Raw genomic sequence first — 72089 nt, 5'->3', positions numbered from 1 at the left:
TGTACCTTCACTGTTGATTAAATGACCAAAAGTATTTAGATGGCGGAGTGACTATACGAAAAGAAAGAGGAACTAAATGGGATTATTATTCTCTCTATTTCCTAAAACTTGTCATTGCTAGGTGAAGATGCTGACACGTGGTAATTCAGACATTCAACGGTTTGAACTCAACAAAGTCAATGAGTTTGGATTGTTGGATGTCCAAGCTATCATGTGTTGGCATCTCCACCTAGCACCGCTGCATTGCCGAGTTGCCAAGCTTTAAGAAATTGGAGAGAATAATTTTCTACCTAAACGTGTCTTTAGACCAGATAATTTAGCATGTGTTTTAACATTTGACAGATCAATCGAGACCGTGGATTTGGGAAAGAATCTCTTCCCACATCATATTGGAATATATATATATTTTTTTATTTTGCCATCCAATCTTTCTTGATTAGCTATCTTTCTTTTCATACTTGCAATTTATAACTTTACAAGGAAGGCCTTTATCCTTGACGTGTAGGACACATTGGTCATTATTCATTTTTTTGCTATCTGAGCAACAGGAAAAAGAATGCTATCTGAGCAGACACAAGCCGCACGAAATGACAACCATATCCTCAAAAGTGCGGTGGTCATTCTATACGGTCCTATATCTAGCACAAGGACTGCACACCTCATACGACCAGGTAACGTTCTCTTATTCCAGTTCAACATACATACCTGTCCATCATGTCCTCATCAACTTTTTTTTTCTGGTTTTATTTTTAAAGAAGTCCAATGTCCACATCAACATTAAGCTGGATAATTGGTCAGACACCTTTATCTGCTGCTGTACTTGCAGTGCTGCTTTGTGCATCGTGCGGTGCAGCAGTGGCCATGTATGCACAATGGGACCCACTATGCACGCATGGCCTCTGCTGCGTCGCACGATGCGCATAGCAGTGCTGCAGTTACAACAGTGGATAAAAATTCCAAACACAGCTGATATTTTTTCTCTCACACACCACCAATATGGTACACGCGGCTACTGAGTTGTGGTCAGTGCAGCACAAATCCATTTTCTATGGCTTGGGTTTGCTCTAGACCCGTTCAGATTAGATATTCATAGAATTGGCCGGAACAATTAGAAGGTTAGTGTTTTTTTTTTTTTTTTTTTTGGTTTTTTGTTTTGAAGAAAAGAAAGAACCCTAATTAAACAGAAAAATAGTAACATCAGATAAAACGGTGGAAGTAAATTTGCCCTTCCAAACCTTATCTGCCCGGATATGGATTATAGAAATAACATCCCTAGACTAAGTAAGGTAAGAACTTCTCAATGGCCAATCTTGCTTTGATCCATGAGACAACCATCGGGTAAGCGGATCACAATCCATCCAAATAGTTATTGATGTCCATCCTTACTCTCAAACAATCCATGAATCTTTGATTCATATGCCGACCCTACAAAACCATTACCCATAAATAACATAATAAATTGAAATTTACACAAAAGTACTCTAGCCCAACCAGCTGATCATGTAGATGTATCACAACTGCCATTACAAATTATAAAGTGATTAATTCCTTATGCTAAATTGTGGTAATAACAAGATAGAACAAGAAGAGTTCGAGCATAATACCAAGGGGTTGAGGACCATAGAATAGCTTGATATTCTACGACCATCTACTGATTAGAGACAAGAGTCGATTAGGATCGGGTTTAACTTTTTTAAACAAAATCTCATTGTCACACCCCACTCCTGATAACCCAGGAGATGTGACTAGGATGTTTATATCATCCTGCTCAGCGTGCTAGGATCTCTGACATAGTATCTTAACATCACAATCCATACTCAAACTGTAAACAAACCAGAGAAGTGGAATATAATATATGTATAGAATCATTGTAATCCGGTCAACTAAAGTGATACTATTATTACATAACCAAGATTATTCATGTTCTTCATATCAAGAGCTAAAAACACAATAATTATATCATTTATACAATTATCCAAATATTCCAAAATAACAAAAGAGAATGAGGACATTAAGTCCACAATCACTGTCCATAGTAAGTATAGTCATTGCAGGTACAACCTAGTCCATGCTCTGTAGCATCAGGGTTCCACCAATCCATCTCGCCTTCGTCGCCACCAGATGCAACATCCATGCACGATAGTAAAACTTCACCTGCATCAACAACTAAAAAGAAACACTAACATGGTGTGAGCTTCACTAAGCTCAATGAGGGATGGGGGCATACAAGCATACACAATCAATAATGATGTGGTGCATGAATTCATATTATATCAATAATCTAACAATAAAACTAAGTCTCAGGTAATATGCTTCTGCAATACATTAGGTTGTATCCCTGGTCCCTGAATGCGACCTGGGTCCCCCAGCGATACAACACTAGTTGTGAAAGGGAGCTTGCCGGTCCTCGAATACGCCATCGGTCCCCGAACAAACCTCAATTAGACCCCGCCGGTCCCTGGAAATAATCATCGGTCACCCGATTCTGGTCACCTGACTCTGTCCGGCTTCGATAATAATCATATCGTACCGCAGAAGTGACACTTAGGAAAATCATCATCCGACATACCACAAAAGGGCATCCAACACGTAACCCCTTGTTGGCTAGGGGTTGTAGCAATCGGGACCATTCAATCTAAATGTACAATATGAGTCGCATGTATACAAGTATGTCTAAAGGCTGAGATCATGGTATGGGAATCCAAGTCTAATGCATCACAAGTTTCTATTATGACAGTTATAAATTTAAATACAATTAGTATGGTGATACGGTACCAAAATCCACCTTGGCCACACCGCACCCCATTTTTGAACCTATCTCTAATGCATATGATGCACATGATCAATTCATTAGTATGACAATCTCGGTACTGGAATCCACCTCGGCCACACCAAATCCCATGTATCACACAACTAATTTAAATGTGAAACACTCCCAAAATAACTCAACCATACCCTCTCACCTTATCAAACGATTAGATGGTTCAATCCCAAAATCAAAGCTCGAAGTATTCTCGATACGCCTAACCGTTCCTCTTGTTTTGACCTATTTAGGTGTACATTAAATTAGACTAAGCGTTAAAGCAATGCCCAAAGAATTCCCAGAAAGGCAGAGTCAAATTCAACTCTAGGAACCCACCGGTAGAAGCAGTCGGTTGATCTGTTGATCAGCTAGTAGATTATGGTATGATCATCTGGCACCTAAGTAGAAGCTTTAGATCCCAAATTTTACCAACCGACATAACCAACCGGCTGGTCTGGACTTCTGCTAGTAGTGATCTATCGGTAGCCAGTCTGAGAATGAGGTTTCCAGTTAGGCTTTATTCGACATCGCGCTAGGGCCATTTCTGTTCCATAGAGATTATAGGGTTTTGCTCCGCCTACACTTTAAGCCTAATGGGATTAGGTTTCACTAGTTGAAACTGGAGATACGACCGATTCTCCGATTCGAAACCCTAAAGTTTGGTTTGGCCATTTTTAGACAAATCTTGATGGAATTGGTTTCTGATGGGATTTTGGAGTGTGCAAGAAGATCATATGTCCTCATACAACCATACTCCAGCTGGTTTCCAAGCACAACACTAGGTTTTAGTGAAAAATCTTAAATATAGGTTTAGAACAACAAAAATGGAAAGAGAGGAGCAGGAGCAGTGTTCCTACTTGGGATAGAGCAGGGATGACAACAGGTGCGAGTCAAAACTTCCTATTCCTCATTCGTTCTTCTTCTTCTCCTTCCTTTCCTTTCTTTTTTCTTCTTTTCCTTTCTTCTCTCCCTCCCACGATTTGTATTTTAGGTGAGAAATGAATTTTTAAACTCAAGTGTCACACCCCGCTCCCTACCACTGGGCAGTGTGACTAGGATACTCCGTATCCTACACCTACACCGAGATCTACAATTGCAATACCACAAGATCATAATCAGAGTGACAGCGGAAGAACTATAATATAATCATATATCAGAGTACGAAACTAGCTAAATGGTAATATCTAGTAAGTGACATTTTATTCCAACATTGAAAGATGTTTCCAAACCATGATAAACTATAGGTACGTACAGTGTACTAAAATCCAAGGGCAAAATGATAATTAGTTATAGTCATCCATGAAAGTAAAGTTCAACATCTCAAAGGATCTCAACCCATACTAAATAGCACCATAAGCACAATCCTCGCATGTGCACTATGATCCGTGCTCCTCCTCATTGGGAGCACCCCAAGCATCTGCACCATCACCATACTGATAAACCGGGTCCGCCTCAATGGACTCAACCAATCCTGCATCTACATCTAAAAGGAGAGGACTCTCGAGGGATGAACTTCCACTAAGTGCAGTAAACAATTAGATCATGCAAGCAATCACAATATGTAAATAATGAGCAATACGTATTATGCATGAATGCAATGTTGATTTTTCACCTAGCTTCGCATCTAAGTCTAGGTCAAGTACTATTGTAATCCTAGGTAGCATCCTCGGCATCAGTGCCATAAAACAGATGACAGAATGATGATGTCAAACCTGAGCTACTATAGAAACCTGCGGTATCAGACTCCTCACTGAGATTATCCGCAAACCCTCTATACAAACGTTGTCCTGGCATTCAGTCCGAAATCACGATCGACACCTAAACCTCTCGACGGGCTACTCCAAAATATGATCGGAATTCGTAGACTTGGCCGATACCTAAACCCCTGTCAATAAGGATCGTAGTACTAAGTTCAAAGTATCCTAACTAACATACAACTACATGCATGATAATTAATTACTACCAATTTCATTGGTGCATCAAATTGTAGCCGTAGATGGTGGGCCAGCCATTGTACCTTCATTGTTGATTAAATGACCAAAGTATTTAAATGGTGGAACCACTATTGGAAAGTTCTATTCCTTTTCACAAGAAAATGAGATTCTATTTCAACCACCCAAAAATAAAAGATTCCGTTCTTTTCTGAAGATGTCTTGCGTATGAAACAAGAAGACCTTAACGTGGCTTTGGACCAGAAGATAATTTAGCATGTGTTTTAACATTTGACAGATCAATCGAGACCGTGGATTTGGGAACGAGCCTCTTCCAACATCAGATTGGAATATTCTTTTTATTTATTTTGTTAGTCTGTCTTTCCTGATTAGCTGCCTTTTCTTCGTAGTTACAAGTTATCACCATTTAAGGAAGGCCTTATCATTGACGTGTAGGACAGATTGATCATTATCCATTTTTTGTTTACGTAAACTATGTTTATCGCTTACTTAAAAAAAATTATAACAGTTCAACGCATCTGTGTACCTTTGAGGACACCGCCGTGTTTTCAAAGATGCAGTGATCATGTTGTACAACCCTATGTCTAGCACAGGAGCTGCACACCGCACGCAACCAATTAACGTTCTCTTCCCCGAATTCAACATATATAACTAACTCACTATGTCGACATCAACTTTTTAATTTTTAGGATGACGTCCAGTATCCACATCAACATCGAGCTAGGATAAATGGTCAAACACCGCAGATATGTTTTTCTCTCACACACCAATAATATGTGTTCACGCGGCTACACAGTTGTGGTCAGTGCAGCACAAATCCATTTTCTATAGGGTGGGTTTGCTCTAGACCCGGTCAAGTTAGATAATCATGGAGTCCACAAGAACTACTTGAAGGTTTTTTTTTTTTTTTGAAAAGGAAAGAACTCCGAAAATTATCTATTTCATTTCCTGCTCAGTCTAGTTCTTTGAATCCCTCTAATAGGGGGGTGGACCCTAAAAGGACAGTGTCTTTGAACAAGGTTGGGGTGATCATTCCACCCCCAATTAGAGGGACTTGGACAAATAGATCGGGCAGAGAAATAAAACAGATAATAATTCTTAAACAGAAAAATAGTCACATCAGATAAAACTGTGGGAAGAAGTTCGTCCTTCCAAACCTTATCTGCCCGGTTATGGGTTATAGATATAATCATCCCTAGAGTAAGGAAGGTAAGAATTTCTCATTGGCCAATCTTGCTTTGATACATGGGACAACCACCGGGTAAGCAGATCACAATCCATCCAAATAGTTATTGTTGTCCATCCTTACTCCCTCGTCCGCTGCAATCCTTCAAACACAATCGAATTTTTATTCTCTTCTGTTACAGCATGGTGCTGTGACGCATCATGCATCGGCTGCAGAGGTCATGTGTACTATGTGGAGCTCGATGTGTCACATAGCCTTTGTAGTGCCGCACGATGCGTTACGTCACCGTACTGTAACAAGAGAGGATAACGATTCTCAAACAATCCACGAATCTCTAATTCCTATGCCGACCCTACAAAACCATTACCCATAGATAATATAATAAATTGAGATTTAATTAAATAACAGTACCCGAGGCGAACCAGCTGATCATGTAGACTATCATAATTGTCATTACAATTTATAAGGTGATTAATTCCCCTGTGATAAATTGTGGTAATCACAACAAGACAGAACGATAGAAGACTTCGAGCACAATGCCAAGGGTTGAGGAACATAGAATATCTTGAGATTCTACGAACCAACTACTAATTAGAGACAAGAGCCGAATAGGACCGGGTTTAACTGTTTTAAACAAAACCTCATTCCCAAACATTCAAATGAAATAGGAGGTGGTAACAAAGATATACAAGGTTTGGCGCTCGAGTTGAGTCAAATTTTTGAAAAGTTGGTCGAAAGTCGTGTAAATTAGGTCAAGGTAAAAAATGACAAGAATAGATTATAAATTGTCCGAATCAAATAAGACTCGGTATTTTTTTACACGTCATGATAAACTCAGCAAGTTTAGTCAGTTTTTAAAAAACCATAAAGCCGACTCACTTAGAAATTGAGTTGAGTAAAATAGTAAATCCGTATTCTAAAACAGGAAGAAAAACTCAACTCCTCGATTCCCTTCTCTTGTTCAATGGGATAAACTCAAAATGCATTGATATGTGATTCATTGATTATTTTTTTCTGGTTTTTTCTTCTTTTTTTTTCTTTTTTTTTGTGTGTATTTTTTAATGTTTTTACTAGTTTATACATATTTATTGCATTTAAAAAATAAAAAAACCATGACTCATCTTGATTGGGTTTGACAAGGCCGAAACACCAGGTTTTTATGAAAGATGAGTCGAGTAAAAAAACCTAGTTTTCCAACTATAGTGTCCACACAATATCGCTATATATATATATATATATTATGTAAAATAATGTAGCTGAGAGATAGTATATAATATATATTATATTTTTTGGTGACAGAGATTGTGTATAATATAAATTAGATAGTTTAATATATATTTTTTTTTTATAGAAATAAATTAGATATTTTATAATATACAAATAAACATGAGAGAGAGAGAGAGAGAGAGAGAGAGAATGTTTGTGTGTCTGTGTATAATATAAATTACATAATTTAATATACAAACATAACCCATCAAAACAATGAATAGCGCAATGAATAAAACAATAAAAACCGTTTATACTATAAGCATTTATAAACGATTTTATTATGACAATTTGAAACCGTTTAATAAATGGTTTGATAGCGATTTTTATCTATTTTACTCTGCATTGAATCCAACCAGACTCTATTACCGTTTAACACCCTTAGGATCCACAAATAAAATAGTTTCTTCCATTTGAATGAGTCTGACTCAGAGATTGGGTCTTGTCACATTGGAGACCTAGGAAAGGGTTACCAGTTAAACCAGTCTACCAATGCCCAATTGGATTTCATTAAATAGCAAATATTTTCAATCAATCAAGCATGATGTTAATACGTACATTGAAATGCAAGTAAAACTGAAAGGAGAAGGGAATAGACTTATTTGAGGCCGAAGACACTACCAGAGTAAGATGAGGTTACAGAAATGTAATTTCTAAGTAAGCCTAAAGTATATCTAAAACACTGAATTTACATTATTTGCCACTCAAAATCACGTAAATACATATTATAAATTCTATAATTTTGAAAGGCTGATGTTCCCTGTGCTGCAATGCAGTCTGCGCCAAACACATGGGTCTACCATTTAGGGGGCAGGATGATCATTTTATCCACTCCCATGTGTCTGGGGGCAAGCTGCGCCTCGGCACAGAGAACATTTGACCAATTTTGAAAATTGAGAGAAATGATTGGGAAAAAAAATCTTCTTTTTTGTCTTTGATGTTAAAGAAAAAAAAGTTTGCCAAGGCTTTTAGGAGTTTTAGCTCAAGTGGGTTGCTCTGGCTTTTTCAACATTGCTCAGCTCAATTGGCACTAGAAGACACGAGACATATCAACCTCACGCTTAAATTTCCAGCCAAAATCATTTTACGGATGGCTCCATTTTTTTTCATGTAAATATATGGAATTTTTTTTTTTTTTTTAAATCTGAAAAATAAATATATATATATTTTTGTCAAAAGCAGAAATTCTTATTATATGAAATCTAGAAAGGCCTGCAAAGGTGGCCGCGGCGTTATAATGCTGGATGATTCTGGATCGTTCTTAGTAGCCCATTGCAAAGCTTCGATTGACAGTTTTGCTGCATTCCTTGAAGCTGAGGCTATCCATGATGCTGTCCTCCTCGCTAGCAGGCTCCACTTGCCTAGGTTGCTGATTCTTTTGGATTGCTTCTCGGTTGTCCTTGCTCTTCAGGGGTTGCCGTCTACTTTGGACTGGATAGTGAAGATTGTGGTTGATGATATCCTGTCACTGTGTAGTAGTTTTTCTTTTATTTCTTTCTTGCATGTTTCTCGAGACCGTGTTAGAGGAGCTCATCTTCTTGCTAAAGGAGCTTCTAGGTTTAGCTTGTCTCGGTTCTGGTGGTCCCTGTCACCCCCCATCCTTGTACAATTTTCAGCCGGCCAGAGTTCCTCTGTTGCCGATTTCTCTTAATAAAACTTTCTGTTCTTGACCAAAAATAAAATAAAATCTAGAAAGGTAATTTACAAGGATAGAACGTGGGCGAGACTATCATAACCGAGACAAAGAGAACCTAGAAGCTCCATTATCTAGAGTATGAGCTTCATTAACACTGTGACACAATCTAGAGAAACATGTGAAAATGAAATAAAGGAAAAATTATTACAAAGTAGTCAAATGTCGCCCACAATTGATCCTGAGAACCAATCCATGGGCGAACAAGAGACTTGGATTGCTAAGATAATAACTTGGCGGCAATCAGAAACCATCCTCATGGTGATTTTTTTGTTTGTTTGTTTGATTATAATGAAAAAACAAAGTTAAAAAAGAACATGGGAAAAAGAACTCTGTCCGGGAGTGTGGTTTACGCCAACAATACCATGAGTGTGGTCTACACCAGCACTCCTATGAGTGATGAGTCTATCTCTCTCCTCCTTATATGAAAAGATAGCTCTGCGGCAAGGGTGTCAAAACCTAGTCTGAACCGTTAAGATCGATCGAAAAAACCCAGATCGAACCGAATCGATCCTTATTGGATTGGTTTTGGATTGGGGTATGACGGGACCGGTTGAAAATCGGACCGCATCGGACCGATCAATAATAAACCAAAAATTGAACCAAATGAAACCGATACAAAAAAATCATTGAGTACAAGGTTATGAATAGGTAGGTGAATTGATTATCCATTGATTTCAATATTAGTGAGCAAATTTCTTATTGTAAGGGAAAATGTTACAAATCAATGAGTATGAGGTTATGAAAAAAATGAAATTGATTTGTAACCATGTTTCTTCCATTGATCTCCTTGTTCACTATACAAAATTAGTTGGTTATCAAATAAATGATTTGATAGTAAGGTTCATTTTGTGATTTCAATATTAATTATCTTCTTAGTGACTATTCATTGATTTTAATTTTAATTATCTTTTCCTTAAAATTAATGATAAATAATTATATGATTTGTAATTACAACATGAGTATATCAAATAAATTTTCTTATTTTTAATTGTATACTTGTTTTGACTTGGGAAGGTGAATTGAAGTTTTTTTACGGAATCTTTCCTCACTACAAATTATGAATTTAAGATTTTATTGTGGCCCAAACCCGCAAAACAAACCGATCTAAACCGGTATAAACCCGATATTGAAAAACCAAAATAAATCAAAACTGCACCGGACCGAAACCGACCAAAAACCGAAGTTTCTTAACAGTTTGGTTTTGGTCTCACCATTCTAAGACCAAAACCGATTCAGCCCAGACCAAAACCGAATCGAACTGACTGCTTGACACCCCCCGCCACTACCCCCTTGTTTTGAGGAGAGAGATAAACACATGGGAGTGCTGATGTAGGCCACACTCCTTGACACAAAACTGCATCCCCAAAAAAAACAAAGCAAACTTTACGTAAGAGGAAAATTTCATGTAAAATATCATGTCACAGGACGTTTTACAATATAACAAACACAAGGCAATGGAAAAATGATTACAAAATTCCAATACATATAAGCCATATTGTTCAATTAACCACGAAAATTGATACATTTTCATTACATAAGGCTCTCCTTTATGCTAGTAGTACAAATAGGGGTGTAAATGGATAATCGAAAATCCGAATCTGATCCGCATCCATATCCGTTTAGGGAATATTCGTTTAGAGATATTCGAAAAAAATCCAAATACTATGATAAAAATCCGTCCAGAAAAAAATCTGAGTATGTAATAATAAAAAATTAAGTATATAATGATTTCAAGGGTTTTTGAAGATTCAACGGATTCTAGAATATGAGGAAAAGAGAATCATGATCAAAGAGATATGGATTCAGAGTGAATTGTATCCGCTAAGTAGAGGAAGGTCCGGGTTACACAAGCCAAACATGTAAATAGATGGTAAAAAATATGAATTCGATCCGCATCCGAATCCATTTAGAGGTATCCGTATTCGCCCAAGAAAAATCTAGATCCAATCACATCCAATCGGTATCCAATCCGTTTACATTCCTCAGTACAAATGGCAACAATGCAACATCACACTCCTACGAGTGTCAACCGGTCAGTTCAGTCTGGTTTCAGTTGAACTGAATTATTTTAAAAATAAATAATAAAATAATAAATTTAAAAAAAAAAACAATTTTTTTCTAGTTTTCACTTTTTTATTGGTATCGTATCGTATCAGTATCAGTCCAGCTTTCAATCGTTGTGATAATACTCCAAACCAGAGCCGGCCCAAAACGGAATCTATTCAGTTCAATTTGATTCAGGTTTGTTCTATCACTTTGACCGGTTCCGTTTAGGGCTTGACACCCCTAATCTGCACTCTAAATGACAGCAATAAAGGGCCACCACATACCATTGGTTAGGTGGGTACTCAAATCCATCTATATAAATATGTGCACAGTATCGGATCAGGTATCGATTTCTTTTAAAACCGATACAGTATGAACACGGATCAGCTCCATCGGATAAATTTGCCCCTAATTTTCCTTTAAAAAAAATTTGGATTGTTTGTACTATTTTACCCTTTGTCCTTAAGGTATCAATATCAGTCACCTTCAAAACCTTGCAGTATTGGCATATCCGGTAATCCGATACCGAAACCTCAAACCATAACCAAGAGAAAAGCATTAGAGTTAGAAAGGTTAAGTCGTTAAGATGGACACAGGTCCAACAGAGACAGCTCAGGCTTGAACCGTGCCATTGTCATTTAAGATGGAATCAATTCAAGAGAATCAAGACGGACCTTTATCCTTCCAGCAGCGCTGCTGTGCCCATCATGTGGCGCAACAGTGGCCATGTGTGCACAGTGGGGCCCGCTGAGCACACATGGCCACTGCTGCACCACACGTTGCGTACAGCAGCACTGCAGTTACAGCAGCGGATAAAAATTCGAATCAAGACACAAGCCAGCCCATCCTAAAGCCCCCAATTAACACCTCTAGTATAACTGATAAAAATGATTTATACCATTAGTTTGCTTATATGCTATGGAGTCCTGAATGCTGAAACAAATCTACATCAACCGATGCAGTTTAATAAATAGCATTTACTAGAATTTAGTTTATGGCAACATAAACACCAAAAAAAAGAACCAATGAGTATGAACATTCTGTCAATCCAATCATAGCATCAACAAAAAGAAGTAACTTCCCTGCATCTGGACCAATAGAACGCTGCACCATGAACTGCAAAATCAGACATTTCAAGTATGTTTATCAGCTATTACATTCCCCACGTTTCATAATTATCAGACTTTAGAATATAAACTGTGTCTTTGACTTGACCTATCATTCAAGAATAGAAATTAAACAGCTTAAATGAAGCTGCCCAAAAATTGCTTTGTTTGCTTTCATTATTAATAAATTGAGAGAACAGAAGGTGATTCCCAAAGAATGAACCTAACAATAAACGGCAACTAGGCAGTGACTTAGAGATAACCACTCAACCCCGCAAAATGAAAGGGTGATAAATAGTTAAAAGCAGGACATGCACATACTGATAAATGCTGTAAATTAAAAAAACATGACTCAACATAGGACCATAAAAGAGAGACTATTAACTTTGAAATAAAAAGGTTAGAGATTGCATTGGGGTAAAGCTAGTAGGAAGGCCTCTTCATCTCACAAGGATGACTCCAAACCCAGTAAGTTCGCACTTTTGATGCCATTTTATATATAGAGATTCAAAAAACCACACCTTAACATAAATCAATATTATGTTAACATTGACAATTATACAAGATACAACAACTAAGCCTTATCCCAACTAAATGGGGTCGGCTAAATGGATCCTTTCAAAAACAAAGAGGAATGAAGAGAAATGCAGGTTAAAAATGAATAAATGGGATAAGAAAAGTAAGTAATGGAAAGTGAAAAATGAAAGTAAGAGGAAAGAGGATAGCCCAGGGAGTCGGGAAAATCTCAGCTACATGGTGTCGATAACATGGATCCTTGCTCTCCAAAAGGCTCTATCTGAGGTCATACTTGGCACAAAACCCAAACTAAGCATGTCATTCTTCACAACCTCACCTATGGTCATTTTGGCCCTGCCTCTAGCTCTTTTAGCTTTTCTTCAATCGGCATCAGATCACTTCTTAGTGGTGCATCCCCAGGCCTCCGTTGCACATGGCCAAACCACCTCAAACGACATTCTCGAAGCTTGTCGTTTATCGGGACAACTCCCACATCAGTTCTAATACGTTTGTTCCTCACATTATCCTTCCTAGTTTTGCCGCACATCCATCTCAACATCCTCATCTCTGCCACACACAGCTTCGCTATATGGCACTTCTCAATTGCCCAACATTCCACCCCATACATCATAGCAGGTTGGACAACAGTCCTATAAAACTTTCCTTTAAGCTTTAAAGGAATGCGTCGGTCACATAGTACTCCAGTCGCACCTCTCCACTTCATCCATCCTACTTTAACTCTTTGTGAAACATCATCATCTATGACACCTTCTTTGTGTATGATAGACCTCAAATATCTGAAATAGTCACTTGGTGATATCTCTCTCCTCAATTTTCACCACGTCATCATCCAACATAGTGAGCCAAGCGTCAGGCTCCTCTACTGCCGATCTGCCCGTGCTGCCGTGTGTGCCCCAGACACAGCAAGGTGGCGAAAAGACCGCCTTACCCCTGCCCGAGCGGGGGTAAGGTGGTCTTATCCGCCTTGCTGTGTGTGGGGCGCACGAAAGTAGGGGCAGCTCGGAAGTAGAGGATCCAAATCTGTGTGCCAAACATTGTGGACAATTATGACATTGACAATTATAAAACAGCCAAAATGCCTGCCAAACACTATGGACTCGCAGGACAATAATCACACTTGGCTAACCACCTAAGTGATACAACCTGAAGACCTAAAATCACCTAGCTTTAACCTAACCAAAAGCTGATCTAGACAACCATGCACTATCTCTTTTCCAATTTAAATATGCTAATCTGACAATCACTGTTAGAAAACATAACCTGATGACCAAATGATTTGTCTAAAAAGGGGGGGGGGTATTTGCCTGACGATGACAATGAGGGTAGGAAGACCCTTCAAATTTATTACTATACAGTGAACTACATATAGCGACATGGCCAGATGGTGTTGTGGGTATGGCTGTACTGCCTCGCACATTGTGTCACAGTCCTACACAATTGGATGTCCGTGCGGCACTCACTAGTACGCGATGCTATGAGTCAGCCTAAACAAGCCACAACAGAGGAGGAAAGCAAGGCAAAGACACACAAATGGTAGGAAGACAAAGCACTTTCATTAATAGAAGGGAAGCATTAGAAACTAGCAATCTAAAGGGGATCACCAGGTGAAGTGTATAGCAGGACAATGGGTCTTCATGCCACTAGCATAGGGGCAGGCTACCAAAGGCTACACTCCTTAACAACCTGCCACTCCTCTATAAGGATGCGTTTATACTTTTTGTACTTTTCCAGAAGGAGACATGACCCCTCCCCCTGAAAAATCATACTCATAGAAAGTTAATTACAAAAGTGCCATTAGGCACCATTCCCATGTCAAGGCTACCTCTTAAGCCCCACCTATGACACGACCGTAGACCATACGAACAGCGCTGGACGAAACGGTCGTGACAGCATGGTGTTGTGGGCCCCAATAATACATTTCATGGCCACCATAAAAACCATGTCTTTACACGAACAAATATTTTCACAAGAAATGTTGGTCTCAGATATCCTGATATTCTTTACCGCACAGCGAACATATCTTTGCAACACAAGGTAACTAGAAAATTGCACACTTTCCCAGGATTTGCTAGAGAGCAAATTTTGACATTATCTAAAATCATGTACACACACACACACGCAAACATACAAAAGGGATGCTCACCCATTGATCATTTCATAAAGAGATAAGGAAGCCTACATGATCGTTCACTTTTCCCCAAATCAAGCATGCAAATTTTTCCAGCCTCTTCATTTCCATTTTGCCAACCTTCGACACTTGATTATCTAAATATTAATTCATCCTCTTTTCACAACCAATTGTTTGGTTCATGACCTCCTTCACTTTAAAAGAAAACCTTCCAGACGCATAAAAGATCTATCAAGGATTCATCTCGATCTGAGTTGTAAAAACGAAGTTCAACAAACTCTTCTCAGACAAACTATACCTCCAGCACTAAAAACAGGGAAGAAGAACAAGAAAGCTACCAAGAAAAGAAGAAGAATGAAGTAAAAGGAAAGAAGAAATAAAAAAGATAACAATGGAAGGGATTAAGGAAATCTTACTTGAGGAGGATCAACCACTACAAGAATTGGGGGGGGAAAAAAAAAAAGACCTTGTATGGTCTGTTATCAATCTCTCACGCAAGCACCGCTGTGACTTGAAAATCTCAAATTCTATTCAATCAACTATGTTGAATAATTAATGGATTACATCATATAAATAAAGGAAAAAAAAAAAGACTCTTAATCTCAACCCGAAACAGATACTGACTCAAGGAAACTGGAAAACTAAAAACTATCACCTACGTATATAACTCCATAATATAAAATAAAAATCTCAAATTACATAAATAACCCCCAAATAAAATAGATTCCCAACCAACCACTATTGGACAAAATTCCCAGTTTGTCTCCAGTCCGTCTTAGTCTAGGTTTTCAGATAGGGTCTGATGCAGGTTTATCACCAAACTGGGCTTCTTGCCTTAGAAATAAGTCTAGGGTTGGGTTATAGACATGTTGGGCCTTTGGTCACATGGGTTTTCAATGTAATAGGTCACTTTTATGGACCTAAAGTAGGGGTACATAAGTTGCATGTGGGATTAGTCCTTAGTTTATTTTCATGTTTTAGTGTTTGAAATTGAACCGGTTGAACCACTAGTCCAATTTAAGTGATTTTAGAATATTGTTTTAGAATAGAATCTTTTTAACTTTATATTGTAGGGTTCACACCTCTACACGAATTGTAGAGAGGGAGTGTATTGTAGTTTGACTCAACCTAGGATTTCCTACTCCTAGGCTGCATAGGAATTTAGGCCTTTGGCCAATATAAATAAAGCTAACCGTGGGGCTCCTCTTTACCTCACTGTTTTATGAAATCTGTTCCTGCAAGTTGCTGCAACCTTTCTTTTATTGAAGATTTGCTTTGTGTGTGATCAAAACTGGTAGGATTGGTGCGTGATTCAATCAACACCTTGCGGTGTGAAGCACGGGTAGTTAGTTGGTGGGATTGGTGTTTGATCCAATCGACACTCTGCGGTGTGAAGCCCAAGTTGTTCCTCTCAAGTTCTACTTTCTAGTTCTAGTCAAAGATTCAATTTTTATTCAAGCTACTTCAACAACAAGCTGCTGCCGATTACATTCTGCCATTACAAGTCTGAAACATTCCCCCATCCCACAATTCTATTTCTATTCCTCTACAGCCCCAAACCCTAGCTTTCCCCCATTTTCTATTTTCAATTTCCCATAACCTAAAATCTCCACAGACCTAACCAGCCTGCCAAAACCTGTCATATTTAGATTGATTACTCCCCTGCCATATTGGGAAACTCGATCCAAAGATTAGCCCCATCCTCCAACTCAAACCCTAGAAAACCCCATAAACCCTAATTTCTGCCCAGCCCAAACCAACCATCAAAACAGTCTACAAATCTGATCAATTATCCCTCATATCCTCCTAAGAAAACCATTCAAGTTTAGTTAACTTCTGTCCAGCCAAACCCTAGAAATCCATCTTTTCCTCTTTTCCAAAACCCGAAACCCTAACTCTAATTGACTCCCTATTCAACTTTATACACTTCCATTCATTAAAACATCTCAGGACCTTTACTGATAGACTCCCCTACACCTGCCTAGCATAACCAACACCTCAAACCCTAACCCTAACCAAACCCTAACCCTAATTTTGACCTAATCGGACCACCAGTTCATATCAGATCCTGGTTTATTGGCTCCTAGTTGGTCTCTTACCAATCTAGGACTACATTAGGGTCATCCTGGTCCAACCACGTACATGCAACTGCATCAATTATTAATGCAATCTCAGGTCACAAAACCGTGCTTTTGAACGGCTTCTTCAGAAACGACGTTGGTACGACTACCGCCATCGATTACCATCACCATAGTACACAAACTATCGTTGCACTTCACCCTAGTCTAGAAATTGTTATTACAACGCCAATCATCCTCTTCAAAGATCTTATGTGTGGCCAAAAATGGATGAAGAACGTAACAAGGTTGTTGTTTCCCATCAATATTATTACCGCTACATTCACTAGGCTCACGCTCTGCCTCCAGATAAACTATCTCGTTCTTTTGTTGCTCTTCCAAAGCACTAACCATGAGAGTATCCTTATCGGCAAAAGCTACGCATCTGAAGCACTGTATCTCAACCTGTCTTTGAAGTTGGTAAGTCAGAATCACTTCCACAAGGAGTATAAGTGTCATTTGGTTGTGAAGACATCATAAAAGACACGTTGAACTATGGTTTACTTGATGGCTTCTCAGGTTGAGAAGGTTGCTTAATGACACTATCAGCCTTAAAGAAAGTGCTTGGGAAGCTCCTTCAAATTGTAAGGTTTCTTTACTCTCCTCTACCCGATACACTACTTGTACCACATCAGCCATTGTAGGGTAGCCTGCTGTAATCCAACCCAGCACTGATTTAAGGGTGCAACCTGTTTCGAAACTGTGCCACTAACACCTCTTCGTCCAATTCCAAGTCAAACCTATTGGCTTAGTAGAACTTCGCCACATACTCCTCCACTGTTATATCATCCTGTCTCAACTGTGAGAACTGAAGGTGCATACACTACTTGTAGACTGTAGGAAAAAATTTCCAGTTCACAGCCTCCATCTCAACCCAGATGTTGACCAACCTAATACCTTTGTAGGTCGTATGTTGTAATCCAATCCAGCACTGATCTAAGGGTGCAACCCGTTCTGAAACTACACCATTAACACCTCTTCATCCCACACAAAGTCCGACCTAGTGGCTTTAGTAGAACTTCTCCACATACTCCTCCACTGTCATATCATCCTTTCTCAACTTTGAGAACTGAAGGTGCATACACTACTTGTAGTCTGTAGGCAAAATTTTCTAATCCACAACCTCCTCTATCTCAACCAAGGTGTTGACCAACCTAATACCTCGAGTCTGATTCTGTTGTTAGTACTTGATCCACCAAACTCAAGCCATACCCTTCAACTTGGTTTCAGCAAGTAAGGGTTTCCTAGCATCAATCCATATGGTAGGGGGGATATCTCCATTCTATGAATCCAGTACTGTTCCAGGGTCATCCCATAGAAATCAAGGACATCCAACTTAGCCCCTTTTACAGATCCATAAAGAGGATCGTCAAGATGTCAACCAGCCCCATATGGTGGTGGTGGTGGTGGTGGTAGTGGGCCAATTGAGACAGGCCCCCTTGTTGAGAACCCACACTCCCTCTGAAAGAACACAGGTCACGCTGATTGGGAGAAATGTAATTGGTTGGCTAAGGTTGGCTATGAGGAAAAGTAGGGGAATATGGAATGGAGTTGGAAGAATCCCCAAACTGAATTGGACTCGTTCTTTTATCGGAAGATGTTGGTGTATCAATGGAAGATTGTAGGGACGTCATAATGGTCTGAAGAGAAGTGACAACTGTGATGAGGTTATCAACCCGGTGTGTGAGATGGTCAATGTCTACCCTAGTTTCGCGCTTATGGGAGTTAAGTTGCTAAATTATCTCATTGTTGGCACCATGGTTAGAGGTAGGGAAAAGGACTTTTGGCTCTAATACCAATTAATGCAAACCTCACATCACAAAACCCGGTTTTTGGGTCGCTATGGGCCAACCCCAAACAATAGAACCTCAAATGACAAAGATAGTGGCATTTTAGTAAATTCAGGAACAATTTAGATTCTTACAAGTAAATTGAACTGAATCTGGGATATAACGGTAAAAAAATCTGAAGGGGAGGAACTTACCTGGAATTTAAAATAAAAGGAAGAAAGGGAAAAATAAACTTAAGAAAGCAAGGGCCTCTTGGAAAATCAATACAAACATGGCCTTGTGATTAAGAAGTGTTATTTTCTTCAACCTGACGATGAAAACAGTAAGGGTGGAAGAGGAAGAGAGAGCTCACTTGTGATTGCTACAGCTCCTCACCAACAACAAAACAACAACTCAGCCTTATCCCAACTAAATGGGGTGGGCTACATGGATCCTTGTCCTCCAATCAGCTCTATTCAAGGTCATACTTGATACAAGGCCTAGTCTATGCATGTCTTTTATCACTTCTCCTTGGGTCATTTTAGGTCTGCCCCTGATTCTTTTAGTTCCTTCAACCTGAATTAAATCACTCCTCCGTACTAGAGTATCCAAAGGCCTCCGTTGAACATGGCTATGCCAGCTCATGTATCGGAGCTACTCCCAGACCATCTCTAATATGACCATTGCTTACTTTATCCTTCCTAGTTTTGCCACTCATCCATCTCAACATCCTCATCTCTGCTACACTGAGTTTATCTATATGATGATGCTTCTTAACTGCCCAACATTGCACACCATACATCATAGTCGGTCGTATGACTGTACTATAAAATTTTCCTTTAGTTTTAAAGGAATACGCCGATCACACAAAACACCGGACGCACCTCTCCACTTCATCCATCCTATTTTAATTCTCTGTGAAACATCGTCCTCTATATCACCTTCTTTATTTATGATTGAGCCAAGATACCTAAAATAATCACTTTGTGGAATCTCCCTCTCATCAAGTTTAACCACCTCATTATCCATCCTAGTGTAACCAAAGTTACACACCATAATGTAGTCCTAGATTGGTAGAAGACCAACTAGGAGCTAGACAACCAGGATCTGTTATGAACAGGTGAATTGGCTAGGTCAAAATAGGGTTTTTGGTAAAATTAGGGTTAGGGTTTGATGTATGGGTTATGTCATGTTGTGGTAGGGGAGTCTATCAGTGAAGGTCCTAACAGTTTTGATGGATAGAAGTGTGTAAACTTGAATGGGCAGCAAGTTAGGGTTATGGTTTTGGGTTTTGGAAAAGAGGAAAGATTTCTAGGGTTTGGCTGGACAGAAGTTAACCAAACTTGAATGGTTGTATGAGGGATAATCGGTCAGATTTGTAGACTGTTCTGACGGTTGGTTTGGGCTGGGCAGAAATTAGGGTTTTGGGTTTTGATTTGAGATGGGGGGAAATTAGCGTTTCAGTGGTTGGGATGGGCAGCAAGGGAGATCGAGTTCTCCTTATGGGCAGGGGGTGTTGTGGTTGAAGTTTGATGAAGTTCTGATGGCTGTTTAGGTCTGTTGGGAATTTAGGGTATGGGAAAACTGAAAATAATAAAGGGGAAAACTAGGGTTTGGAAGTATGGAAGGTTAGAAGAAGAGTAGGGGTTGGGGATGATTTAAACTTACTATAGTTGCAGAATTTCCTGGACAGCAGCTTGTTTGAATGAGATTCTTGAATAAAAATCCAATCTTGAACTAGAACTTGAATGTAGAACTTCAAAAGAACCACCCGGGCTTCACACCGCAAGGTGTCAATTGGATCAAACACCAATCCCACCAGCCTTTATCAAACACATGACAAAAATCTTCACTAGAGAAGAATAGCAGCAAAAGGTTTTCATCAATATCAAAATTCGTGTTCAATACTTGCCCTCCTTACAACCTTACATAAAAGACTCAAAAATAGACTCCTACACTAAAAAGGAAAGGCCTAACCCAATCCTTAACCTATTAAGTAACTTAAACTGACTAGGAAACTGAAATAGACTCAAAACAGAGTTCTAATCCAGCCCCACTAAACATTTAAAAGAAAACTACAAAATCACTTAAATTGAACCATTGGTTGAACCGGTTCAATTTATGAACAAAAACACCAAAATAAAACTTAGTATGGAACTAAAACAACTAATCCCATATGCAACCTAATTACCCATATTTTTGTTACAGTTATTAGAATAGGTGTGTAAGGGTAATTCTGTCACTGTCTAATTATTAGACATGGCTAAGTTGTATTTTTTGTTATTTCTTCTTTATTTCTATTTACCTCCCTAGGGAAGTCCATGTAATTCTTAGAAGTGCTTAATGAAGTAAATATGTGTGTTGAGGATTACTCAACACACAATCGATTCTCCCATTCTCTTCTCCTTTTCTTCTCTTCTCTTCTCTCCTTCCTCTTCTTCTTGCTGTAAATCTCTTCTCTCTTACTAGATTTGATCTATCTTTAAGTTCCAACCGGATATCAGAGCAAAGTATTCTGGTTTAAAAGTCGACTAAGCTTGGTTGTCTATTCCTTCACCTCTCTTTGGAACCCTAAGAGGACAAAGGGTTCCATTAGAGGTTGTACTATGTGAAGTATACACATACTACATTCTTTGGAGGTTTATTCTTCAAACCAACACACCATGGATGGAGTTTAGTAGCTGTTGATGAAGATTGAAGCCCTAGCAACCACCCAGATTTTTTCCACCAGCTGAAGAGTGTTTTTCCTGTTTCTCCCTCATCTTCCCATCTTTTGGGAAGGGATTTGCTGCTTGTGGATCGCCTAGGGGTACCCTTTTAAACCCCTCATCACTCGGTTGAAGAGGGGAGCAGTTTGAGGAGCATAACTCCAAACTTTGATGCTCTCAAGGTACCGCCAGCTCTGTTTTCTGCCTCTGGTTTGAATTTTTTTTGAAGCTAAATGTATTGGATGTGTTTGGTTGATAAGAATGGAGTTTTTTGTTCCTTATACACTTATTGGTTGCAATGGACTGAAGGCTATTGGGTGTTAGAGCAGTTTAGTTGATGTTATACAAGCTTTTACTCCATGTACACTTGCTGTATGTTGGTATTGGCTCTATGTCTGGTTGATTTGGTTGTTTGCAGCTACTTGTTTGCTGGTTTGCCTCCTTTGTTTGGGTTGAGGGTACTCCCCACTTGAGCAGCACACTATATTGATTGTTGAAGTGTCTGCCCATTATGTCTACTGTGTCTGGGCAAGATTCTGAGGTCAGTGGACCAACTACAGCTGGTAGCCTAAGTAGTGGTTTCCCAACCATGGCTTCCTTTGATAACCCCAACACCCAAATCTCTGTTGTGAAATTGGACAATACCAACTACTTGGATTGGTCCCGTTCTGTGAAGTTGTCCCTACGCAATAGGGGAAAGTTGGGGTACATTACTGGGTCTATCAAGGCTCCTGCTACAACTGATCCAAGCTATCTCAAGTGGGAGACTGAGAACTCCACTGTTATGACTTGGCTGATTTTCTCCATGAAACCTGAGATAGGTAGGAGGTTTATGAGTAAGGAGACTACGATAGATATATGGGACACTGTGATGCAACAAAAGTGTATCAAATCCTCCAAAAAATTATCTATATGAAACAGGATGATAGGAGTATATCTGACTACTACAACACTGTAATCAGTTTGTGGGAGGAATATGATCACTATAACAACCTCCAGCTGTCCAATTTTGACGAGGCAAAGGTCTACAGGAGTCACGAAAAGGAAAGGATCCTTATTTTGCTTGGTGGTCTTAACCCAGAATATGAGCCTCTTCGCTTGCAAATCTTAGGGAGATCTCCCTTTCCATCTCTGGATGAAGTGCGTAGCTACTTGCAAAGTGAGGAAACCAGGAGAACAACTATGGATATTGCACCATCAACAGAGAGATCTGCTCTTGTTTCTAATTCCCACAAAGACTGGAAAAGTGGGGGGAAAGGCCAAGGACCAACTCGTGGAGATCACTGCGAGAGATTTAAATGTAATCATTGTGGAAAGTTTGGACACACCAAAGACAGGTGTTGGGATCTTCACGGACAACCCCCTGGTATGCGTGGTGGTTCATCTAGTGCCCGTGGAGGCAAGCGAGGGGGAGCTAGGGCTCACTCTGTGACATCTGAGTCTGAAACATCTGGACCCAGCCTGCCTCTGATTCTCTTTCATAGGATGATATTGCAGCCTTCCGCCGGTTGGTGTCTCACCTTGGAGGGTCAGCCACTGGTCCTACCTCTGGAGGTTCAGCTACTTCTACCTCAACTCTGCAGGTCTTGTCTGCTCATACTGCACCCACCTAGGGATTATTGACTCTGGAGCCTCTGATCACATGACTGGTATGTCACAATATTATGATTCCTACTCCATTTTCTCTGGTCGGGGTTATGTGAGAGTTACCCCTTCTATTTCCCTTGAGTCTGTTCTTCATGTTCCTGATTTTGCTACTAACCTATTATTTGTAAGTCACCTAACCAAATCCTTAAATTGTTGTCACTTTCTACCCTTCCTATTGTCTTTTTCATGATTTGGAGACAAAAAGGGTTATTGGCAGTGGGACTAAAAAAGGACTCTACCTTCTTGAACCACGGTTACCCGATCAATATACTACTGCAGCTTATGTTTGTGGTCGGAGTGACCATAGTACTTTGGAGTCTGTAATGCTTTAGCATCAACGTTCGGGTCATCCCTCTTTTGTTGTTATAAGGAGATAGTTACCCCACTTGTTTACATCTTTTCCTTCTTCTTATGTTTTTCAATGTGAATCTTATATTTTTGATAAACATTGTAGCACATCTGATCCTTATCATGGTAATAGATCTACTGCACCTTTTTCTCTTGTTCATACTGATGTTTGGGGGCCTTCTCCTATTACTTCTTTGTTTAGATTTCGTTACTTTGTTTCATTTGTGGATGACTATTCTAGATCTACTTGGACTGTTTTGTTGAAACAAAAGAGTAATGCTTGTGATGCTTTCATGGATTTTTATCAATTTATCAGTACTCAGTTGGTACTCGAATCCAAATTGTTAGGTCTGATAAGGGGGGTAAGTACATGTATGGGGGGCTCCAATAGTTCTTTACTGATCATGGCATCATCCATCAACTGGCCTGTATTAACACCCCTCAACAAAATGGGGTGGCTGAGAGAAAAAACCACCACTTGTTGGAAATCACCAGGGGTCTTCTCTTTGGTATGCATGTGCCTAAGACTATCTGGTCTGATGCACTTCTTACCATTGCCTTTCTTATTAACCGGATACCAACTCCACTCCTTGGCTCCAAATATCCCCTGGCTCTTCTTTCTCCTCAATCCTCAGTCTTCTCCTTGCCTCCAAAAATCTTTGGTTGTGTTTGTTAAGTTCATGTCAACAAATCAACCCAAACCAAGCTTCATCCCATAGCTCTCAAGTGCATCTTCTTGGGCTACTCTAATTCAACCAAAGGGTATAAGTGCTACCATCCTCCTTCCCGAAGGCGACTTCTCTCCAAAGATGTCACCTTCTTTGAGTCTATTCCTTACCTTTCTTCTCCTCAGCATCCTCTTCAGGGGGAGAGTACTAGAAGTGAACAGCATGATGATGTCATTCCTTTTCTATCTCCCTTGCCTACCTCCACTTCCCCATTCCTAATTGATATTGGAAAATACAAAGAAGTGGATGTTGTTGATGTTGATGGGGTTGTTGAAATTGATGCTAGTAGTGGTGGTGATGCTAGCAGAAAAAAAGAATACAAGGAAATAAGATTCAAAGATGTTATATTCACAAGGGGTGAATGCTTGTTGAAGAGAAAAGGAAAGCAACCCTGGTATGCGTTGAAGAGAAAACAACCCTGCTAAAACCCCTCTTTGGATCCACATCCTCAGTCTCATCCTCCTCAGTCAGGTAATACTTCTCCTTCTTAATTAGATCTTCCCATTCCTATGAAAAAGGGGAAGAGAACCTGTACTAACCCCATAGCCCAGTTTGTTTCCTATGACTCTATTTCTTCTACAGGTATTGTCTTTTCCACTGCCCTTGAGTCTTCTTCCATTCCCAAAAATGTCACAGAGACCTTATCCGATCCAAAATAGATGCAAGCAATGTCTGAGGAAATGGTGGCTCTGGAAAAGAACAATACTTGGACTCTAATTGATCTTCCCAGGGGGAGAACTCCAGTTGGATGCAGATGGGTTTATACCATCAAGTATAAATCTGATGGTACAGTGGAAAGATACAAAGCTAGGCTGGTTACAAAAGGGTATAGTCAAGTGTATGGCATTGACTACCAGGAGACTTTTTCCCCTGTAGCTAAGCATAACTCAATCAGGGTTCTTCTTTCAACGGCAGCCAATAAAGATTGGCCAATGTACCAATTAGATGTGAAGAATGCATTTCTTCATGGAGATCTAGCAGAAGAAGTGTACATGCAACCTACACCTAGTTTTAAGTGTCCCTCAGCTGAAGGGAAAGTGTGTCTCTTGAAGAAAGCTCTCTATGGCCCAAGCAGTCTCCTAAAGTCTGGTTTGAGAGATTTAGACAAGCCATCCTGAAGAATGGTTATTATCAGAGTCAAGCTGACCACACCTTATTTATCAGGAGAGGTAATGGTACAGTTACAGCTCTCATTGTCTATGTTGATGACATTGTGGTAACTGGGAATGATGTTGTTTAGATAAACAGATTGAAGTCTTATCTGGCTAAACAGTTTGAGATCAAAGACCTTGGACTCTTGAAATACTTTTTGGGTATTGAAGTATCTAGATCAATTAGGAAAGTAATCAACATCTGCCAAAGGAAATTTGTCTTGGATCTTCTAAAAGAAACAGGCATGATGGGGTGCAAACCAGCAACTTCCCCCATTGATCCGAATCATAAGCTTGGTGATGAATGTGGTTCTTCCCTTATAAATGCAAGCAAGTACCAAAGATTAGTTGGGAAACTAATCTATCTCTCCATGACTCGATTAGACATCTCTTATGCAATTGGAGTGGTGAGTCAATTCATGCATGCTCCCAGGAGTGGACATCTGGATGCGGTGTATCGCATCATTAGATACTTGAAATCCTATCCAGGAAAAGGTCTTTTATTTGCCAGGCATGACCATTTGCGGATTGAAGGCTACACAGATGCTGATTGGGCTGATTCAGTCTCTGATAGGAGATCCACTTCAGGGTACTGTACCTTTGTGGGCGGTAATCTAGTTACCTGAAGGAGCTAAAAACAACCAGTTGTAGCTAGATCCAATGCAGAGGCTGAGTTTAGGGCCATGACTCATGGAATGTGTTAGCTTATATGGCTAAAAAGACTTCTTCAAGACTTGAGTTTTGAAACTGAAGAGCTAATGAGACTTTATTGTGACAACAAAGCTGCTATAAGCATTGCCCATAATCCAGTTCAACATGATCGAACAAAACATGTTGAGGTTGATCGACACTTCATCGAAGAGAAGCTGGATTCTAGATGCATTTGTACTCCCTTTGTGAAGACAGATGATCAAGTAGCAGATATCTTCACCAAGGGTCTCATTCCTAGTCTTTTTAGTACCTTATTGTGCAAGCTGGGAATGTATGACATTTATTCTCCAGTTTGAGGGGGAGTGTTAGAATTATTAGAATAGGTGTATAAAGGTAGTTCTGTCATTGTCTTATTATTAGACATGGCTAAGTTGTATTTTTTGTTATTTCTTCTTTATTTCTATTTACCTCCCCAGGGAGGTCCATGTAATTCTTAAAAGTGCTTAATGAAGTAAATGTGTGTTGAGCATTACTCAACACACAATCGATTCTCCCATTCTCTTCTCTTCTCTCCTTCCTCTTCTTCTTACTGTAAATCTCTTCTCTCTTACTAGATTCGATCTATCTTTAAGTTCCAACTATTTTAGGCCCATAAAAGTGACCTATTATATAGAAAACTCATGGGATCAAAGGCCCAACATGTATATAACTCAACCTTAGACTTATTCCTAAGCAAAGAAGTCCAGTTTGGTGATAAATCTGCATCACACCTTATACTCCGTATTCGTTCTATTTAGCTTAAAACCTTTTGATTCCAAGGTTAATCTCTATAACTATAATTTGACGTTAATCCCTACTTTTGTCTCATCCACCAAAACAATATCATCAGCAAAAAAAATACAAGAAGGAACCTCATCTTGAATGTCTCTGGTTAAATCATCCATGATAAGCGCAAACAAATAAGGGCTTAAAGCTAATCCTCGATGTAACCCAATTATAATTGGGAATTCACTACCTTGGCCCCCCACAGTTCTTATACTTGTCATCGCACCATCATACTTATCTTTAATTATGTCCACATATTTACTTGAAACATTTCTCTTCTCTAGTACTTGCCAGTTTAACTTTCTAGGGACTCTGTCATAGGCTTCTTCTAAGTCAATAAAGACCATATGGAGATCTTTCTTACAATCTCAAAATCTTTCCATAAGTCTCCAAAGTAGGCAAATAGCTTTCGTCATGGATATTCCTGTCATAAAACCAAATTGGTTCTCCGTAACAGTAGTTTCTTGTCTCAAGTGGGTTTCAATAACCCCCACCCATAATTGCATAGTATTAATCATTAGTTATTGGAGCTCTGAATATCACCTTTATTTTTGTAAATCGGAACCACGATGCTTCTCCTCCATGCATCTGGCATTTTCCTTATGCTCATAATCTTATTAAACAGCTTGGTTAGCCAAGTTACCTACAGATTCTTAAGCTCTTCCACCCTTCTATTGGGATCTCATTTGGGCCTTGTGTCTTGCCTACTTTCATCCTCCTTAAAGATTCTTTTACTTTAGACACCCTAATTCTTCGTATATGTAGAGAAAACAGAATTTAGGAGAATACTTGAATGATCGATGAGATCAGACAAGCCTTATATTTATAATATGAGGAATTACAACCAAAAGACTATAATGACCCTAGCATAACCGACATAGCTAGGAATACATAAAAACAAAAAAATAAAACTGTAAAAGACCAGAATACCCCCTATGGTATTCTGGTGTACATTATTCAACACTCCCCCTCAAGTTGGAGCAAAAATGTCACCCATGCCCAACTTGACTAAACTAGGATGAAAGACCTTTCCAGGCAGTCCCTTAGTGAACATATCAGCAAACTGATCAGTAAACTTCACGTAAGGAACACAAATATGGCCTTCTTCTAACTTTTCCTTGATGAAATGCCTATCCACCTCAACATGCTTGGTACGATCATGCTGTGCCAGATTATGTGCAATGCTAATGGCAGCCTTGTTGTCGTAGTACAACATCATAGGAAGACCATAGTTATCAAGGCGGCAAGGCGACCACGGCGTTTGAGGGCCTTCCTAAGCGCCTTGGCGATAGGGCAGCCGCAAGGCATCGCCTTAGCGAACAAGGCGTTCTAGTGTTCTTTTTTTTATATAACCATTTTATTTGGCACAAATAGCATATTAAAAATTATATAATTCTACTTCTTTGCCAAATAAATATTAAAGAGTCAAACCAATGCAAGATATTCATCCAAAAAAACAAATTAACAAACTAAGTTCATCATATTATCATAGCAATATAGCATATAAATATGAAAGTATGAAACAACATTATAAATTATTAAATATAAAGCATAATGGGTTGGTAAATTATTATACTTACCTCTATGATGCCAAAATGAGTGCTTAGGCAGTAGGCCCTAAGGTCATCCACTATATTTCTACTCATGTGACCCTGTCAATCAATACTTAATAAAAGAAAACATAAAATAACCTAAAATAGTAAAATGCCAAAATTAAGTAATCATTAAAGCTTAAACATTCAAATACTTAAAGTGAAGAAAAGTCTAAAAAAAACCATCCAAATTCCAATACAAATTGTTTAATAAGTACTTCACTACTTCAAATTTTACTCCCAATTAAGTATATTCAAATCATCTTCTTCCTCTTGTTGATTGCCCACAACATTACTTTGTATACCAAAATCATCCTCAACATCTTTATCATCACGCACATCCTCTTGCTCCAACTCCAACCCGAACTCTAGTTCGTTATCTGAAGACTCCTCACAGACCCTACTGCGCCGTGAATAAGAGGCTAATGCTGGAACCGCTCCACTGGTTGATGGTCCAGACCTCCTTGCTCTATTGGTGCCATGAAACGATGAAGATGCTCCAGAAACTGTTGATACAGTTCTCCAAGTGAGATCATCCCCAGGATGAACTAATTCATCATCTAATACGCCAGTCATCCATTCACTACTCCAATCTAGATCATCAAGCACCAGTGGATTAGAATTTCTGGATTGTTCCCTTTTCTCTTGGAACCTTACTTGAAGACGGCGATTATACTGGATGTAGACAAGATCATTTAAACGTTGATGCTCTAACCTATTCCTCTTCTTGGTGTGAATCTGAAGAACAATTAACAATATACAAATATCACTTTTATTCCATAAATCATTCTTTCATAAAACTACACAAAAAACAAAAAATTAAAATTAAAATCAACTTAGTACTTAAGTACTCAGTTACTCACAAACTCAAATATGCTCCAATTGCGCTCACAACCAGAAGATGAGCAGCAAAGGCCAAGTAAGCGCCTTACAAGCTTTGTAAGCTCAGGTGTAGAGCTTCCATGTTTTTCCCACCAAACGACTATAAATATATATATAAGAAAAAATATAGATTAAATTAAAATCAACATACAAAATACAAAGTACAAACAAGTGAAACAACTAAACAATATAAATTAAAAAGAAAATTACTTACTAGGATTCAACTTGTCCCTTTGTCTAATTGCCATCTCCTTTGCAAAACTTCCATTACTTCCAGTATAAGCAGCAGATTGTGCACTGACCTTGTCTTGAAAGGTTGTATCAGGCACCATCCTTGTAAGAATATCATTAAAGGCATCATTTGCTTTAGGCATCAAGGAGTTGGCTACAGATTCATCTAATTCCTTCTCAATTGCACTAAAGTACTTGCTTGGATTGAGGAGAAATGCAGCCAAATATATTGGTCGCTCCATCTGACTTGTCCAACTCCTATCAATAATTTTTATGATCTTCTTCCATTTTCTTTCTATGCCCTTAAACTTTGATTTTATGTTCTTCTTTGCCTCTTCCATTGCAATATATACTTCAGGCAATGCAAGCCTCTCATCTCCATCTACTATCCTCAATACTTGAATAAGAGGCAATAATGCTCTCAAGCAATCTTACACACCATTCCAGAAAGGTGTGGAAAGAACTATTTCAACAATTTGCTTCCCTGCCTCTGTATGTGACAACTTAGAACTGTCCCAGTAATCAGAAAGAAATAATTTCCTCAAATTATCCTTATGTTTCAATAAGCTCTGAAGTATTAAAAATGAAAATGCAAATCTGGTTGCTCCAGCCCTCACTAAGTCTGCTCCTCTTGTATGTACCCTCATAGCTTCAAGAAGGCGAGTATGCCTATAGATGAAGCTAGTAATTTTTCTCCCCTTCAATATCACAGACCTATATGTTTTTATATTGCCTATCTGCTCCATCATCAGGTCTAGGCAATGAGCTGCACATGGAGTCCAATACAACTTCTTTCTTTTCTCCATTAATAACCTTCCAGCAGCAACATAATTGGAAGCATTATCAGTGACCACTTGAACCACATTCTCCTCTCCAATCTCCTCAATCTTACTATCAAGGAGCTCAAATAACATTTTCGCATCTTGTATTTGACTTGATGCATCCACAGACCCCAAAAAGAATGTCCCCTCTGTAATGTTGACAAGAAAATTAATTAAGTGCCTTCCTTTCTTGTCTGTCCACCCATCAGACATGAGAGTACACCCTTTCTTCCAAGAGATTGTGTGTTTCTTTTTTATTTCATTAATTTTCTCCTTCTCAGACTTCAATAGAGGAACCCTATAATCATGAAATGAAGGGGGCTTGAAACCTGACCCATACTATCCAATTGCTTCAACCAACTCCTCAAAGCTCCTTAGCCTCAAGGCATTGAATGGACCACCGCTTTCATAAGCCCACCTTGCAAAGTAAGAATGAAGTTTATCTCTTTCCTCCTCTGATCTCATACAATTCTCCATTGTAGTCTGTTGGGGACCTTTACCGTGCCTTTCTGCAACAACCTCTTCAGGAGTCCGCCTCTTGACATGAGCATCCATGGGACCCCTTACTTGTTGTTTGACTATGGTCTGAATGACAACTTTATTTTTTCTTGAAGTTGTTCCAGAGCTTGGGATAAGACTTGAAAGGCTTGAGCGGCTTGAGCCCCCCCCCCCCAAAATCCGACTCTACATGCCCTTCTTCAGCCCCTTGGCCCCCTTCCACAGTTAAATCTTCACCACCAACATCCAAATCATCCAAATTTTCCATCCTCCTCTTCTTGTTTTTCAAAATTGCTTTTCTCATCTCTGTAGCAATTGCTGCAGTTGTCTTTGTGCACTTGGCTACATCTCCATAGCCACCAACCAAGTATTGCTTCAATCTTTTTATTCCTCCCTTGGTATCCACCCCACAAAGGATACACTTGACACAATTCTTGTCTTCTAAATTAGGCCAGTATCCATACTTCCACCTAGGATCATTAGACTTAGCCTTCCTCTTTGGATCCTTGCATGGATCAATCCCTGACCCCGCTGTACTTACATTTTCAGCCCCACTACTACCATCAACATTGGCCATGTATAAAGAGCTGATGTCTAGTTGTCTACAATGACAGAAAATAGAAAAAAAGATTAAAAATATAGAACTAATACTCTAGGGTATAAAGCCAAAAGGATATAACACTATAACGTAAAAATGGGGAAATCAAAGTCAGGAAGAATCTGCATTTAAATAAACAAGTGAGAGGCAGAGGGGGAATAAAAGCAGAGTGTTTCAGATCATGTCAAAGAATAGACAGGGATTAGAAATTCTATCCAAAAATCAGAAAACAAAATAGATTTTTTATGAACAATACAATATTACAATCACAAAGACACAAACTGACAAACATAAACAACTATGTTCCAAGTTGGAACCCCATTGCAGTAGATTCAGAACAGTACAATCATAAAAACCATTACTCTAAATGACTAAAACAGGAATAAAGGGAGACTAGGGAGTACGAATTGAACTTGCAAAAGAAAAATAAGAAACCACAGAGATAACCGGAAGAAAGGGAGTACGAGAAGAACTGAAACAAAAAAAAAATCAAAACACTTACTGACTTACTGCAGTGCTGGCCGGAATATGTTCCCGGAGTAAAGGAAGACAGCTGGTTTCCGCTGCAAAAGGAAGAAATAGAAAGATGTTGTTAGAAGAAAAGGGTTTGGACTTTGGATATTAGAAGAAGAAGAAAAAAAAAAAGTATTCATAAGTGCACAAAATTACAATACTTACCGGTGGAGGCAGGGGAGGTCGCCGAAAACCGGTGGGGGTGGAGACTGGTCCGACTGGACTCTAGAGATGGAGAATGAGATGTTGGAAATGAAGGGGTTTAGATTTTAGAAGCCTTGAAGGACTGAGGACTGAGAGGGAAGCTCGAAGGACTGAAGTCTCAACTCTCAAGTCGCCGCTGCCGCTGCTTCTTTTCTCTGGAGATTGAGAATGAGATGTCAGAAATAAAGGGGTTTAGATTTTAGAAGCCTCGAAGGACTGAGGACTGAGAGGGACTGAGAGGGAAGCCTCGAAGGAAGTCTCAAGTCGCCGCTGCAACTCTGGCAAGCCGCCGCTGCCGCTGCTTCTTTTCTCTGGAGATTGAGAATGAGATGTCGGAAATAAAGGGGTTCAGATTTTAGAAGCCTGAAGGACTAAGGACTGAGAGGGAAGCCTCGAAGGAAGTCTCAAGTCGCCGCTACCGCTGCTTCTTTTCTCTTTCGTTTTCTTTTTTCTTTTGATTTGGAATGTCGCGAAGGAGAAGGTGAAACCAATCGACTATAATATTTGGGTATTTACTTTTTAGGTTTTGTTTTTTTTTTTATTTTAAGTTTTAACTTTTAACATATGATTCCATGCTTCTCAGAGCATGGAACTAAAAATATACCCCCAATGAGATATTTCCAATTAGAATAACTTATTAAAACATAAAAAAAAATTAAAAAACAAAAGTAAACAAAAAAAAGTCCCTAAGGCGACCGCCCAGACGAAATGGCATCCCAAGGCGCTTAAGGCGACGCCTTGGTGTCTAAGACGCTCGCCTTTGTGTTGCACAATAAAGCGTCCAACCGCCTAGACCTTGTAAAACCGCCTGGACGCCATGGCACCGCCTTGATAACTATGAGGAAGACGAATTGGAACTCCAAGATCTTGTAGCAAACCTTTCAACCAAAGTAGCTCACAAATACCTTGTGCCATAGCACGAAATTCTGCCTCAGCACTTGAACGAGCCACCACATTCTGCTTCTTGCTACACCAGGTGACAAGATTGCCACCCACAAAGGAACAGTACCCAGAAATAGATTTACGGTCTAGGGAACCTGCCCAATCAGCATCAGTATATGCCTCTATCTGCAGGTGACCATGAGGAGACAAGAGAGTTCCTTTCCCAGGAGCTGACTTCAAGTAGTGAAGAATCCAAAGAACAGCCTCCATATGTGAAGTGTAGGGATCATGCATAAATTGACTGACAAGACTTACAGCAACAGCAATGTCAAGATGAGTATGGGAGAGATAAATCAACTTTCCCACTAGTCTTTGATATCACCCTTTATCAACCGGTTCACCCTCCTTTTCCTTGAGACGAACATTGGCATCCATAGGAGTATCTAAAGGGTGGCACCCTAACAAACCCGTCTCAGTCGGTAGGTCTAGGATATACTTTCATTGGGAAAGAAAGATGCCTTTCGAAGATCTAGCAACTTCAATCCCAACACAATCATTGTCAATAACTACAATATCATCAACGTAGACTATCAAAATAGTGAATTTTTCACCAGCCCTCTTTATAAAGAGAGTATGATCTGCATTACTCTGCTTGTAGCCTACAGAAACCATTGCTTTGTGAAACTGGCCAAACCATGCTCGAGGGGACTGTTTCAACCCATAAAGAGCACGCTTCAATCTACACACTTTGCCTCGATTGGTGTCACAAGAAAACCCTGGTGGAATGTCCATATATACTTCCTCATCGAGTTCTCCATTGAGAAAAGCATTCTTCACATCGAGCTGTTGCAAGTCCCATCCAAGATTGATTGCACAAGATAATAATACTCGGAAAGTATTCAGCTTAGCAACATGGGCAAAGGTCTCCTGGTAATCGATCTCATATGTCTAAGTAAACCATTTGGCCACAAGGCGTGCCTTATACCTATCCACATTGCCATCCACCTTCTGTTTCACTACAAACACCCACTTGCACCCAACAGTCTGCTTCCCTGGTGGAAGAGTCATAAGCTCCCCATGTGTTATTTTTCTTCAAGGCGTCCATTTCTTCCATCATTGCTGCCTTCCACTTTCCATCTGTAAAAGCTTCCTGCTAATTTTGAGGAATACAAACAAAAGAAAGAGAACAAACAAAGGCACAAAAAGATGGAGAGAGAGAAACATAAGAAACAACATGAGATAAAGGGTGTTGAATGCAAGCCCTCATACCTTTGCGAACAGTAATGGGGAAGTCCAGAGAAGAAGTATTACCAGGTGGAGAAGTAGGTTCCGGATCCGGAGTTGGCAACTGGATGGGAACTTGTGTCATAGTGGATTGAAGCTCCTTAGGTCTGGGTTTGCTCCTTGCAAAAACCTTCAAATTTGACGCATCAATCCTCCGCTGAAATTCACCAATGGTTTTCAGGACTGGGGTGACCTCCCCTTGAGTAGGAATTTCGGTAACCTCCCCCTGTGTAGGAACATCTCCCCTTGAAGGAGAATAGGGAACCTCCCCCTATGCAAAAATATCTCCCCCTGAAGTAGAGGGAAGGATAGGGGTACGCACACTAGGAATAGCAGGGACAACAGGGGTAGACTCATCATATACATGCCTAAGAGGGGGGTCTATGGTCAACACATCTTCACTAAAACTCTCCCCCTGAAGAGGTGGGGACGAATAATAGGAGAGAGACTCATGGAAGATAACATCCATACTGACCATGGTACGGCGGGCAGAAGGATAATAACACTTGTACCCTTTTGGGGTACCAGAGTAACCTAAGAAAATGCAGCAGAGACTACAGGGCTCAAGTTTGCCAGGAGATCTAGTATCCCTAGACACCCAAAAACCTTAGGGGGAACAATATAAAAGGAAGAGCCATGTAAAAGCTCAATAGGGGACTTGGATGCAAGAACCCGAGTAGGCAGCCTATTAATCAAATAGGCCGCAGTAAGGACAGCATCCCCCCAATAAAAGGAGGGAACATGGCGAGCAAACAAAAGTGCTTGAGCCACCTCTAAGAGATGGCGCTTTTTTCTCTCAGCCAGACTACTTTGAGCTAGAGTATCAACACAGCTAGTTTGATGCAAAATCCCATGGGCAGCAAGGTATTGTTGGAACTAACCTTCCATACACTATGTCCCATTGTCACTTCTCAAAATTTTGAGAGTGGCATTAAACTGGATCTGGACCATTTTATGAAAATGCTGAAAACAGGAGAAAACATCACTTTTGTTATGCATGAGGTATACCCAAGTGAAACGGGAATGACAGTCAATGAAAGTAACAAACCATCGATGTCCATTAAGAGAGGCTTTACGACTAGGTCCCCACACATCAGTATGCATCAATTGAAATAGGGAAGAACTTCTTTTATTAGATATAGGATAATTTGAACGTGTCTATTTGGCCAAGACACAAGCCTCACAAAAAAATTCTTCCTTATTACAATTCTTAAACAATGCTGGAAACAAATGTGATAAGGTGCCTAAAGGGGGGTGTCCTAATCTAGAATGCCACTGGTACAGTTCAGAGGAAAAAGAAGATGGCTGACATAATTGAGAAGGCAAAGCCTGTTGCGGTCCATCATCAAGAAGGTACAATCCACCATGCACTCTACCCGATCCAATCGTCTTCCCCGAGTCCAGTTCCTGAAAGACACAATGAGTAGGAAAAAAAGTCACCTTGCAATTCAAATTTTGGTAATACTACTAATAGAGAGAAGATTAGTAGTGAAGTTTGGAATGTGCAAAACAAAGGACAAGGAAAGTGAAGGGGAGCAACTGATGGACCCCTTTCCAGAAACAGATGAGAGGGAACCATTAGCCACTCTAACTTTATCTTTGTCAAAGGCAGGGGAATAAGTATAAAAGAGGGTAAAAGAACCAGTCATGTGATCAGTGGCACCGGAGTCTATAATCCATGGAGTGGAGACAACTGATGCACAGTGACCAGCAAAGGAAATACCTGAGCGGGCAAAGTGGGAACCTAATGGAGTGGAATAACTGGTAGGAACAGATGTAGTAGACGCAGTGGAAGACTATAACATACGCCGGAGAGCCTGGAACTCCTCCTAGAAGAAACTATTGTCAGCAATGGGGCCTGTAGCTACACTTTTAGTGTGATTGGATTTGTTTTTTGCTCTGATACCATGTAGAAACCGCTTCCTCTAAAAGGCCGACCTTATAGGAAAGGGAGGAAACAATATGTATATCATACAGGAGCTCTAACACGGCGGACTATCCAAAGGGGGACACGGGTGGATAAATAATTTAACATCTGCCCACTCCCAGGGGGACTCGATACCGTGGCCCTTGCCTGCTCTGATACCATGTAGAGAAGACAGAATTTAGGAGAATACTTGAATGATCGATGAGATCAGCCAAGCCTTATATTTATAATATGAGGAATTACAACCAAACGACTATAATGGAACTAGCATAACCAACATAGCTAGGAATACATAAAAACATAAAAATAAAGCTATAAAAGACCAGAATACCCCCCCACGATATTCTGGTATACATTATTCAACAGTATATATCTACGACATGTGGTATCTTGATGGATAATGCAGTCTTCCGAAACACTGGCTTTAAATCCCTTAAGAATTTAGGAGTAGGTTCACAATCCCCAGTTCTATTGAGTCCAATCCACAACATTCCTAAAACTCAAGGAATATTTTATTAACAAATTGCTGAACCAAAGGGAGGCAGTAGTTACAGAATCAGGTATAGTCACAAATTGGTATCTCCAGTAGGGGGCTGAAACTTTAGGGTTTAAGTCGCCCTAGGGAAGAGAATTAACTCTCAAAGTTTCAAGATTTCAGCTTGATCTGAATTGTAGAGATAGAGTTCGCTGGAACTCTTATAAGACTAACTATACCGCCAACACAGAAAACAGGGGAGACTAACAAGAAGGCTACAGGAAAGGAAGAAGAATAAAGAAATGAAAGAAGTAAGGGAATCTGAACTGAGAAGAAGGATTAACCAGAAGTAGAAGAGGGAAGAAAAAAAGACCTTAGCTGGTTTGTTATCAATCTCTCACGCAAGCATTGCTGCTGTGACTTGAAAATCTTAAATTCAATTCAATCAAATCTGCTGAATAATTGATGGATTACATTATATAAATAAAGATAAAAAAAGAGACTCCTAATCTCAACCTAAAACAGAAACTGACTCAAACAAGGAAACTGGAGAGATGTATCTAACGCCATAAAATAAAACAAAACTCAAATTACATAAATAACCCCCAAATAGAAAATAGGGAAATTTACACATACCTACCCTGAGGTAAGGCCTAATTACAGATCCACCTATGAGTTTTGGATATTTACACATACCACCCCTGCTTTCCAAGATAATTAATAAGTAAACCCAGTCCATTAACCTGGGACTAAAAACGTTAGAATACATCATATATTGACCAAATTGCCCTTCCTGCTAAAATAAACCTCTTCTTCAATTATTTCCCTTATTTCTACCCTTGAAGGTCACCGTTACCTGAGTAGATGATCAGAGTTCGATCTCTCGGAGGCGATGGATTTCTGGTGAAGATCGGTCATAACAGAAAATAAAAACAGCGAAGGGGGTGGTTTCCGGGCGATGGGGGGAGTTTGTTCAGGCATATGATCAGGTTCTATTGGTGGTGGTGGTGGTGGTGGTAATGGTGGTAGTGGTAATACGATCACCACAGGTGCCGGCTCGGGTTCTGGGGCTGGGGCTGGTTTTGGCGCTGGTTCAAGTGTCGGTGCAGGGGGTGGTTCATGCATAAGATCAGGTGCAGGTGGAGGAACCTCAACAACTACATTGGGAGGATTGGCGGGAGGAGGCGGTGGCAGCGGATCGGGATCAGCGGGTTTGGATGGCTCCTGAGGATTTTTCTCGACGATCTTGAAGCACTTAATGGCATTTCTAGCTTTGCAGCAGAGCTTTTTAGCGAGCTTCTTGGGGCAGCAGAAGGGGCCACTAATGGTGAAGGTGTTGTGTTTCTCATCGAATATCTTCTCCTGTATTTGATCTCTCTTTTTGTTGCTAGAAAAAAAAAGTGAAAATTTCAAGTGCATCAATTGAAGGGGTAATGTAGTCCTAGGTAGGAGTAATCCCACTAGGAGCCAGGGTAATGGGTTCACCTAACAAGGCTGGCTGATTGGGACAGCTTAGGCTAATTAGGGTAGAATTAGGGTTATGGTTAGGGTTTCGAGATAGGGTTTTATTTGGTAATGATGTGTAGATTTTTAGGAGTCTATTAATGTAAGTTTGGTTTGATTTGGATGAAGTTGGAAATCTAGGGTTTTGGGTAGGATGTCTTATGAAAATAGGCTGTTTGTGGGATCTAGGGTTTAGGGGCAGATTGTAGGAAAGAGGTTTATAGGGTCTTAATGGGCAGGTCTAGGGGGTTATTTTGGTATAAAGAAGTTAGGGTTTGGATGAGTTACAAAATTCTGCAATTTAGGGCAGAATTGGATTTAAGGTTTTAGGGTTCTAATGGATCTATGGATTAATGGAAGGGGTGATAATAGGAGTAGATGGAGCTTAGGTTAGAGGATTAGAAGAAGAAGGTTAAATGCTGAATTAATAAACTACTTACTTGAAAGATTAAATCTTCAATGGTAGCAGCTTTGAAGAACTAGAAGAAGGACCTCCCGATCTACAAGATGCAAGGAGTCGATCGGAGTCCACCAATCCCTTCACCTTGATATTACCCACAAGGTAGCCTTGATATTACTCACAAGGTTCACTCAACAGAGCAGAGCAGCAGCTATGGCAGCAAACAAAAGCTTTTTCATTAATCAAATTCGTGTGTAATGTTGGCCTCCCTTACAAACTTATATAGAAGACTCAAAAATAGACTTAGACACTAAAAAGGAATGGCCTAACCCTATCCCTAACCTATTAGGTAACTTAAACCAACTAGGAAACTAAAATACTAAAAGAAATAGACTCAAAACATGGTTGGACTTATAGAGTCCTAATCCAGCCCAACTTACATCACATGACTACTTAACCAAGTCACATGATCACTTAAATTGAACCAATTGGATGCAACCAATTTGAACCGGTTCAATTAAAAAACATAAAAATAAACTAAGTATTGGGCTAATCCCGTATGCAACCTATGTACCTGTAGTTTAGGCTCATTAAAGTGGCCTAATACATAGAAAACCCTTGGGAACGAAGGCCCAACATGTAAGTAACCTAACCCTAGACTTATTCCTAATAAAAGAAGCCCAGTTTGGTGATAAATCTGCATCAAGGGGTGAGGGGAAAAAAGATGAATAGAGGGAGAAGGTGAGCAAGGAAGACACTTGGTAGGTTCATCGAGAATTAATTAAGGAATAGATGAGATGTCTCACCGCGGTATTTACAGGGGACATTCTTGATCTTATTGAGGATTTGATTTGAAAGAAGTTGTGAATTGGAAGGCACTACAGGTCTACAAATGCTAGCTTCCAAAGAAAGAAGGAGAAATAAAAAGAAAACCAACAGAAGAGAGAGAGAGAGAACAGGCTGACCTTGTCCGGCATTGTTGAGGGCTTTGAGAAGTGGAGATGAGACTAATTATCCCCACATGTCGCAAAGTCTTCCTCTTTGGCCTTATACAAATAAACCACTTTGGAATTAGGAGCAGCAGATTCGATGAATAAGCTGAATTGAATGGAAGCAAATTAGGAGAGTCAATAGTTCTCGAATTCGATGTGGCTCAATTCCCACTCTATTCTAATGGAAAACCACGAGGAGATGAGAGAGAGAAAGAATTCGACCTGTATTCTCTGGTTTCATAAATCTTCAAAACGTTTGGTTTCCTTTGAAATGGCGCCCAGGTAAATTTTTTGCGCTTTTCTTTTTAGAAAGAAGATCCATTTCAATTGATCTCGACCTGTGAAGATCATGTGTTTTGGTTCGCTTTCGGAGGATTCAGGTGATGATTCGTGTTTGCTGGCCAAGTCTTCCATTGAGGGTTTGTTGAAGAAGCCCAAGAAGAAGATCCATTTCACCGGTGTAGGAGGTCTCAGTGATAATGGGATAAGGGTTTCAATTGCAGGTTGGGATGAAAGGGTATATTGGTCATAAAATGACAAACACTCGTACCGTTCACAACTAACGGGAACAACTAACAGAATGGGTTTACTCATTAATTATTTTGGAAAGCAGGGGTGGTACACGTAAATATCCAATCCTGTGTTTGGTATGCATTCTTGGAATGCATTCTAGGTATATTTTGCATTCTCAGGCGATAAAAAACACTATTTTTATCATCTGAGAATGCGAAATTGACCTAGAATGCATAGCAAACACTGCCCAAACTCACGGTGTATCTGTAATTAGGCCTTACCTCAAGGGAGGTATGTGTAAATTTCCCTACAAAATATTCCCTACCAACCCCTTTTGGATCAAAATCTCGGTTTGGATCCGGTTTATCTCAGTCTAGGTTTCTAGATTGGGACATGCCGGTCAAGCCATGCACATGCAACTACATCATGAGCCAACCTAAATAAGTATATTAAGGTCACTTACTTTGATGTTCTGTCCTTCTAAGGATACAAACAAGTTTGCACTTTATAAAAAAAAGATGAGCTATCAATATTCATTGAACTCATGATGACTGTGGTGAAACCATCCAGGCCCAGAGCCTTCACCTTATCTAAATCTTTCTCTACTGTACAAAATGCTACCTCTTCAAAACTACTAATTTTATTCAGAATTCTCCTTCAACATCTCCTCAAACATAAAACCAACAAGATTAGGTGACTGCTCTCACCTCTCCAAATAAACACTGCCTTATTCCTCGAGAACCAAGAAGCAATATGCATACATTATAGGCAGTATAAGTTGGTGGAAAAGCTCTGGGTTTTCATCCATTTCAAACCACTCTCTGCAATTATTTTCTTCGTAAAATTGTTGATATATGAAATATATGAAAACCAACATGGCATACTCCTTTTTTCGTTCCCTGCTTGTCTCATAATAACCATCATAGTACTAAATCTCGCGAAATCTCGGTCGAGATCTCGGATATTTCGAGTATCTCGACCTGACCGAAACGAAACAGCAGCTCGAATAAAAAAAATGCAAAAACTCGGTCGACCATCTCGCAATATCTCGAGACAAAATTAAAATCTCGCGAAATATCGAGATTCCTTTTTCAAAAGTAGCTTTATAAATACCAAAACTCATTAGTCTCGGTCTACATTTCGACCGAGACTTAACAAGCTCTGGTTTTTTGGGGTTTTTTCTCCTTGATCTTCATCCTTTCACTTCTCCCATACTATGACGTGGCATTCATTTGTCCTACAGTCGGAGAGCAATGCACATTGGCTCCATCGGACTATGAGTGGGGTCGATCCTGGACGTCAGAGTAACTATTATTAGAATATTTGTAAACATTTGAGTCACTAGATGACTACTTTACTTGTATTGGACTTTGGGGATATTGTCATATTGATATCATCTTCTTAACTTTTTATTTACTTATTGTACTTAATATTATGACTTAAGTTATGACTTAAAAGTCATTCACTTTATGTTTCCAACTTCCAAGTCAATTTACTTGTTTAAATTGCTTATTAGTCATTAATTTATTATGCCCTCTAGTACTTAAAGTCTTAAACAATGTGTATGTGTAATTAACTAAGTTATACATTAGGATGGTGCAAATCCAAAACACCACTTTGGGTGACTATTTTTGCAATTTGAACATTTAAACGTGTTTATATAGCCTAAAATAGGGTTTCCATGAAGTTTCAAGCCTTAACTTGGCCTAAAACCCACCGAAATGACCTACCGAAATATAACAGAAAAATGCAAAATTTCGACCGAAATTTCGGATATTTCGGTCAGTCTGAAACCCCGAAACGAAAGAAGTTTTCGAACCATGACAACCATTACACATGTTCTATACTTCCTCAATGATAAATTATGCTTGGTAGATAAAAGGTTTAATCAGTCTACAAACTTTTCAACTTCAATTCCTTCACTTCACTTCCTCCAACTTTAAAATTGTCAACCAAAATGGAATTTTGTTCACCTATAGAAAGAGAATTTTTTCCAGTATTTCCAAAACAAGCAGTTATGTGAGCAAATCTCAAGCATTGTGATTTAGAGAAAAAATAAATACAAAGACCCTAAACAATATAATGTTATTAACCAAGAATAACCAGATATAAAGGATCCAACATATAAAACGCTCTTTTGCATCAAGCTATAACCTCCTGATACTGAAGAAAAGAGAAACTGGTCCAAACTGACTGACTAGACATAGTTCTAAAAAGCAGACTCCTGCTGGTTTTCTGGTTTCCTAGTTTGTTTCACAGTTTCTCAAACAGCTAAGCCAGGAAACATTTTGGTTCAATGAGAAGTCCGGTTTTCGAACTTACAGGACGAATTAAAGGAGGCACCAACCATAGTTGTCACGGCGTCACGACGATCCAAGTCGATGGAGGGGTGTCACGTCGATATATCGACATGTCGCTCGCCATGGCAACCGACCATGTTTTATTTTTTATGTTCTCTATTTTTAATGTGTTAATAGATGTATACTCAAGCCATGTTTTATTTTTTCTCTATTGTTTCTCAAGTTTTAAGAAGAAAATTCAGAAATCGAAGAAGAAATCGAAGAGGGAACGAAGAAATCGAAAGAAATTGAAGAGGGAAAGAAGAAATCGAAGAGGGAAAGAAGACAGGAAGAAGAAATCGAAGAAGAAATCGAAGAGGGAAAGAAGAAATTGAAAGAAATTGAAGAGGGCAAGAAGAAAGCGAAGAGGGAAGAAGAAATCGAAGACAGGAAGAAGAAATCGAAGAGGGAAAGAGGGACAGGAAGAAGAAATCAAAGAGGGTCGCCATGGCGTAGGTCGCCATGCAACCCTCTCCAACACCAGGACGCCATGACAACTATGGCACCAACAAGATACCGAACAACAACAACAATAAAGGAACCACCAAAAGAAAATTTTTGAATAATAAGTTCAAGAAACCGCACAAAAAAGGACATCCTAGCCTCATGTAGCAATTAAAAAACACCAACAAGGTCCCCTGTACAGAATATATCTTCCACCTAATTCAACCCGCATCCAATTTAAATTGGTCTAAATCATATGAATGATACATCATCATAAGTCCATAACACCCTAAAGAATCTAGCTTTAATGCTAAGAAAATAGCCAAAAACTAATGGCCAACAAATTTTTTTCAAGATTTATGTTTAACTTCATATGTCTGCTTTTAATGATATCTCCAATGTAAATTTAATCAAAATCCAAAACTTCAAGTTATGTTGCATAAAACCATCCTTAGGAAACTAGAACATTCTACTTCTCCAATACTAGTCCTATCTATGGCCCTGTTTTCTGTTAAAGTAAAACTTCCAGCCTTCTCCTTGTACTTGTAGAGTCTTCTCCTTGTGATTTTAGAGCCTTCACATTTGAATGGTAACTGCTTGCTGGTTTTTCCATCATCCAATCCACAACAACAACATAGCCTTAGCCCATTAGCCAACCTAGTGGCTACATGGATCCTTGCTCTCCAATCATTTCTATTCGACATCATACATGAAACGAGGCCTAAGCTATGCATGTCTTTCCTTACCACTTCTCCCATGGTTATTTTAGGCCTACCCCTAGTTCTTTTAGATCCTTCAATCTGAATCAAATCACTCCTCCGTACTGGGCGTCTCTAGGCCTTCACTTGACATGGTCGTGCCACCTCAAACGACTCTCACGTAGCTAGTCTTGTATCTGGGCTACACCCAATTCATCTCTGACGTTGTCATTCCCTACTTTGTCCTTCCTAGTCTTGCCACACATCCATCTCAACATCCTCATCTCTTCTACACTAAGTTTATTAATGTGACACTTCTTAACTGCCCAACATTCTGCGCCATACATCATAGCTGGACATATGACAATCAAGGAACTAAATCTCGCGAGATCTCGGTATTTCTAGAGCTCAAGACGAGATGGGATACGAGTTGTAAAATTACAATATCTCGTCGAGATCTCGGGTCGACCCAGATCTCGACCCAACTTTGGTTATAAAAGTGCCATAACTCGAGATATCTTGAGTTATCTCAACCGAGAGGTTGCTCTACTCCTGCTGCAACTGGTTTTCACCATTTTTTGGGCTGGATTTCTTCGGAGAAGCTGCTGCCGGCATCTTCAGCTACACCAAAGCAAGATTAGTGCATGATTTGTGGATCTCACGCCTCATGGCAACCGGCTAGTACGGCTCTTCTATACTCTAAGATAGGGGACTTAACATATGTTGATGACAACACATATATGAGTACTGTGACAAACTATGTACAATATTACAACAACATGATGACATGGGAAGAATATGTGAACCGACTCATTCTGAACGAGTGAATGCATCACATTTTATGGGATGATAGATCATAGATGTAATATGTGAAACAGATTGATGCATTGTACACTTTAACATTTCTAATGCTTATTTAAGTTGTTTTACATTAATTGAATTCTTTGATTGCTTTCTATTACTAAATTACGTGTAGAGTAGGGTATTTTAGTACGTCGCCGCCTACCAACCTAGGGTCCAAAGTGAAACTCCTATTTGGACTTTGTTTTTGCAAAATCTGATAGTGTCATTGTGTTTAAATGGCCTAAAATAGGCTGAGTACCAAATTTCAGACCCAAACTAGGTCTAAAACCCACCGAAACCAGGTTTCGAGTTGAAAAAAAAAATGCACCAACTCGACTGATATCTCAAGACAACTCGGTTTTTCCCAAGGTCGAGTTGGGGTCGAGTTCCGAGTTTTAGTTCCTTGATGACAATCCTATAGAATTTTTCTTTAAGCTTTAAGGGGATACGACAATCAAACAGCACTCCAGACGCACCCCTCCACTTCATCCATCCTATTTTAATCCTTTGCGCCACATCATCCTCTATATCGCCTTCTTTATGTACTATTGAGCCCAGATATCTAAAATGATCACTTTAAGGAATCTCCTTCTCAATTTTCACCACCTCATTAGCCATCCTAGGCTACAAACTTAGGAAAACTATAAACGTCATTCCCCTGCCATTAGAAGCTAGACCCTCAGAACCAGCAGAGTCATTTGCCCATCATATCCATGAAATACATGCAGAAATAAGGAAAAAGATTGCCATAAGTAAAGAATATTACAAGTCTCGTGCAAATGTTCATCCTAAGTACCAGGAATTTAAGGAGGGAGACATGGTCATGACGAGAATCCGACTTGAGCGGTTTCCAAAGGGCACATGGAAGAAGCTATATGCAAGAAGTGTTAGTCCCTACAAGATTCTAAGAAAACTTAGTACCAATGCCTATCATTTAGAGTTGCCGCCAGATATGGGCATCAGTCCCATTTTTAATGTTGAAGACCTTGTGCCTCACAAAGGATAAGCCACCATTCCAAACCCCTTTGAGCCTTCTACTTCAACTAACCAGACCATACCCACAGCTGCCATATCATTTTCTCATGATTCAGTCCCTAATTCTAGCCCAAACTCAACTGACATTCGTACTTTTTCTTCTTCTCACCTCCTTTACCACCATTACCAACTATGCCAAGAAGAAGATAATAGATGAGCAGATAACGTCAACTCATGCAGGGAGATATTGCAAGTTCCTAGATAAAGGGAGAGACAGACCTAGTACAGACTGCACATGGATCACCGAGGACGAGCTTCAGCGCCTTAACCCTGATTTATTAGAGAGATGCCATAAACTATTTTCACTGGAGGTGAATTCTTCCTACCTGGGGAGAATTGATGAGGATATCATACAAGGATTTAGGACTTATCAGACGAGACAGAGACAGACACATGCAGCCACATGTCACTTCATTATGGCTAGATGACAAGTATTATGTGTCGTTCTTTTTATTATTGTGTTGTACTTTTATTTGGGGCCAGACTATCTTATTTTGTAGTTGTGTTGTTATTATGTTGTAGTTAAATGGGTAGCTATTTTAGGAAATAATTGTTTAGAGGTTTAATATGTAGTTATGTGTGTGTGTGTGTGTGTGTAATGTTATGATACCCTTCATGCTCATGATGGGAAGAGAAGGAATGAATGAAATCTTTTGGGAACTTGTGAGATTACTCTCTTTCCTGCAGCATGAGTGACTATATGCAAATCTTGGAGTCATTCCAAGAATGTATGAAGCCAAGATGATCTTCTTCTTTCTTGTCTACCTTCTTCTATCCACTCCTCTCTTTCAAGCTCTATACCTACAGCAAACCATCCCGGTTTGATCCCCTCAAATCCATTGTTATTTGTTCCATCATATTTCTCCCAAAGCGGAGGTAAGGCAGCGTACGTTATGACCCTTCTATCCACAGCAAACCATCCCTGTTTGATCCCCTCAAATCCATTGTTATTTGTTCCATCATATTTCTCCCAAAGCAAAGGTAAGGCAGCGAACATTATGACCCTCTCTAGACCCCATAGTGGCGGGAGCCTCGTGCACTGAGTACGCCCCTTTTTTTATATATATTTCTTCCAACGTCCATTCTCATTTCCTAATAGCATCCCATTTGTTTACCCCAACTTCAGCCCCCAAATACCCTGGATATTCTTCTACCAAGTAACCAACAACAAGGAGGCCTTGAGGACACAATCTTTGGAGTTAGGCAGTGATTCAGTACTTCTTCTAATGTAGTCCTAGATTGGTAGATGACCAACTAGGAGCCAGTAAACCAGGATTTGTTATGAACATGTGAATCGGCTAGGTCAAAAATAGGGTTTTTGGTGAAATTAGGGTTAGGGTTTGGTTAGGGTTCGGGTTTGAGGTGTTGGTTATGCTAGGCAGGTGTAGGGGAGTCTATCAGTGAAGGTTACGTTAAGTTTTGATGGAGGAATGTGTGCTGGAATGAGTTGGCAGCAAGTTAGGTTTAGGGTTTTGAAAGGTGGAAGATGATGGAATCTAAGGTTTATAATAACAGGAAATCAGGAGGTTGAATGGGCTTAATATTTAGGTTGAGTGTGGGTGGGGTGGAGGGGAATATATGCTGAACGTTACAGCTAAATCAGATGGTTAAATCTGGAGTTATGGGCGTTTCCTAGTAGAGATAGGAGAGAGGTGTACGAGTGTAATTTCAGACAATCAGCTGGCGGATGGTAATGAAATTTGGATAGAGTCTCTCTTAGGGTTTGAGGAAGATTCAATCAAAATTTTAGCAGGTTCTAACAGTTAGATTTGGATAAGCAGAATTCTCGCAAAAATCACCTTTCATGTGACCTTCTAGAAGGGAAGAAGAATAGTTGCAGATTTTCAGTTTTAGACTTACTTGGGGATGAAGAACAGATTGGATCAGACTTGGGGTGATGTTGTAGACTTGAACAGTGCTTGATGACGTAGAATCACTCTTGAAATCAGAACTTGAGTGTAGAACTTGAACGTAACAGCAATGGAGAGAACAAATAACCAATTCAAACCACGACTAATTCAAAATAAAAGAAGCCCAGTTTGGTGATAAATCTGCATCATATTCACAGCCTTCTAACCCGTGGGACAGCAAAGGAAGGTATTAATCTATCATGTTTCTCTTATTAAATTTTCTTTCGCATATTTGGCATGAAATTCTGCACAGATCATTTGTTTATTTGTTTATTTATGGCTATACTTATTAAGAATTTCTGCATGTATGCTGAGATATATGAGTTGGATACCCTGCCCATCCTTCTTACCTTTCAGTTAGGATAATTTTCTAGGTTTGCCAAACGTGTCCTACACCAGTAGCCCATTTCAATTTTTGACTGACCAAATTCAAGTGGGTTGACGCAGGTAGATTTAGATAGAGGGGATTGGAATCCTTCATATTGCTCCCAAGTCCCAACCTTATGTCCGCTATATCAACCACTATAATTGACGATTGGCAGATCATTAGGGGTCTAGATTCACCCACAGGCCACCCTCTGCACAACCCCCACCCCACCCCCTCTCTGTGCAACCACTTGAAAAGCAAAGCATTCCCAAACAAAAATGGTTGAGAAGACAATGCTGGAGTTATAATTTCCAGGGTGAATGGTACGACAAACGATGCTGGAGTTCTAATGGTCAAGAAGACGAGCATTTCCAGATGAGAAAGGTTGAACAGAGCATTCACATGATATATATATATATATATACACTGACTGCGGCAATAGTGGGTCCGACGATATTGACATTGTCGTATGCTTGGACCAGCCTTAGCAGCAATTTTCTTGTAACGGGCTTCAACAGCATTCTTCTATGCAACTAAACCAAATCCTGTGGCCCTAAACCTATGGTCCTTCATCCACAGACGCTAAGCTAGAAGGAAGAATACCATAGAGAAAATCTATTCTCAAAATTGAACTACCAAGTGGAATTCTTATTCTTGAAATATTTTCAATTGATGCAACTTTCAATTTCTTGACCAAAAACCTATTTCTTGACTTATTTCAAGAAATCAATAAAATTTTGAAATTGAAATCCAACCAAAGAGAGCCTTAAAGCCACCTGCAAAATGGGAATTCACAAAAATTGTTTTGGTGTTTTCAACAGCTGCTTTTTTTCTAAAAAAAACCTAGAGAACACTTTTCTCTGTAGGTCAAGTTTTTTAAATTAAGTAAATTAAATTTGTTACCTAACAAATTTTTTTTCTGGGAATTTCCAAAGTGTATCAAACCACAGACCTAGCTGGGGCATTCGTCAGCTGCCACAAAAAACACCAGGCTATGCATATTCAAAACTTAACAACTTATGTCTAAGCCTGCCCATGCTCACCCAAAGTTTAATCTTCAGGATAATACAATATGAAAATATTGTTGCATACAATACTCATAGGCATAGAACATACACGTGAATGGATAACTACACACAGTATATGGTAAATAGTCAGTGTAGCAAACAGCTCATTCATGAATCATAGAATACCAATAAATTATGAGAGGAATCCAAAATAAACTGCATAAACCCATCAGAAAAATAACTAAGCAACACAATGTACAGGTTGTATTATTTACCTGAGTACCTAGTCTCCACGGACTGGAACAGCGTCTTTTCTTCCAGCCTGATCTGCAGAGCGAATCTTACTGTCACCCTATTCAACATAGACACGAAATGGAAGATTAGTCTTTCCAATGGATGAACAAGGAGAATCTGGTAGATACAAAAAGAATGGCATTATCAGTGAAACCACTGCTGTTAAAAACTATGCGACCACACCAAATGCCAGCTGAATTGACTCCTCTGTCATTCATATAAACTAAATGCTCTATTGGACCACCATGCTTCCGTTTTCTACATAATAAGTGCTCTCTTGCACCACATCAAATGCCAGCCAAACCAACACCTTTGTGTTCCATATCAGCCTAAATGCTACATTGGACAACCTCGCCTCTGTTTCTACAATAAGCCTACATGGCCTCTTGGACCACTTCCTCCCTCTCTCCCCCAACCCCCACAGACCCCCTAAAACCTATATAGCAGCTTCTAGAATAAAAGTAGGACAAAGGGAGGCACCACCAGTAAGCTCATTGACCTCAGAACTCAATTCTCATCTAGCTTGAATTGCTTGGAAGTGGCTTTTTTTCCCACAATTTAAATTTTGCATTCAAATGAGAAAGGAAAACTATCAATTTCACCTCCTCTAGATTCGTACTTCATAACTCGTTTAAAACCCAAATCATAAGCCTAAATCAACGATTGGAAGTGCATGCCCCAGATTCAATTATAAGTAGGAATATCTACTTTTTATCTGAATTGAAAATATAATTTCATGTCTAACGATTGAGAAAAGAGACAACGTATCATGGTTAGAATTAACTTACCTCCGTCTGCTGTGCATACATCAACGGTTGAGCCAACAAACCAAACCAATCAAACAAGGGTTGGGGGGAAGAAAAAAGAAAATTTTCAGTCAATAACTCACAAAGTAATGATGTGCGAGGAGGTCAGGAAGAACCAATAAATCCAAATAATGAAATAAAGCAAAATACTTGCGGGGCTAGTACCTCCCTGTACTCGTGGTAAATCTGGTCATCTGCAAATACAACTTGAGCGGTTCAATATATTCTTCGATTCGGGTTCCACTACAGGTGGCAGTTCGTCTAGCACTACTCATCGTGACGAGCTTTCTCAGATATTACGGAGGTTACAAACTCTTGAGGCATCCAGTAGCGCATCCTCCATACCTTCCTCTTCCACTGCTACCCTTGCTCATGTAGGTACATCTGCCTTCTTCTCCACTACTTCTCCCTGGATTATTGACTCTGGAGCTTCTGCTCATATGACTGGTGAGTTTACCTTGTTTACGTCCTTTTCGAATAACTCGGATTCTTCATCTGTCATCTTAGCAAATGGGTCTACTACTCCTGTTACTGGATCTGGTACAGTCACTCCCACCTCTTCCATTAGTCTTTCCTCTGTGTTGCATGTTCCTCGGTTTCCATTGATCTTCTTTTCGTTAGTCGACTTACTAAAACTTTACACTTTCGTGACATTTTTTCCTACTCATTGTGTTTTTCAGGATCTTCACACAAGGAAGACGATTGGTGGAGGGCATGAAAAGGATGGGTTGTACTATCTTACCTGTGGTGCTGCTACTTCCTCTGTTGCTACTGCGTCTGTTGGTGGGGTGACTCCCTTCCAATGGCATTGTCGTTTGGGTCATTTATCTTTAGCTAGGTTACAGTTATTATTTCCATCATTTAAGTCTGTGTCTAAGATAAAGTGTGAAGCCTGCGAGTTGGGGAAACACCACCATGTGTCTTTCCCTTCTCGATCTATGGCTCGTAGTTCGTCTTTATTTGCTTTAGTCCATTCGGACATCTGGGGTCCCTGTTGTGTCAAGAATAAACGTGCTTTTATGTATTTTGTCACATTCGTGGACAATCATTCCAATCTTACCTGGTTGTATCTCCTAAAGGATTGTTTCGAGTTTTTATCTGTATTCCAAGAATTTTATAATGAAATAAAAACTCAGTTTGGTGTGTCTATTAAAGTTTTTCGTTCTGATAATGCATTGGAATATGTACAAAATGAAATTTCTGATTTTTGTATTGCCCGTGGCATGATTCATCGGACTAGTTATTCCTACACTCCACAACAAAATGGAGTGGCTGAACATAAAAATAGGCATCTTCTTGAGGTAGCTCGTGCTATCATGTTCCATATGCATGCCCCAAAGCTTTTTTTGTGTGAGAGTGTGTTGACTGCTTATTATTTGATTAATCGTATGCCTTCTTCTATTCTTGCCGATAGGTCCCCTTTTCCATTGTTTTTCCGGGCATTCCCGCTTTCGCTTTACCCCCTCGTGTTTTTGGATGTGTGTACTTTGTGCATAACTTTCAACTCTCCACTGACAAGTTTGCACCTAGGTCTACCAAGTGTATTTTCCTAGGTTATTCTCGTACCCAGAAAGGGTACAAGTGTTCTGACCCTGTCTCTTCCAGATATTTTGTGAGTGCTATGTCACCTTCTTTGAGGAGAGTTCTTACTTTCTCAATCTTCGTTGTCCTCTGAGGACGAGTGGCATCTTGTTGTGCCACCTCCTATTCCTACTTTAGTACCGTTTTCCCCTCCTTTGTAGGTGTATCAGCATCGGGACAAGACAGCAGCCCCATGTGAGATTCCTACTATTCCAGTGGTTTCACCCCCTCCACTTACGTCCTCCTCTGGTGAAGCTCCGTCTACTTCCTCATCTGATAACTTACCAGTTGCCTTGCGGAAAGGTACACGTTGCTGTACACAGAAATCTAATGTTGTGTACCCCATTGACAAGTTTGTTTCTTTATCTCATCTGCTGCCTTTAGTCCATATTTTGCCTTGTCGTTATTCGCTTCTACTATGCCTAAAAGTCACACTAAGGCCCTTCGTCTTCCTGGCTAGAAGGATGTCATGGATGCTGAAATGGATGCCCTATTGACCCGTAACACCTGGACTCTTATTGATTTGCCACCTGGTAAGAACCTATTCAAGTGTCGCTGGGTTTACACTATTAAGTATCTTCCTGATGGTTCTGTTGAGCGGCTCAAAGCCCGTCTGCTGCCAAGGGATATTCCTAGACTTATGGAGTTGATTATTTCGAGACGTTCTCTCCCGTTGCCCGGCTGAATTCGGTGCGCTTACTTATTTCCTTGGCGGTGAATTTTGATTGGCCATTATATCAGCTTGACATTAAAAATGCCTTTTTGTATGATGACTTGCAAGAGGAATATATGGAGCAACCTCCAGGGTATGTTGCTCAGGGGGAGGATCGTACACGGGTTTGTAAGCTACGGAAGGCTATCTATGGTCTCAAATAGTCGCCCAGAGCGTGGTTTGAGAAATTCAGTGCTACGGTGATGTCTTGTGGCTTTTCACTGTGTTATTCTGACCACTCGGTGTTTGTCAGCCGCCGAGATGGTAAGGTGGTTGTCTTGGTCGTCTATGTAGACGATATTATTATTTCTGGTGATGATGAGGGTGGTATTGCAGAGGTAAAAGCATATTTACAGCAGCATTTTTAAACTAAGGATCTAGGTAATCTTCACTATTTTCTTGGCATCGAAGTTGTGAGAAGTAGGAAAGGTGTCAGTTTATCTCAAAGGAAATATGTATTGGATCTTCTGTCTGACACTGGCATGCTTGCTTCAAAGCCAATGGATGTTCCTATGGATCCTCATCAGAAGTTTGGGTAGATGATGGTGATCTCCTTAAAGACGTGCACCAGTACAGAAGTTTGGTTGGGAAGTCAATCTATCTTATAGTTACCAGACCAGACATTTCCTTTGCAATGGGTGTCCTTAGTCAGTTTATGCAATCTCCTCGGAAGGCTCATTGGGATGGAGTTATTCGTGTTCTTCGCTATTTGAAGGGTGCTCCTAGTAAAGGGTTGATTTATCGCCCTCATAGGCATATGGATCTTGTTGCTTTTTCAGATGCTGATTGGGCTGGTCCGGCTAGTGATCGTCGCTCGACTACAGGGTATTGTACGTTTGTTAGGGGTAATCTGGTTACGTGGCATAGTAAGAAACAGACTACAATTGCCAGGTCGAGTGCCGAAACGGAATACAGAGCTATGGCTCATACTACTGCAGAGTTGATGTGGCTCAGGTCTCTTCTTCTTGAGATGGGTTTATCTGTGTCGGTGCCTATGAAGATGTATTGTGATAACCAAACAGCCATATACATTGCGAGCAATCTGGTCTATCATGAACGGACCAAACATATTGAAGTGGACTGTCACTTTGTTCGAGATGCTGAGTTAAAAAAACTTGTTGAGACCCCATTTGTTTCATCCTCGAATTAGCTAGCAGATATGTTCACCAAGTCACTTTTTGCTCCTAGTTTTCGCACCTGTTGTAACAAGCTGAGCATGGGAGACCTCTATGCTCCAGCTTGAGGGGGAGTGTTGAAAACTAGGGGTATTGTAGTCTTATATTTTGGGTTTTGGGGGTTTTCTATTATTTTACATCAGTTCTGTCCTTAGTCTGTAAGGTTGTAATAAGTAAGGGGTTAGGAGTAATTTCATATATCCCTAACTACCTTACTTTCTATTTTGTCTAAATTAATTATATATTGAGAGGCTGCCTGCGTAAAGGTATTCTAATTTACCTATCGCAGGCTGCTCTCCTCTCTTGCGGCACCTTCTTGCCCCTCTCTTCCTTCTTCTTCTTCTTTCATCTTTCTTCCTTCACCCCTGTTGTGATTAGTTTAATTCTGATTTGCAACAATATGTACTGACAATTTTTTTTCCATATTGGTAAGGAAATGCAGATTTATAGTGTAGCTTATTTTAATTAATATCTTTCACCTCCTTAAAGAAACAGCAAGACTGACTGACCTGCTTATCTATTCCTATTTGAGGTTGATTGACACTCACATTTTTGGTGTCTTCTTAAACTATGTTTTCAGGATAATTACCTCGAGGAGGCTTTCAAAATGAGAAATGTCTTGGAGGAGTTTTTGGAACATCGTCATTGGCAACGAAAACCCACAATTTTGGGTCTTCGGGAGCATATCTTTACTGGAAGGCTAGTTTTATCATATTTAAATAATCTCATTTAATTTATTTTTTTTTAATCCTAATGAGTTATATTTTCGTCAAACGCAGCATTCCATGAGGAGAAATATTGTATAATGTTTTTTACAACTATTTGGCCTAATGTGTATTAGTTGTTTCCTCTCATTTTCCAGTGTTTCATCACTTGCTTGGTTCATGTCCAATCAGGAGACTAGTTTTGTTACTATTGGGCAGCGAACTTTGGCAAACCCTCTTCGGTAAGCATTTCATTTTTCACCCACGAGAAGAAAAGAGAAAATGGGAAAGAACATTCCTCAAATACTGTGTTTCTCACTCCTCCTTGTATTGAATTATGAATCAAAATATCAAATAATACAAAATTCTTACCTGAAATGTCTCTCTTTAGTCAATTATGTAGTCTTGTTTTCAGATCAATTACCTTTTTTTATTTTTACTTCTTGAAGTAGAAATAAAAAGAAAATCTTACAATGCAACAGTTTTTTATCTCACTAGTAATCAAGAGAAGCTATGGGAATTCTGCAAAAATTTCATTGGTCATCCAAATTCTGTTATTATTGTTAATTGAGGTCATTAATAACATGAGAATGCGTTTAGGTACAAAGTCTGAGTTTTTCGTTGCTATATTGCTATATCCATTAGTTGCCATATGGCATCGCTGCATACTTTTGACATCAGGCTCTTGGCTGGTTAAATGAGCTCCTCCTTTCACCACAAACATTCTTGATCTTGTTGGTTCCGGTGCTAATCGATTATCGATCAACCTTCTACACCAGTCACCCCATATTCATGTACAAATTAAATATTTATCGCATGTTTCACCACTTTGCAAGTTAATTTAATTGGATCCTAATGCTTGATGGTTTATTAATTATTAGTAGATAGGTTCCTGATAGAATATGAAGCATATTTAGAATCAGGAATAGGATGTGAAGCATGTTTAGAATATGGAAAGAAAAAAAAATGGAAGACATTTTGAACTTTTAGTCTTTAACTCAGCAAACTGACTTTGAAACATGTTAATAGAGTTGTAAAGAGTTATTTGATAAGGTAAATTGTGGGAATCTGTTTGTGTAGATTACCTGAGAGTAAGCGAATTGAAGAAGAAAATAGGCTGAACGGAGCAGCTGTTGATGGATTCAATTGAAGAAGAAGAAAACAGTTAAATTGGTTCTGTTGACATTACTAGTATTTAACCCCAAAACCTAATTTTTTGGGTGAATAAAAAATTCATTACCAAAGAGAGGAAAAAACAGCAGCTCCCTTAGGGAGCAAAAGGGGACAGAAAAGAAGAGCCAAATCCTCAATAGGAGGATCGAAGGGAGGTGGATGAGAGACCCCAGGAGACGACAATAAGCCTGTTCCTTGGGGAGTCATTACAAAAAGAGGGGGGAGCCCAAGAAAGCCTAGCACTGATCTCAAAGGAAATGGAGTCCCAAATCTGCTGATGAGAGCGCGATTTGGAGATCCATTTCCTTAGGTTTCGCTCCATCCAGATGTGGTTGATGGTCGCACAAAAAGATAACTTTCCAACAGTGTCGCAAATAGAAGAACCAACAAAAATCATATCAATCCAAAGTCACTCTCTACTGAAGGGAAGTATTCTTTGACTTCTAGGCCAACATTTTGCTAAAACTCCTTTCCAGATAGCCGAAGAGGAAGGACAAGCAAAGAAAAAATGGTCAGTATCTTCCACATTGTTCCAGCAAAGGCAGCACGAAGGGGGGACATCAATCTGATGATGGCGGAGGAAGGACTGCGTTGGAAGACAATTGACAGTGCTCTCCAGGCTGTGAATAATTAAATACCAAATTATCGCTAATAATTCCGACTAAACAGGTACAATAAATACACTTAATAAAAGAAAGAAAGCAAGGTTCAAAATAAGGAAAATTTTGAAAATAGAGCTTGTGGCAATAAACTTCCGGTAAGAGCAATACTTATCCTTCCCCTTTTCTGCTGCTATCGATGTTGTCGGACCCAGTAATTCTTCCTTGGCAACACTAACTGTAGAGAGAATTGATTGAGTTATTTGAACTGCAATCAGATCTGGCACAGCCGCTGTTTTGGTGTTCTTGCTCTGTTTTGTGATCCAGAGTAAACTTCTGTAAATAAGTAGCTATATCAACTGCTATTAAGCTCTCTCTCGTGTTGATAATATTATAGGGCACATAGTTTTCACGGCTCCAAGCCGATGGCAAGGTTCCTAGGTGGCTCCATATTGGAGGATATCCCCCAAATTAAAGTAATAGTAGTAATAAAAAATTAGTATTAGAGATAGGAAAAATAGAAATAGATATAATTAATGCTGAAAAGGTAGACCTGGAAAAACCAATGACTTAAAAATTCTAAATTTGATAGGCTGTATAAATAAAGAGAATATAAATATGATTTTCTAACTAAATGTGCTAATGTAACAAAAGTGGAGTGGTCTTATTTCATCTTTATTAGACGACAAAGTTGGGTTACCGAAAGGACAAAAACTAAATACTAAAATAAATGGAAATGAATTTCTTATTAGTACCATGAAGTTTTATGGAAGCCCTCCTCATTATGTGTTGTATGTATTGTAGAAATAAAATTCCTTACAAAGGAAAGGAGCAGTGGGAGGGAATTTGGATATCACTGAAACCTAATATTTGTGTTCAACTTTTCTTGGATATGGATAATTCATCCTCCTTGGAATCCCCTTAACAAAGCTTCTAATGAATCTTGGTTTCTTACTGTTCAGGGTTCGGTTCCATTATGGTCATCCTGACATATTTGACAGAATCTTTCACCTGACTAGAGGTGGCATAAGCAAAGCTTCAAAAACAATTAACTTGAGTGAAGATATATTTTCAGGTAACATCTGTACTTATACTAATCTATTTTGTTCATTAAACAAATAAATGTGTAAATGCAAATGGAGAGCAGATTTGAGACTACATTCCTTTGACATTAGGAACAAGCCTTCCTCTATCTCCTCCCGTTGTATTGACTCCAGTAACAAGCCTATTGTTGTCTCCTGGGCCTTCACCCCTCTCTTTTGCAGGTCGCTCGCTCTTCTTCCTGAGGGTTTAGTCTGGATTTGTTGTCTTTTGTCTTTGTTTTCTCCCCCTATTTGGGCCGAATTATTTATTCACCCAAAAAAAAACTGTGTAAATCTCTGCAGGATTTAATTCAACTCTACGTGGGGGATATGTAACTCACCATGAATATATCCAAGTTGGAAAGGGGCGTGATGTTGGAATGAATCAAATTTCACTTTTCGAGGCTAAGGTAGCAAATGGAAATGGAGAGCAGACAATGAGCCGTGATGTTTATCGGCTAGGACGTCGTTTTGACTTCTATAGAATGCTGTCATTCTACTTTACCACAGTTGGTTTCTACTTCAGTAGCATGGTATGCTAACTTCATGCAATCCACAGTAGTTACTATGATTAAGAACATTATAGGACACCATCTTGAATAGTCTCACATTTGAATATTCGATGCAAAAGCATGTTATTTTTGCAAATTTGGTTTTATGATTTTAATTAATTTCAAATTTTACTATTTTTGGTATATCCAATATTTATTTAAAAAAAAAAGGGGTGTACACAGTGCACAAGGTTCCCACCACTGCGGGGTCTGGGGAGGGTCATAATGTATGCCCCTGCTTTTGCAAAGAGGCTGTTTCCAGAAAATATGATTTTCAAAATACTATATCCAATATTTAGTATTCCTAGTAAATATGATTTTTTCTGTTTTTGATTAATTTCTGTTTTGAATCATATCAGGGGTTTAATTTTAGTTGTGCAGTAAAGTTTTTTTAGTCCAATTAGGATTTGAATTAGAGTTGTTAGGAGTTTGAATTCCATTCCTAACTGTAGTTGGTTCAGTGTGTCTACGTAGGCTTTGATTTAAGAAGTCAAAATGGGACTGCTTTCATTTTTATGTTCTCCTAATAGGAGTAGGTTTTCAATTTAGATTTGGATTTGGTCGATAGGCTTTATATGCATAATTGTGAAGGCCTTGCCTAGGCCCCAAGACCCTTTAGATTGGGTAATGCATGCATTGCCTAGTTTTAGTTAGGGCCTCACCTTGGTTGCGGAAGCCTCATCTAGACATCACCTTGGCCAGGTATTGATTAGGTGGGTTCCATTTTGGCCTTTTTTATATATTTTACTTAGTACTCCTGTATGATGCTGCACCTTGTTGCAGCTTATAACTTCTTTAAGGGGCATAATAGTGTAATGCAAAAGTTTTCTAGACCCGCAAGTCTAGAGGGTATCTCTAAACTGGCACCAAATTTGGCCACATGGGAGGGTAATGTGGCAATATAGACTATATGGATATCTAGGTAATGGTTCAGATTGGCCACATGTCAAATTTCAGACTCAAATTCAATCATACACCCTTTACACCCTTTCATGTATTGGCATATTCCCTTTTATCAGGGTAATGTGCTTTTTTAGAATGTGGAATGTAGTAGTTTTCCGAAATTTCTTCGAGACGGTACAAAGTACCAAAATTACGGTCAAGATATTCAAGTTAGTGCATATTTTGTGTCTTGTATGTAAACTCATCTCGAGTAGCTCAAGATTCTTGAGTTTTCCGTCTCGGCGAGTTTTAGAACTATGTAGAGCAATGGCTCACATTGCAGGTGAGTTGATGTGGATTAGATCCTTTCTTCAGGAGCTTGCTTTGTCTACCACTTTTGGCATGGAAGTGGCTAAGTAAACCCAGACCTCTGCAATACTCGTGTTTTTTGAAATTGGTTAAACATGGATGAGCAGCAGCTTTGGGTGACACTACAAACTTAATGTTATAAAGGTTTTATGTCTCAAATTGTGTCGTTGGGGATTTGTACTAGCTAGCACAGTAAGATACTAAGACGAATGAAATAAAGAAATGAAAACTGTTCCTCTTCCCTTTCCGTTTGCCAAGATCAAGATAATTTTGCTTTTGGAATATTCATGCTTCTTGTGATACTCATTCCAACATTCTGTTTTCCAGGTAACTGTGATTATTGTATATGTGTTTCTATATGGGCGTCTATATATGGTATTGAGTGGCTTGGAAGGGTCTATTCTTTTAAGTGTCCAGCAGAGTAATTCTCTTGAAGCGGCGCTGGCTACCCAGTCTGTCTATCAGCTGGGCTTGTTGCTGGTGCTGCCCATGGTGATGGAAATAGGCCTGGAAAGAGGGTTCCGCACGGCACTCGGTGATTTCATAATCATGCAGCTGCAACTAGCGTCTGTGTTCTTTACCTTTCAACTTGGAACAAAAGCTCATTATTATGGAAGGACACTGTTGCATGGAGGTGCTAAATATAGAGCTACTGGTCGAGGATTTGTTGTGTTTCATGCAAAATTTGCCGATAATTATAGGTTATATTCCCGAAGTCACTTTGTGAAGGGGTTGGAGCTGTTAATGTTGTTGATTGTGTATGATGTTTATGGGAAGGCATACCGTAATTTGAGCATATATTGGTTTGTCACTTATTCCATATGGTTCTTGGTTGCCTCATGGTTGTTTGCTCCTTTTGTGTTTAATCCTTCTGGATTTGAGTGGCAGAAGACAGTGGATGACTGGACAGACTGGAAAAGGTGGATGGGCAATCGTGGTGGTATTGGTATCCAACAGGATTTAAGTTGGGAATCCTGGTGGGAATCTGAACTGGAACACTTAAAACACACAGACATCTGGGGTCGAGTGCTTGAGATAATCCTGGCATGTCGTTTCTTTATCTACCAATATGGCATTGTTTATCACCTTAACATAGCCCACAATAGCCAGAGTTTTCTGGTATTGGCACAATGCTTGTTCTCTTTTAATAATATCATTGAGAAACTGATGTGTCACCCTTTTCACCTTGTAACGTTTCTCTGTCTCTTCATTCTTAGGTTTATGGACTTTCATGGCTGGTCGCGGCTACTGTTCTGTTGGTTCTAAAGGTACACCCATTACACTCAGAAATATGAATGAACTCTGGAAATAATCATGATTTACAGTTTACTCTAATTATTCAAGAATCTATTTATGCTAATTCACGAACGAGTCTTTAAAAAAAAAAAGGATACAGTACAGGGGTAGTGACAATAACTGCACTTTATTTTTTGATGATTGCTTTGTGCCTTTGTGCACAACTGTGAGATTGTATCCCTGTTTCCATGTCTCAGATGGTATCAATGGGGAGACGGAAATTTGGCACCGACTTTCAGCTCATGTTCAGAACCCTCAAATTGCTCCTCTTCTTTAGCTTCTTGTCAGTCATGACCGTCTTATTTGTAGTCTGCGGCCTCACAATTGTGGACTTGTTTGCTAGCATTCTTTGCTTCATGCCCACAGGGTGGGCGATACTTCTTGTAAGTACCATTCCTAACTTATATTTATTCTAAAAGTCATAGCATCGAATGGCTCGGAAATTATCATATTAAATGGACTTGCAGATTACAGTATCAATGTGCCTCCCTGAACCATGTCGATATAAGTATCAAAATATTTTCTTTCTGACACAGGAACAATAGTTGAAGGAAAAATTTTTGTGCTATAAGCATGTCCATTTAATGCGGTCGCTCATCAGCTACCGGATAAAATTTTAAGATAATCTAAGTGTTTGGAAAAATTACATATTTGACGAAAAAGCAGCCCACTAACATGTTCCTGTCTTATCCTTGTACAAGATTGGCCAAGCGTGCAGATCCATGATGAAGGGTATAGGATTCTGGGACTCCATAAAGGAGCTAGCAAGAGGATATGAGTATGTGATGGGAATCTTAATTTTCATGCCCATTGTCATTTTGTCATGGTTCCCATTTGTTACAGAGTTTCAGACACGCTTGCTTTTCAACCAAGCATTCAGTAGAGGTCTACAGATTTCAATGATTATATCAGGCAGGAAGGATAAGGCATCATCATCATCATCAACTAGTTGAGACTTCAAAAATGAAATGGTACATTGATCTGTCATCTTAGGGTTGTTCCATTTTTAGGAGGTGCAGGATCACAGTTATCCTTACTACAGAACAGCAGAAAATTGTTGTAGTCATTGATACATTTAGCGTTTCTGAGAATCTCTCAGACTTTTTATGTTTTGATAATTATTGATTCACAAATGTTTTGGAAATGTAAATGTAGACAGGACATTGAACTTGTAAATCAATGGATGCCAAAATATAATTTTTGGAATTTTTTTACTGCAAAAGATCAGTGGCCACAGTGATTGGCTAGCTTTTTTGTGTTCTTGACATAACAACAAATACTGAACACTTATCTTCTGTATTAAGAGCACTTTGAATTTGAACTACAAGTCTACATTGTGTCTTCACAGCTAATTTTTTTTTTTTTTTTATGGAAAAGCAATATATTAGAAAATTAAAAACTGTACACAACCATTGCCATTGTGTGATTGTTTGGCCAATCTTCAATGGCTTTGAGAGCTAGTTTCCAATGATAATCAAGGGGTTATCAGTACATAAACTAATGTTAACTGTTGAAAAGTTAGCAGTCAACTCTGGAGATTTCACCTCAATGGAGTTACCCAGGCTTGGTGTCTTATTTTACCCTACCTCACAGGAGATTTCACCTAAATGGAGTTACTCGGTCTTGGCATCTTACATTACCTTACCTTACAGGAGATTCCACCTCAATGCAGTTACCTGGTATTAGTGTCTTATTTTATTGTGCTTAACTGTTCCCTACTGTTACTTGTCTGTTTCTGCGATATTCTTTAATGTTTTGTGTCATGTCATACTACACTGTAGCTCATTATTCCTCCCTTCATCTCATCAATAACATAGCATCACACTAAACAAAAACGTGCTAAAATCTCAAGAAATAATGAACATATTATAAATGTGAAAATATGCTAGGATATGATGGGATTCTCGCCTTCAATAACACCGGAATTTTACAATCACAAACCTCGATTCCAACCTTCTATTATACTTGGTAGAACAAAGGTCCCTACTTAAGAAAATACACAATCAATAGGGTACCAACACCCATGGATAACATTTCTTAAATTCTTCTTTCATTAGTCTTCTAGGTTGTTTGTAACAGCCCAAGAACTATAGAGTTTTACTTACATAGACATTTCTGGAAAACTCCAAATTTTACAGAGATCTAACTCATCCTTAGATCGAGGGCGGGCCTTGGTGCAACGGTAAAGGTTGCTCCGTTGTGATCAAGTGGTCACAGATTCGAATTTGGAAACAGCCTCTCTACGAAAGCAAGGGTCAGGCTGCATACATTATGACCCTCCCCAGACCCGACAATGGCAGGAGCCTTGTGCATTGGGTACGCCCTAACTCATCCGTAGGTCATGCTCTCCACCAAAAATCAGGTCTAAATTCCATTTCTAAGCCAGGTTTCTATCCTCTCATTTTTCGGATTCCAATGTTGTCCGTGGCAGCACAATAGACCAAGGTTCTGTATTAGCAGACCTATCAAACGAGTTTGGATGTAACTCCAAATTGACCGGATCATTCATACATCTGTTACAAACATCCATGTAAAATTTGGGGCTCAAGTTCCTTTCTCACTATGGAATATACAAATTTTTCCTTCGATGGATAGATTCTGTCCAAAGCAGAACTTACATGGTCAACATAGTTTTATCTGTCCATTCACGTGAGTCAAAGTTCTGGGAATCATATCCACTTAAACGTTCATGCCTACGCACACAAACACACATCAATACACACACCCAAATACAACACCATCACCGCTTCTTCTCCTTTTCTTTTCCTCCCTTTTCTTTTCTTTCTTACCTTTCCCTTTCCCTTTCCCTTTGGTAGCTGTGGCTAAGGCCACGTGGACCTCAACCAAGCACACTCTCACACCATATCATACCCACGCATACACTACCAGACACACAGCCACATGGGCAGCAACACACACACCTGCACAGACACACACACTCACGAACACAGCAACACACACACACACTAAAGTACACAGCAGGGGATGCTGGCCGAGCTCCTTTGCCTCACTCCACCTCTCCTACTCTTCTCCTCCTAATTCACCTTCTCCAATTCTCTTTCATTTCTTATTTTCTTCATTCCAGAATTGAAATCCCCATACATGTAAACTCAAACCCCTAAAATTATATCTCAAGAATAGCATAAACATTTGTTATACCATATAAAAACCACCCAATAATAGCGTGACACGTGGTGCCTAAAAGAAATCTGATCGGGGAAAACCGATGGATTGTACCTGTAGGAATAGTCATGGGATCATCTCTTGGGTTCACAAGTATTGGAAACCTAAGTCAACCCATGGTTGCCCATGGGAAACCTAATGTAAACCAATTAGGGTTTGGTATAAAAAAAATTTGCCAAACCATCTCTTTTCTTCTCCCATAAAATTATGGGGCCAACAAGAATAAAGAAAAGCATCTTCTTTCCATCCCATGGAAAGAAGGTTCCATCCCATACCCGTATGCGCAACGAAAAATAGATCGATTCCGATTTCTTTGACATCCCATGATTATCAAATAATTAAAAACACTTAGTGTATAAGTTATACCCGCACCCGAGATCCTAATATTTTATTAGTATCCTTGTGACGTGTAGATGGTGCTGCCATGTATGCCGGTGAGCTATCAGCGATGGTTGTCAAGTCTAGTCATAAGATTATTGACTGTGCTACGGGTTTGTCCGTCGAGGAAAGATTCCTCAAGAGCGAGGAGTACCGGAATGCACACCCAATGTCGTGCTATATCGACACTTCATCTCACGACAAGGTTATCATTGAAGTGAAAAAAACTCTTCGGGATTACGGAGGACACACTGTGACGATCGAGAGGTAAGTTACTATCCTTGACTATGCTTGTACATCCTCCCCGCCATGACCTAGAAATCTGGGCTAAGGACTGGGGACCTTTCCTTTGTGTCTCAGCCCTTTTAGCTGCAACGGATCCACGAACGGACCCACTACTAGTGAGTCCATCTGAGAATCCGTTCGTCCTATTTTATGCTTGTGTGTGTGTTTTCTTGTGTGGGACCCACGTACTCGTGTTCCAGATATGATGTCCATGTCCCCGAACATGGTGGACCCCACCCTTAACCTCCCTAGCATTGTTGGGCCATGTAAGTGGCCCCACAAGACTTACTTTGTAATTAAAATGTGTTTCTTGTACTCAAGGGCCAAGCCAAACAAAACCTAAGTGACTCACTTACTATGTATACACTTGGGTCCTATTCATTGGGTATTCAATACACTAACCTACCAAAACCGTGGGACTTAAGAGAGTGAGAGAAGAAGAGAAAGGAGGAGAGGAAGAAGGTGATTGGTGGGGGTTTTGTTGTGGAGCTCATCCACTTGGGGCCACTTGACCAGGTAATCCAATACCCTCTCTCTCCCTTCTCTACTTTTGGTTTTGAGGCCCCTTACTTGGACCGGTTGTGACCTAGGGTTCCACTTGGAACCCAAGATATGGCCTTTGCTATTTGATGAACTCCATCAATGGACCCTTACACCCTAATTACAACCATGGGAAGCCCTTTCAACTCATGTTGCTGCTTTGGGTTCTAAGCAACTCTAAACCTAGAAACCGACCAAGAGGGAGACCCACCCATGGAATCTCCTAAGACCTATGAATGAATCTTGTTTTGGTATTATAAATATGTCCATGTGGGTTCACTTGCAGAACGCATTGACTTTTGGATATTCTGACACGGAGAAAACAAAAATCGAATTCTCAGGTTGATGTACTAGTTGATTGTTGCATCAAGCAGAGAATTGTACCATCACGATTTTGCTCTAGAGGCACGGGACCCAGTGTTTTGGGTCAGGGATCTCGTCGTCGCATCCCGATTAATGGCTTGGAATATTTTTCCTAACATTCTAGGACCCATGGGACCCACAAAATCTAAATACCTGCGTAAGGATCGGCTTAAAGCATAACAAGACAAAAGTCTATAAAAAGACAAAACTAGGAATTTATATTGGGTGAAATTATAAGATAGTAAATTATTTAAACCTTAAGTGATAGATAACTGACATCTAGAAATTATTTAAACCTTAAGTGATAGATAATTGACATCTATACAGCTTACTAATCATATGCACAAACCGCCCTAATATAAAAATCCACCTAAAGCTTATCTAATAACACAGTCTACACCATTTCAATTAATAAAAAAAAATTAACTTATCTCTACATCCACTAAATCGACTTATGATAATAAAGAAACTAAAACCTATTCTAACAACTAACCCACCCACTTACACCCGTAGAAACTAAACCAGAGAGGGAAAGAAGAAGAAAAAGAGGGTTAGACTAAAGGGGTTGCTAACCTAAGGTAATATATTCACCCCCTCATCATCTCTTCAACCTAATTATGGTAGACTCTATGGAACCCATGCTAATCATAAAAAATTTGGAGTGGACCATGTACTAATTAGTTCATATTTCTTCTGAAATTGAGTCTTTAATTTATAGGATTAGAACCTAAAACCCATATACATGTTCGAATCTTAAACCTTAACTCTGTGTTAGCCTTATTACCAAATTATTCATATCTCGGAGGTTTGAATTAATGTGATTGATTCACGTTTCAGTCATATGGAACTATTTATTCAAAGTCGATTCATGAAAGTACATTCATAGCTGTACCCACTTTCAAAATCCCAATTTTTCCATGCAAATTGATCATGGTGTGATTCCAATTCATGGTAATGACCACTCAAACAATATCTGTGATCAATTGAATGAGGAATCAGCCCAAAACCCATTAAAGATTTTGTTTTCTGCATTTTTGGGGCAGCCATGCATCTCTGGTCGATGTCCTAGTCGACTGGGTCATCAACCAGAGAATGCAAATTCAGTTTTTAAAACACTACCATCTCAGGTTGGTGTCCCAGTTGACCGGTTCATCAACCAGAGAATAATTATTTCAATTTTTAGAACACTGCCATCTCAGGTTGATGTCCCGGTTGACTACCTCATCAACCTAAGATGCCGTTTTCACCTGTGAACGCCCTAGACCCTGTCCAACTTTACCACAGGGTAACCCTAGGACTCCACACGAGTTCTTGACACTTTCTAACACCGGATGTGGTTAAACATTTGTAGGACGTTACCGTTCACTCGTCAAGTCACGCCGACCATCGACACCGAATAAAACCCAACATCACTATCTCGATCATAACAAGATAAGTGGGGGTAGGCTTTGATTGTTTTTTTAAGAATGTTTGTCTTATTCTTAGATATATTTGCTAGGAATCATTTGTACATTTACATTCCTGTCTTATTTATAATATTATTTGAATTCATTGTTTATGACTTATGGACGTCAATATTGCAATGGGGAATAATATGCAAAAAATGAATTCTTGTGATAGATTAGATGCCGTAGTCGGCTTGAAAACGAGAGGTAGGGTGTGCCGTAGTATGGGATGCAGGAGCACTGTACATCTCGTACTATGCCATTTAGTGCATATGGCTAGGAATGTCATTACTTAATGCTACAACCCTTACCAGTAGGGGTTCAAGTGTTGGTTAATCATAGCTCCCTGTCACTGAGGAGTGTGAAGGATGCCGGGATGGGGTCCCGGCTATGATTATCGGGGTCTACTCATGGGAAGACATATAATAGCAACGACCACTATGGGCTCCCTACAACAGTTGAATTTACGTATCGGGGCAGTTGAGAGGAAATCGAGGATGTATCCCGAGTTGTTGTCGTAGCACCAACCCGATTTAGGCATGTGTTTGTTAGGTGGATTAATATTAAAATTGAACCCATGCATTTAGGATGCATGCTTGTGTGTGTGTGATCTATCCTTTACTTGCTGGGCTCAGTGGAGCTCACCCCTGTGGAGTTTTCTCTTTTTAGATGATCCTACAGGTAAATGCGTTTGTGGTCGAAAGGATTACTTGGAGAACAGGAACTGATGATGTGGCATTACCTTTTTATTTTTTTTTGTTTAAATACTATCCTTTTTGGTGGATGAATTTCCATTGTTTATATTTTAGAATAGTGGTGTGTTGGCTCGATGGTCGTGAACTTGGGAACACCGAGCTGTTGGAACTTTTAATGTAAATAATATGTATAACACTTATAGCACTTTACTTTCCCTGCACTCTGATCAATGTAACACATGTTATCTTGAAATTGTGTTGTGCTTGTGACGTGTATTTACTGCATTTAGATCCTAGTGGTCTCCGAATACGTCGGGTATTCGGGTCAGTCGTCGAATCATCCCAGGGGGTGGTTTCGGGGTGTGACAGACTGACTCAGGGTAAGCAAGCAGTTTTTCAGGAAGATTCAGCTAATAGACTCATACAAACCTAATAGTTTTTCTATCTGGACAACGAATCCACTGGTGCACCACCAATGGATTCCTCACCAATATCAACGCAGGCACCAACAAATTTTGCGAACCAAACAAGGGTGTGTTTGGTTGCGTAAATTTGTTGAAGCCTATATTGATTCTGGTTGGTTATCCACAGAGTTACCATCTGTGGATTCATTATTTTGGAAAATAAACTGTTTGGTTATCATGAAGCCGTGACGTGCATCTTCCTGGAAATATGTTTGGTTACTCTGAGTCTGTCAGCTGGATTCATCCTTAATCTATTTGAAAAACTGTTTGATTATCCTGAGTCTATCAATGATAAAATATTAGAATTTTAATTTAATATTAGTTTTTTAATTAAATATTACTTTTTTATATTAAATACTAATTTTTAATTAAATATTATATTTTTATATTACATATGGGTTCTTTAATTAAATTGTAGTTTTTTAACTAACTTTTAGTTCTTAATTAAATATTAGCTTTTTACTAATTGATTCTTAGTGTTTTATTTAAAAAATATAAGCATAATATTTAACTAAAAATGGTATTTTTTTTTTAATAAATTATAAGATTTTATTTTTTTAATTATTAGTTTTTTATTTAATTAAATATTAGTATTTTATTTTTAATTGTTAAAACTTTTTTTATTAAAAATGTAGCTTCCAGGTTGAAACATGATATTTAAATGTAATATGGAATCAACTGGTCCACATGTGAGTTCAGCTCTTAAGGTGAACTCACGAATAAAGTAACTTTAATTTAGTACAAAAAGTGGAATCAGGTGGTTCTTTGAATTCTGTGAAATTACACAACCAAACAGTTTTACTAATTGAGAATCACGATTCCACGAAATTACCATTTGTGGATTTAAACAATTAAACACACCCTAAAGAAAATGACATGGAATTGACCGATCAAAAACAGATCAGTTGATCCAATCCAGATTCAATAGACCTCATATCAAAGTGATCAGGGTTGGAATCGATGATCAATTTAGATCCAAATTATTCGATTCACCAATCTAATTCCTGATTCTTAAAACAATAGTTGGGAACCTGACGGTCATTCTTGGATTCCAGTGCTATCCTCGAAAAACTTTTCATTTGATCTTCTCTTATTCATCAGATCCACACTGTAGTCATTGGGTAGTCCCGGCCCACAAATGTCCAACCTATGGTTCATGAGATTAGGATCTTCTCCAGGGAGCTCAGAGCTAGGGTGCTACCAGGGGCATCCAATAGTTGAGCTGTGCCGCACACATCTCGGCGCACACCTAGAGATGTGTGCGGCACAGCCCAATGACTGGTAGCACCCTAGGCGTGCTAGGCTCCTTGAAGACGATCTAAATTCTGGTTCATGTCTATTGACATTTTGACAGATGGTGTGATGAGGTGGGCCCCACATGAAAGGGTCTTCGTCGTCGTTCATCTCTAAGGCAAGGTTTGACTTCATAACCATCGCGTTGATCAGTGGGCCCACTGCCCACCATAGATAGGCACGCACATGCACCCCATGGACCATGGTGCTTTTTGGCACGCACAAATCGCATCTAGACTCTAGTGAGTGAGAGTGGCCTTTTTCAAACCCAAGGCTTAGAAAATTATAAAAAAGAAGCCCTCTTCCTTCCTTTATTTAACCAATATTCTGTTCTCTTTTGGGTTAAAACAATATTCTTTTTTGGGGTTATCTACTAAAGGGCCTTGTTATCATGGTTTTAGTGCACCGAATCGCATGGGGGTATCGGTTACCTTAATATCGATACGATATTGTACAGTATTGGATAAGTTTACCCAAAGTGTTTTTAAAAAAAAAAAAGTTTTGTTGACTATTTTATCCCTTGTCCGTATCATATCACCAATGCAAAATTGACTAGATATCGTTATCGCCCACCTTCAAATCATGCAGTATTGGCCTTATTGGTGATCCGATACTATTACCGATACTGAAAAACCATTTTTATTATTCCATAACTCAAGAGCCATGTAATTTGGACCAAAATAACACTCTTTTTTCGGTAATAATTTGCACCAAAATAACACAAAAAAATTGAAAAAAAAAAACTCGTGAGGCATGTAATCAGCCTAGCTTACATCTTCCTCCACCATATCCCATATATTCGCTCGCAGATTCATCACGAGGTTGTGATGTTTGGACGGTCCGATTTAGGTCCTCGAGATGGTGGAAGCTACTATTAATCTACGTACGATGTGCGCTCTGCACATGTCTTCTGCAAAAAGTCAACTATTGCAGAATTCGTAAGTCGAGCCAATGGAACTGCCAATCAGGACCGTCCAATATTTTGAAGTTAAAAATGTCAACAAATTGATTATCTAGACTTCTTAGGTGGGCCCCACCCGAGCCTAACAATATAAAACAAGGGCTATGCCCAAATCACCCGACTCTGTGGAGGAAGTTTTTTTTTTTTTTGTTGGTTGGGTTAAATACGCATCCCCCTTAAAATGCACCCAATATCCCTCATGGTTCCTTAAAAGTTAAAACCGCGTTTGGTTGGAGGATTCTTCGGAGACGAATTCAACGGAATCTGGATTCCCAAATTTTTGAAGTGTTTGGTTTCTCGGAATCCAGTTTCGTGTTGGATTCCAAGAATCCATGAAAATCCATTTTTCAATGTAAATTTGGGAATCCACAAGAATTCGTCCCTTGGGGTGAATTCCAAATCGAGTCCAGGATTCTAGGCCTTCATATAAATGGCATGGATTCTTGTGGACTCCAAAACTTGGGATTGAAACGAAGCACTCCATCTCTCGATTGCTAGGGTTTGGTCTTCAGCGGCTCTTCTCGTTTCTTCTCCAAGGAACCGAAGACGATGCTAGTGTCTGCAACTCTCTTTCTCTCTTTGGTTTGAAACGAAGGTTCTTCATCCAAGCGCATTAATAACTAGTGTTTGCAGCTCTCTTTCTCTCTTTGGTTTGAAACAAAGGTTCTTCAGCCATTTTGAAACGAAGACGAATCTGCAACTCCGAGAAATCACGACCCTCTTTCTCTCTCTGGTCTTTAGCCATCTCTTCTCCAAGGAACCGAAGACGATCTGCAACTCCAAGGAAGCGCAGGTTCTTTTCTGCTCTCTCCCTCTTTATCGTTCTCGTTTTTTGTCTCTGTGATGAAGAAAATCTGCAACTCCAAGCGCAAGTTCTTCTCTGCTCTGTCCCTCTCTATTGTTCTCGGTTTTTTGTCTCTGTCTCTCTCTCATTATCTGTAACGCCCCAAAACCCGAACGATCGGATTTCGGGTCGTTAACTCAAATTAACCTATTGAACCTCAAAACAACACAATGGACACCTAAGATAAAATTTTCATTTAGACAGTCATTAAATTTAAAACTGAATAAACGTCCAAGTCCTTCAAAGGAGAAACATAACCAATATTCCCAAAACCAAATAAACTGAAATAATGTCAAGTTCAACATAGACTGTCCAACTCATGGGACATAAAGTACTACTTTGAAAAAAATATTTCCAAAAGGTTCCTCTTGGGCAAACTCCTCCAGATCACTCGCGCTCAAGCACACTTCCCCAAGGTTCTCTGGCTATATCTACGTCCTCAACTCAAGCTTTGCCAAAACCCTCATCTGCAAAACATCACATTCTGCCTGAGTTGTGGAACTCAATAGGCTACCTTATAAAGAAGGAAATGCTTGCGAAGATATGATATCAATGGCACAAGGACGAAATATAATGTATGCAAGTGTATTTTTTTTTTCTATAAATTTTTAAAAATACGATACTCATGAATTTTATCTCAAAAAAGATCCAAATCAAATGACCACCATACTAAAACTCATAGAGACGGGCAAAACTCACCAAAATAACTAGTGGTACGAGTATAGCCCACTAGGTTCTTTTATCAATACAACACAAATACTAATGCCGGCCTATTCCCGTTCCTTACCCGTCATAAGGTGGGACAGGACTTGCAAAACCATTTGTTCCAAAGGCAAAGGGCTTTCACCTCCCATACCCTCGTACGGGGTTTCTAGTGAGAAGCAACAAAAGGGACTCTACCGGTAGGACCATAACCATCTTTTTGGGCAGCCACCCCCAAGGACTGATAAATCAGCCCCACTTTCGGCTCGATTGTATTCTCGAAACATAATAGCGTAAAACCATATATCAGTGTACTGAACCGATTCGTGAAATAAAACCAAGCATAACTTTAATGTATGTAAAAGCATGAGTGCCAAAAAACAGAATTATAACACTACCTAACTCGGCATAGACCAAAAACAGAGTTTAAATAAAACTGCAGAATTGTTAATGGATAAAATTTTAAATCAAAGATTAAATCGAAACTACAGGATTTTATGAATAGAATTTCAAGACAGAAATTAGAGCAGAAATGCAGAATTTTTATAAATAGAATTTCCAAACAGAAACTAAAGCATAAATGCAGAATTTTATGAACAGAATTTCAGAAACAGAATTTAAAGTAGAAGTGCAGAATTTCAGAAATAGGAACTAAAACAGAAATGCAGAATTTTATGAACAGAATTTCAGAAACAGAATTTAAAGTAGAAGTGCAGAATTTTATAAACAGAATTTCAGAATTAGGAACTAAAACAGAAATGCAGAATTTTATTTTTTTTAAGCAGTATATGGAATCAAAACAATATTTTAAGCATCATAACGATATATGGTACCAAAACAGCATTTTAAGCATCATGACCGTATATATATATATTTTTTAAAACAAACCAAGGACAGCATAGTAACTTTAAATCAGAAATTTTTAAAATATATGAGATGAAACCAAGACAAGGTATAACAGCAATATTAATCCATTTCATAGGAATGAAGCTAAATCAGATTTTTTAAGACACCATAACCAATAGCTTTAGGCAGATTTGTGTATAGCTCTAACCCATTATAACCGAAAAGGGAGCCTACCTCAAAACAA

The 72089-nt window shown here is 39.3% G+C and overlaps 1 protein-coding gene and 2 long non-coding RNA genes across 3 annotated transcripts; 1 reads left to right on the top strand and 2 right to left on the bottom strand.

The window, feature by feature from the left end:
* Nucleotides 1-11883: 11883 nt before the first annotated feature.
* LOC122639514 lies at nucleotides 11884-49957 on the bottom strand. Its single transcript, XR_006329522.1, has 4 exons — nucleotides 49888-49957; nucleotides 49705-49713; nucleotides 48898-48974; nucleotides 11884-12065 (listed from the first exon to the last, which is right to left on the bottom strand). It is a non-coding gene; the product is annotated as an uncharacterized LOC122639514 (long non-coding RNA).
* Nucleotides 37809-39310, bottom strand: LOC122639515. Its single transcript, XR_006329523.1, has 2 exons — nucleotides 39281-39310; nucleotides 37809-37948 (listed from the first exon to the last, which is right to left on the bottom strand). It is a non-coding gene; the product is annotated as an uncharacterized LOC122639515 (long non-coding RNA).
* Nucleotides 49958-53772: 3815 nt separating the features above from the next.
* Nucleotides 53773-61053, top strand: LOC122639349 (callose synthase 7-like). Its single transcript, XM_043832175.1, has 8 exons — nucleotides 53773-53889; nucleotides 54053-54136; nucleotides 56629-56741; nucleotides 57052-57281; nucleotides 58878-59669; nucleotides 59768-59818; nucleotides 60044-60229; nucleotides 60548-61053. Exons 1-8 carry the CDS (start codon nucleotides 53798-53800, stop codon nucleotides 60797-60799), a joined length of 1800 nt encoding a protein of 599 aa, XP_043688110.1. The 5' UTR covers nucleotides 53773-53797; the 3' UTR covers nucleotides 60800-61053.
* The last annotated feature ends 11036 nt before the right edge of the window (nucleotides 61054-72089 follow it).

The sequence above is a fragment of the Telopea speciosissima genome, chromosome 9 (assembly GCF_018873765.1).
Source record: "Telopea speciosissima isolate NSW1024214 ecotype Mountain lineage chromosome 9, Tspe_v1, whole genome shotgun sequence".
NCBI classification, from domain to species: Eukaryota; Viridiplantae; Streptophyta; class Magnoliopsida; order Proteales; family Proteaceae; genus Telopea; species Telopea speciosissima.
Note: the sequence above shows the minus strand (reverse complement) of the source record. Positions and strands in the feature narration are given on the sequence as shown.

Excerpts from the sequence above, each read along its gene's own strand:
- LOC122639349 (XM_043832175.1), top strand. The coding sequence starts at position 53,798 with ATGAGAAATGTCTTGGAGGAGTTTTTGGAACATCGTCATTGGCAACGA. Across the intron at positions 56,742-57,051 it reads GAGTGAAGATATATTTTCAG|GATTTAATTCAACTCTACGT; the intron begins GTAACATCTGTA and ends AAATCTCTGCAG. Across the intron at positions 60,230-60,547 it reads CAGGGTGGGCGATACTTCTT|ATTGGCCAAGCGTGCAGATC; the intron begins GTAAGTACCATT and ends TCCTTGTACAAG.